Source organism: Manihot esculenta, chromosome 17, assembly GCF_001659605.2.
Source record: "Manihot esculenta cultivar AM560-2 chromosome 17, M.esculenta_v8, whole genome shotgun sequence".
Taxonomy (NCBI): Eukaryota; Viridiplantae; Streptophyta; class Magnoliopsida; order Malpighiales; family Euphorbiaceae; genus Manihot; species Manihot esculenta.
The window spans coordinates 13,446,825-13,518,913 of NC_035177.2; the positions used below are offsets into that span (position 1 = coordinate 13,446,825).

Below are 72,089 nucleotides of genomic sequence, written 5' to 3' on the forward strand. Positions count from 1 at the left end.
AGGCAAAGTTTTTAACATCCTTTTTTAAAACATATTTAGCTGATTTACAATCAATTCTCACTAAAAATTTTTTATTTAACAAATCAGACTGAAATTTATTTATACAAATCACTATACTTAAAATTTCTTTTTTAATAGTAGAATAATTTAATTGAGCTGAATTTCAATGTCCTGAAGTAAATTGGATTATCCTTTCTTTATCCTCTATTTTTTGTTTTAAAATTCCTCCATATCCTAGATCTGAAGCATCTGTCTCTACAATTTTAAATGCATTCGGATTTGGGATATACAGATAAGGAATTTCCTTTACTAAAGATTTTATATGTCTTATAATGCTGGTATGCTCTTCAGTCCATGGCCCAACATTTTTCTTGAGTCTTTCATGTAATGGTTTTATTTTTCTATTTAAATTGGGATAAAAATCTAGAACATAGTTTAAACAACCTAAAAATCTCTGTAATTGGGTTTTATTAATTATTTCATTAGGAAATTTTTCTCCAAATGCCAATGTTCTTTTTCTATTGGTTGGATAATACCCTGTTCTATATAACGTCCTAAGAATCTAATCTTAGTTTGAAATAGATTTATTTTAGTTTTACTTAGTGCTAATCCATTTTTTTTATGACCATACAGAATGTTTTTAAATGTTTAAAATGTTCTTCTATACTATGGCTGAATACTAATACGTCATCAATATAGACTATACAAAATTTTGAATAAGGGTTAAAGATATCATTCATTATTCTCTGGAATTCTGACGGTGCATTTTTTAATTCGAAAGGCATTACATTCCATTCATACTGTCCAAATGGAACTGTAAATGCAGTTTTATATCTATCTTTAGGGTGAATTTGGATTTGCCAATAACCTGACTTTATATCAAATTTACTAAAAATATTTGCATTATATAATCTATTTAAAAAATCTTTTTTATTATGGATTAGATACCTAATCCATTTTAATGCTGTATTCAATGGCTTATAATTTATGACTAGTCTTGGTATACCTCTTTCTATTTTTGCATGTTTATTAACATAAAAAGCTGCACATGATCAATGACTTATTGATTTACTTATTAATTTTTTATCTTCTAGTTCTTTAATTTCTTTTTTACAGTGCTCTAGTAATTCTGGTGCCATTTGAATGGGTCTAGCCTTAGTTGCTGTTTTCTATTCCAAAAAGCATTCGGGTGATCTGCACATAATTCATTTTCCATATATCCTTTTAAGTTTTCTATTTTCTTCTTTATATATTCTTTTTCTAGTTGGCTTTTAATTCTATTAAAATGTACATTATTTTTTAAATCATTTAAATCAGAGCCATTGAAAGTTATTTATATGGGAAAGAATCCATTATTAAAAAATTTTGAAAGAATATGTTTTGGGTATGCCAACTGAACCCGTTTTAGTCAAGGTGTTGGTATAACAGGCAGTGACCGCGACATAATTCAAGATTTTTAAAAAAGGATTTTTTTTTTTTGTGTAAATCAACTAGTACAGTAAAATCTGATGATTCAGAGTCTTTAGAAATTAAAAGAGTCATAAATAAAAATGAGTTAATATTGGAATATTTTGTAAAAGTCATAGATGAATGGGAAATTCCTAAAGTAGATAAGGAATAAATTTATAAAATCCTAAAGTTTAATGTTTCTAAAATGGATTATGTGATAAAAACTGAAGAAATAGATTTTCAGTTAAGTAAACCTTTTGAGAAAAAACTCTTTTATCATCAAAGACACTAAGTCATCATAGGAATAAAAAGTACAAGTATATTCATATAGGATTAATTCAAGTAGGAATAAAACCATTGACCCGAGAAGGATTAAATACTAGTATATTGGCAGTAGTTAGAGATGCAAGATTTTTAAATTTTCAAGATTCTTTATTAGGATCTGTGGACCTATATCCTTTGAAGTATATCCAGACATGACAATCTCATTAAATGATTTAAATATTTTAGAAAGTATAGTTTTAGAAATAAAAACTCATAATTATAGGATGAAACAAGGTTCCATTCCGATAGCATTAATATATAAAATTCATTATAAAGCTATGAATTCAGCGTTTGGAACTAAGTATAAGTTGTAGCCTAAATTGGGAGAAACAAGATTTTTACAGATAGATTTGACTAAAACAAATACGGTAATTCCTAAAACAATTCAGTGGAAAGATATAACCTTGCCAGATAAATGGATATTAGAAGGTATAGTACCGCCTCCAGTACCAGAGAAGGTAAAACCAAATACAAATCTAAGTAAAATTGAGCAGTTTGAAGATGGTAAAGTATCGCTAAAATTTAATAGAAGTATAAGTAGTAGATATACAGGATCTTCATCTTCAGAAATAACAGAAGATATAGGAAGAGTTTCAAACCTACCATCAGTAATATGTACAACATATAAAGGAGATGAACCTAAACCAGCAATTTAGACTATAGTAAAACCCAGATTTTCAGCATCGGATATTCCAGATAGACATCTTAAAATGAAAGGAGTGGATTATAATTCTTCAGTTCCACAGGCAGTATATAATTCGGTAGAAAATTATCTAAATTAGCAGGTTGAAATAGCGCCTTCACCACCATCATCACCATCAGCATCTACTATAACAGAAAATATAAATAATATAAATAGAGAATTAAATGTACTTAGTAAAGAGAAAATTGAAAAGAAATTTTTAAAGGAAATAACTAGAACAAAGAATTTAAGTAAACTAAATAAAATAGTTAAAGAATATAAATTTAAAGATTTAAAAGAAGAATATCTTGATTATATCAGCCAGAATAAAGAAGTAGGATTTTTTGAGTGGTTCAAGTTATGTAAAAGGAAAAGTATAAATCCAATAACAATAAGAGATAAAAGGCCCGAATGGATAGTAAATGATACAGTTGTTCAGAGTGAATTTTCGCCAAAAACAATGAGTAAAATATTACATGGGGATAAAGAAATAATTTGTGCACCATATAAAGTAGCTAAAGAAAATGATACAGATAAAAAAAAATAGAGCAAAATAATTTTAGTAATGCAAGTTTAATATGCATAGGTACCCAGTTAAAGAAAATGGAAAAACTTTTAAAAAATAAACAGATAGAAGAAAAGGAGGAAGGAAAACCAAAAATTAAATCACATATTTTTAAGCCATATCAAGTTCTAGCTCAAGTCAAAAAGAATTAAAAAATAATAAAAATGAACTTTTACAAAGTTTAAAAGATCAACTAAGTAGAGTAGAAACTTCTGAATCTAGTAAAAATATAGTACAGGAGACTCCACAGTCAAAAATTATAAATGTAATAGAGGAAGAAGAATTAGATACTGAAACTGAGTAGAGTCCGCCAGATTCAGAAGATATAGAACAATTTGAAGTAAATCCTATATCGCATAAGGAAATAGTCAATAGGGCACCAGACCTAGGGTTAATAGATAAACCAAGTATTAATTCCCAATTTAAGTATAATGTTTCAACAGTTTATGAATAGAATATAAATGGACTATCTGAATATAATATATTAAGTTTATTGCAACAGATGACTATGGCAGCTAATGCATATAAAACCCAGTCTTTTGCTTCAGATAGAGCAATAGCTGAGATTACTATAGCAGGTTTTACGGGACAGTTAAAAGGTTGGTGGGATTACCACTTAACTGATCAAGAACAGTTAGATATATTAAATTCAATTCAGGTAAATGGTGAAGGAGAACCAATATTAAATGAATTAGGGGAAACTATTCAATATGCAGTATCAACATTAATTTTAACTATTTCATTACATTTTATAGGAGATCCGTCCTATTTAAAAGATAAGAATGCTGAATTATTAAGTAATTTAAAATGTAAAAAACTAAGTGATTTTCAGTATTATAAAACCACATTTTTTACTAGATTAATGTTAAGAGAAGATTCAAACCAAGATTTTTGGAAGGAAAAGTTTTTAGCTGGACTTCCTTATTTTCTAGGAGAAAAAGTAAGAAACAATATAAAACAACAATATGGAAATCTGATACCTTATAGTAAATTAACCTATGGACAATTAGTAAGTATAGTTCAAAAGGAAGGTTTACAAATTTGTCATGATTTAAAATTGCAAAGAACATTAAAGTATGAAATGCATAAAACTAGAAAGGAATTAGGGTCTTTCTGTAAACAGTTTGACTATGGAATAGGTCAAGATAAAAAATGTAATGGTCAATGTTCAAGGGATAAATCCAGAAGATACCATAAAAAGTACCAATATTATAAAAAACGGTATATTAATAAACCAAGCAAAGAAGAGTTTTATAATAAAAAGAAAAGTTATAAACCCTACAAGAAATATAGGAAGAAGACCCCAATAAATAAGACTCAGAATAAAAAATCATTTAAGGATTTAACATGTTATAATTGTGGACAAAAGGGTCATACATCTAAATTTTGTAGGTTTAATAAAAAACTAAATGAGTTAAAATTAGATGAAGATATAATAAATAAAATTCAGAAATTATATATAGACTCAGAAAGTTCCACATCAGAACTAATAGAAAGTGAAAACCAGATATATGAGTTAGGAACTATCTCATCAGAAAAATCAATAAGTGTACTAACTAAAGAACAAGGTTCATTATTGGAATTAATAAATAATCTAGAAGACAATAGTACTAAGGAAAAATTTCTTAAAAAATTAATAAAAAGTTTTGATGAAGCAGAAGAAGTTAAAAATATTGTTCCTAAAATAGAAAAACAAACTTATGATTTAACTAAAATATTAAGTAAAAATAAGAAACTTAAAGAAACAGTATCTATAGAAAAATTGCAAAGAGAAATCAGAATAATAAAAGCTGAAGTAAAAGATTTAAAGTATCAGTTTCAAAAGAATTCAAAAATGATAAAATTTTTGGAAGAACAATTAATTTCTGAATCATCATCTTCATCTGAAACAGAAGAAGAAGATGACCAGAATGAAATAAGTCAATTAGATAGTAAAAAAGTAGATAGTAATTTTATATTATTGTTATAGGAAATAACTTCTAGAAAATATTTAATAAAATTAACAATAAAATTGTCAGAAGAATTTGTGATAAACACTATAGCATTATTTGATACAGGAGCATATTTAAATTGTATAAAATCAACCCTAGTACCTAAGAGATTTTGGATTAAAACTAAAGAAAAATTATCTGCAGCTCATAGGACTAAATTAAATATATTAGGTAAGACAGAAGCATTGGTACTAAACCACGATTTGGAAATAAAAACTGTATTTTTATTATCCCAGCAGATAAATCATATGGTAATATTAGGAACTCCTTTTATAAGCCTTATCACCCCCTATTCAGTAAAAGATGATTGTATAAAGTTTAAAACAAGAAATAAAACAATTAAGTTGGAATTCACAGAAAAACCTAAAAAGAAAAATTTAAATCTAATAAAAGCACATTCTATTAGAACAATGGAAATAAATTCAATGATAAAATCTAAAACAGAAGATTTAAAAGATTTAAAAAATATAAAAAATAATGTACATTTTAATAGAATTAAAAGCCAACTAGAAAAAGAATATATAAAGAAGAAAATAGAAAACTTAAAAGGATATGTTGTCCCTTGAAGCAACCCAAGAGGGGGGGTGAATTGGGTTTATAAAAAAAATTAAGGCAAAAGAACAAATTAGAAGGCAAAGGAGAAGAAGAAAATCAACACAAGGATTTATAGAGGTTCAGCTATCTCAAGCCTACGTCCTCTCCTCAAGACCCACCTTGAGAGTTCAACTCCACTATCAAATCTTCTTTGGATGAAGATTAAAACCCTTATAATCTTAGAGCAAGCCTTTGCTCTTTACAAATCTCTTTTTCATTTAAGAGCAATCCTTTGCTCAATACCACACTCACTACAATAGAATCACTCAACAACCTTTACTCACTCTGTAAACCCAACCAATTACAACTCAAAACAAGCTTTCAAGAAATTAATGCTTTGCCTCAAGGTTTTGAGAGAGAGTGAGTGAAAAATGCTGTAATCTCAATAAATACTTGCTTAGATGGTTGTTGTAACCTTTTCATATCAAAAACTCATTGTATTTATAGTTCAGTCATAAATATGGCCATTGGGAGTGCATTAAATGCAAATAGAGTCGTTTATGTTCAGAAATAACCGTTATATCTTTCTCAGAAAAATTCAGGTTCGGCGGTCTAAGCTAAAGTTCGGCGGCCAAACCATTTGAGGCGAAGAACATCACTCTTTAAAAAAGGACTTTCGGCGGCCTAAAGTCATAGTTCGGCGGCCGAACTTGTGTGACTTTCGTCTCTGTCCCTCTCTTTCGGAAGCCGAACTTTTGGCTTCGGATGCAGACTTAAAAGCACACTTTCGGCGGCCAAAGGTAATGTTCGGCGGCCGAACATAGGTGACTTTTGCCTCTGTCCTTAACTTTCAGAAGCCAAACATTTAGCTTAGGGAGCAAACCACCTTCGGCGGCCAAAAGCCAATGTTCGGCGGCCGAACATACAGGACTTTCGTCTCTGTTCCTCACTTTCGGAAGCCGAAGGTTGCACTTTAGGGGGCAGGCTGAAAACACACTTTCGGCGGCGGAAATTCAATGTTCGGCGGCCGAACATGTGGGACTTTCGTCTTTGTCCCTGACTTTCGGAAGCCGAAAGATGACTTTAGGGGGCACAAAAAATAAATCTTTAAATCTTTGAAAAATCATAACTTAGGCTGTAAAATTCCTTTTTTCAATCCGTCTGAATTTTTGTAACCCATATTTTTAGATCTTTAATTTTGATAAAGAATAATTTCAAAATCGCTTCTTTTGGAAAATTTTATTTTAGTCCCTAAAAGTCAATTACTTAAAATTTGGCCATATAAAAAAAACTTTTAGAGATGAAAGAAATCTTGAGCCATCACAATTAATTAATTGAAATTCACAATGAATAGAATTTAACAAAGTATAAACAAAAATACTTTCTTATCCCTTTCTTGTGGTATGCTTCCAAAATAGCCACTTTTCTCATTTGAGATTGAAGCAATTTCATTCTTGTTAGTAAGGGACCTACAAGCTCAACATAAACACTTTTGAAGGTAATTAGTAGCATACCAATCGTTTATTAATCATCAAAACAAGGATTAGAACATTTAAGTTCAACAATCTCCCCCTTTTTGATGATGACAAACAATTGGTAAACAATAAAATAATAATCATAGGTGTAGTGTGTGCATTTTAAAAATTACTCCCCCTTAATGTGCTCCCCCTGTCAAAGTTACTTTATGCCATATTTAAAAAAAATGAGAAGGCACATAAGGGAGGTTTTGACTCGATGCAATGAATCCTATATGAATGAATGAACAAACAAAACAAAAAGGATGCATCTCAAGAGAGGCTATAGCCATACACAATAATCATGAGTCAAAGAGATATCAAGGTATCAACATCCATAAAACCCAAAAAAATATCAAAAATATACATATATGATACCATTATACCATTCTCCCCCTTTTGACATCATCAAAATCAAAAAAAATATCACAATAACAAAAGAGGAAAAACAAAAGCAACTATATAAACAAAAAAAAGATCACTGAGGAGGCTAAGGAGGTGGCACTCCAGATGACTGCTGAAGGAAGTGCAAAATCTGTCTTTGTTGCTCGATCATGGTCTGCTGCTGGTCTGTAAGTCGTGCTAACTACTGCTCCATCTGAGTCTGGCGATCAGATATCTGAGTCTGGTGATCAGACATCTGAGCCTGGCGATCAAACATCTGAGTCTGGCGATCAGACATCTGAGCAACCTGCAGCTCCAGACGACCCATGGCATCATACAGATCAGATGCAGTCCGAGAAGATGTACCCTGCTCGATGGACCGCCCGGTACTAGCATCGCCTCTGGGAGCTCGCTCTGTCTCAAGATCAACAGGAGAAACATCATCTGACTCCTCATCAGAAACATCATGTGCCTGTGCTGCTGCATGTGCTGCTCTACGGGCTGCAAAATCTCTCCTAGAATTATAAAATTCATTGCCTCTCCTAGTCAGACCCATGTGGAGGAGGGTAGCCTCAGTGTAAGGGGTATACTCACTAGACAAGGGTAAGGCAGACTCGGTACCTGGGTCAACCCCTAGAGCTCGAAGAAGAAGAGTAAGATGACGACCAAAGGGGAGACAACCTCGACTCAGCCTAAGGGAGTCTGCTATAGAGTGAATCATAATATGTGGCAGGTTAAGGGCTCGACCCTCTAGCAGACAGGACACTACAAACATGTCAGAGTAGGAGAGTGCAGTCCTATGACCCACTCTAGGGAGAATCTCATAGGTGACTATGTGGTGAACAACTTTAGGGAGAGTGGTGAGGTCACAGGCCTTAAGCCTAGAGGGCTCCTCACGTTCTACGTCTCCTGAAATAATCCTAGTCTGGTGAAGGGAAGAGACCTCACCAGTGATCCTCTTATGAGTGGTAGAGACAACAGCTCCAGAGTTGGAGACACCTAGATGCCGAGCAATGATGTCAGGAGTGAGGTAAACTTCTGACCATTTACAAAACTGACCAGGTGGGGGGGAGTGTGACGGGTAAAGGTGTGTAGGTTTGCATAGAACTCCCTAACAATCCTAGGATGGGTGTCTGAGGGAGTGATCAGAAGATGCTCCCAACCCTGGACTCTGAAGAGCTGAAGGAATCCCTGAGAGCGAAAGAGCTGAACACTGTTAGCATGAACAGTTCTCCCAGGATGAACAAACCTGAGAGAAAAAGGCTGAAAAGCTGGATCCTCCTCTCTAACTATAGGGAACTCAAAGGGAGGAGAGGCAGGAGGGTCTAGGGAGGGGGACCTAGGAGCCTCAGACTGTCTACTGGATTGACCTCTAAAATATGGATGTCTACGTGCTGTGGATTTTCTACCCATTTTTAGACAGACAAACACAGCTAAAGAGGCAATGACAAAAACAGAAAAGCTAACCATAAGCAACACATTACCACAGACTCAACCCATAATCAACACAAAATCACAACCAATAAGCATCACAGTCTCATATTCAAAACCAGGCATTGATATATATATATATATATATATATATATATATATATATGTACTCAGCTAACAATAGGATAACCCAGCTAACCAGTTATTGCACCATATCCATATTAAAAAAAAAAACATTCGGATTGCTTCATAATTTGCAGAGCCATAAAAAAAATTGTAACCCAAAACAAACCAAATAACATAACCCAGCTAACAACATGCATATATTAAGAGAAAAAAAAAATATACCCAGCAGATTTTATATGCCAAAAAAAAATTATCAAAACCATAGCCCTAGGCAGATAGGAGATCTAAAGACAATAACAAATCAACAAAAATAAGGAAAAAAACTCATACAAATAGAGAGAGAAAACAAAAACTTATCCAAATGAAAAAGCTCCAAACGGGTTCCTTGAGAAGAAAAGAAACCGATTTTTGGTGTTTCAGAGAAGAAAAAAGAGTAAAAATGGAGGTTTTTGAGGGAAAATGGCTCAGAAACAGCAGATTTTTGAGAGGGAGAACGAAGGGAGCTTCGGGGAGAGAGAGAAAGCTTTGGGGGAGAGAGAGAGTCGCGCGAGGAAGACGATGAGCTGTCGCGGGGGGTTTTAAGGAACACGCAATTTCGGCGGCCGAACTAAGCTTCGGGGGCCGAAACTGGACAAGTTTAGGAGGCCGAACTTAAACTTCAGCGGCCGAAATTCAACAATGTTCGGCGGCCGAATAAAAGGTTAGGCGGCCGAATAAAAGGTTAGGCGGCCGAATAAAAGGTTAGGCGGCCGAAAAGGAGAAAAGAAAAAGACAAAAAAAATTTCCCGCTTTTCATATTGCCCTTGAAATTGAAGGTTAGGGGGCCGAATGTGCCTCTGAACCTGGAATTTTTGGGCTTCCCCCCTTTTTTTTTTAATAAAAAGAAAGAATTAAAACTATATCAAACAAACTGACAAACTTTCAAAGAGATAAACACATAATAATAAAAAATAAAAACACTCAACAAGCAACACCATCTAACATTCCCAATTCCCTTTTAATGAAGTTAAATCTTTCTTCATTTAAGGGTTTAGTGAAAATATCAGCTAATTGGTTGTTTGTATCCACAAATTCAAGAACAACATCACCATTTAACACATGATCACGAATGAAATGATGTCTAATGTCAATATGCTTAGTTCTAGAATGTTGAATGGGGTTCTTGGTTAGATTGATTACACTTGTATTATCACATTTAATAGGAATGTGATCAAGAGACACTTCAAAGTCTCTTAATTGTTGCTTAATCCAAAGGATTTGACTACAACAAAGACCCGCCGCCACATATTCAGCTTCGGCGGTTGAAAGTGCAACCGAATTTTGTTTCTTGCTACACCAAGAAACAAGAGATTGTCCTAGAAGTTGACAAGTACCCGAGGTACTTTTCCTATCAAGAATGCTTCCGGCAAAGTCGGCATCCGAGTAGGAACATAAACTAAAAGATGTACTTCTAGGATACCATAACCCCAAATGCAATGAACCATTTAAATATCTAAGAATGCATTTAACAGCATGCAAATGAGACTCTTTAGGACAAGATTGAAAACGTGCACATAAGCATACGGAAAACATAATATCCGGTCTAGATGCGGTGAGATATAAAAGGCTTCCGATCATACCTCTATAGAGCTTTTCATCAATTGGCTTACCCTTTTCATCCTTGTCAAGCTTGGTGTTTGTGCTCATTGGAGTTCTACTAGGCTTGCTATTCTCCATTCCAAACCTTTTTATTAGCTCCTTTGTGTATTTGGCTTGGTTGATGAAGATGCCATCCTTAGCTTGTGACAAGAGCGGTTGTCGAAGCCGGTCAAAAATAACCTTTCTGGTTATCAACAATTTTACAACTGCAGATAGTGGTGAAAGGATCGAATCCACAGAGAATTGATTACTTACCTATTTTCCTTATCAAGACCAATAAAATAAACTAAAATAAAAATAAACTGCAAAAGAAGAAAACTGAAAACGAGATAAACTGAAATAAGATAAAACTGAAACGAGATAAAACTGAAACGAGATAAAACTGAAATGAGATAAAACTGAAAGAGAAATAAACGGAAAGCAAAATAAACTAAAACGAGATAAAACTGAAACCAACTAAACTGTAAGTAAAATGGGGGGTTTTGAGATTGATTTAATTAATCTAAAACTGAAAGCAATAAAAATAAGGCAAATAATAAAAATAAAGAGAAATAAATAATGAGAAAGATCTAGTTGAAGAGTTGGATCCACTTTAATTGTTGGGATTGATCATTGACACTTAGTTTCCTTTGGGTTGATTCAATAGATTAGTTATGGAGATGGAAGACGCTTCTCACCACCATTATCTCTCCTTATGATTAAACCAATTAGGGAACGTCCTCTAATTAATTACTAATTAACAAATTGCCAAGGAACGTCCTTGGGCCTTAGGCATCAAAACAATTGTCAATTGCATTAAGAAATAGAGAGATCCAATCCTAGCTACCCAAACGTATGGAGATAACGCTAGATCATACAATTTCCTTGGGTTTTATCCCAAGTGTTCTCATGTAAGAATAATCTAAGCAATTACGGACTTAAATCATCCAAACTAACATATTATTACTTTGCAATCAAGAATCAACGTAGATCTAAACAACAAAGCAATATTGAAATCAAGCATGAAATTGCATAAATATTGAACAACCAAAAGTTAAACAATGTTTGATCAAGTCTCCCAATCCATAAAACAACCAAAGTATCACCTAATCTTCAACTAGAATAAAATATTTCAGCCTCTCATGGCTGAAACAAAACCAAAAATAAAAGAAAAGAAAAAGGTAGAAGAAGAGATGTGAATTTCGTAGGTGTCTCCCAAGGGGAGCTTAAGGGCCGTCTAGAGGCTTCTTATGTGGCTTTTTATAGTTGAGAAGTGTTGCCCTAGGTCATACTTACTGCCCAAGAGGTATTTTCTGCCCAAGATGTGTCTGAAAAGGAAAGAATCGCGCTTTTCGGCTTTAGAAGGAAGGCTGCGCGAAAATGCACTGCGGAAGGAAGTTGGTGCGCGCGGTTTGGTCTCAGAAAGGGAAGGAGGCGCAGATTGTGCTTCCTAAATAAGTTTACATGCTGACCTTACTTCCTAATTAGTGTAGAGGCTGCCCAAGATGCTGCCCATGTGTAACTTGCTGCCCAAGTTGTTGCAGAAAAGGAAGGTGGCGCGCAGATGGCTCTCAGAAGAGGAAAGCGTGCAGATTGTTTCTGAATAGGAAGGATGCACGAATTTTGATCTTAAAAGGGGAAGATATGCTTGTCCATACATTCCTTTTTAGGTGGAGCCTCTTTTGAAATTTGAATATTGAATGCAGAAGAGGAAGAGCATCTCTTTGAGATCTTGCTGCCTAAATAGGAAGATATGACTGCTGCAGTGTGTGCACATCTTTGAACAAGGAAAGAAAGATCTGCGATTTGAATTTCAAATAATCTTCTGACTGAGCTTTCCATGTTTGCTTTTGCTTCTGCACTTTCCTCATTTGAAAACTTTCCTTTTCTGGAAACTTCCCTTATTTGGAAACTTTCCTTTTTTGGCACTTTCCATATTTGGCACTTTTTGGCAGTTTTAAGAGCATTTTCTCCAGATTGTCTCTTTACAACTAATATCTGCAAAACATAATTAAAACCACAAAATTAAGCAGAAAAGATGTAAATAAACATCAAGAACATAATGATAAAATGGACTAAAATATGCTCTATCAAATACCCCCACACCTAGCCTTTTGCTTGTCCTCAAGCAAATAAACATAGTCAAATAAGCTTTCTTTGCTACTTGATCCTTATTTCCACTTAAGCTCTTACTCTAGACACCTATTTTGAATCATTGCAGTGAAGAATATATGCATGAAGATTACTCACCTTCTTTCCTTGTTTCCCTTTACTTACCATGGCTAGGATTTGTTTTCCTCAAGAGAGACCATACATGCACATTTTGTTCAGATAAGACTTTTTCTAGCTTTCAGAGTGACTTGCCCTTACCTTGAAGTACTTTATTCAGGCTTTTTGCACTTTAGATCTTGCTTGAAGAAGTCACCAACCTTTTGACGTGAAGGTACATATTTGTGATACCCACCCCCAGTTACTCAGTTGGTCACCTTTCCAAGTGGCTACTAGCTCTGTTCTTAGTCTTTTGACCATTGGAACAGTTTTTTATTTGTGCTTTTGAGGTCTTTGCCTTTGCTGAATTTTCTTTCTCTCAATAATTTGGGCAAATCAACACCAATTGCTAAATCAAGTCACATTAAGTTCATTCACACAATTTTCAATTTATTCTCATCAATTGAGGGTCATCAATATATTTTTTACCATGGCAAACTCAAAGATTCAATTCAAAAGGCAATTCTCAAACATGAATATAACTCACTGCAATTGATTCAACATAAGTTTAAAGAGTCATAACATCAATGGGGTCATGGAAAGAAAAGCTCATCCAACATAGTCTATATGATGAGTAAAGCATCTCAAAAACGGAAACAAAAATAAATAAATAAAAAAACTGTGGCTATCTGTGTGTGTTATTGAAAGCAAAACGAAAAATTGAAAATCACACTGAAAAATGAAAAATAAAAATTCAAACTGAAAATCAAAGCAAAAATTTAAAAATTCAGAAATATGCACCCCCACACCTAAATCATGCATTGTCCTCAATGTGTAAAAAAACATAAAAGAACAAAGGAAACTGAGTACTCCCCTGGGTGTGGTGTGCATGGTGCGATCCACTTGATCAAGGCTCAAGTAATTGGGGAAGGGAAAAGAGTCCCAACTGCATTGAGCAAAAAGTGTAGCACTCCTTTTGATTTTGTCATAGCCCATCCTACTTTTTCCATGTACTCATGAAGTAACATGATTAGCTTCTCCTCTTTTAGATGAGGTGTGCCTCTAGCCCTTATGTTTGCATTTTTGAGCACTTCCAACTTCAATTGATATTTCTCCATGGGTGGCTGCAATTTGGCATTAAGTTCAGGCAAAACAAATTCTACCTTATCTGGAGGTTTGGGCAAGCATTGATCTACATGCTCCTTTGGTTTGGACCATTGGACTACCATTTGTTCCTCCTGGGCATGGACTGTTTGCATTGGAAGGATGAAAGGAGTTTCAGTTTTTTCATCTTGCGCAAGAATAGTCTTCAATGGAGGACTGGAGAGGGTTTCAGGCGATGGAAGTTGAAGAGGTGCAACTAGAAGAGTTGCAGGACTGTCCTGCGGTCCAAGCTGAGGTGGTTCAGTTGGAGTTCCTTCTGACTGCGCAAGATTGATCTGAAGAGGTGCGATTGGCTCTCCTTTGTTCTGTGCGTGTTCACAGTCCACCTGTTGGATGTAACAGTTAGTTTCTTTCAGTTCTGGCTCTTTTTGGCTCTCTTCCCTGCAAGGATCATTGTTTAGTATATCATCTTGATTTGTATAAAAAACATCTTTGCTCAAATAATCAATGATATCTAAATCAACAACAGGTTCTGTTTGATCAGTTGGGTTGAACAAACAGTATTCTGGTTGTGCCTCTTTAGCAGCTTGTTCTTGTACTTGCCAACTTTCATCATTTATCTCATCAGCTTGAAGCTCTTCCTCTTTTCTTACCATGTCTGCTCTCCATTTGGCAGCTATTCGATCAGTTTCCTGTCGGACATATTGCAAAGTCTCCATCATCTCATAAAGATCAATTCTGTGACTTTGAGGTATTGCTTGGGCTTGATAGTTTTTGTCATAGCCATAATTCGGATGATCTCCCCAACATGGATTGTAAGTGTCAAGGCGGAGTTGTTGTTCTTCAAAAGCTCGTTCAGCTTGGTCTATAATAAAACTTTTTGCAGCATCGATTTTTTCATAAAGTTGACAAAGGAAAAAAGGTATACTTACCTCATCCATGATTCAGATCTGGTCATGAAAGAAAAATAAACAAGTAAAATCAATTCCCCGGCAACGGCGCCAATTTTTGACAAGAGCGGTTGTCGAAGCCGGTCAAAAATAACCTTTCTGGTTATCAACAATTTTACAACTGCAGATAGTGGTGAAAGGATCGAATCCACAGAGAATTGATTACTTACCTATTTTCCTTATCAAGACCAATAAAATAAACTAAAATAAAAATAAACTGCAAAAGAAGAAAACTGAAAACGAGATAAACTGAAACGAGATAAAACTGAAATAAGATAAAACTGAAACGAGATAAAACTGAAATGAGATAAAACTGAAAGAGAAATAAACGGAAAGCAAAATAAACTAAAACGAGATAAAACTGAAACCAACTAAACTGTAAGTAAAATGGGGGGTTTTGAGATTGATTTAATTAATCTAAAACTGAAAGCAATAAAAATAAGGCAAATAATAAAAATAAAGAGAAATAAATAATGAGAAAGATCTAGTTGAAGAGTTGGATCCACTTTAATTGTTGGGATTGATCATTGACACTTAGTTTCCTTTGGGTTGATTCAATAGATTAGTTATGGAGATGGAAGACGCTTCTCACCACCATTATCTCTCCTTATGATTAAACCAATTAGGGAACGTCCTCTAATTAATTACTAATTAACAAATTGCCAAGGAACGTCCTTGGGCCTTAGGCATCAAAACAATTGTCAATTGCATTAAGAAATAGAGAGATCCAATCCTAGCTACCCAAACGTATGGAGATAACGCTAGATCATACAATTTCCTTGGGTTTTATCCCAAGTGTTCTCATGTAAGAATAATCTAAGCAATTATGGACTTAAATCATCCAAACTAACATATTATTACTTTGCAATCAAGAATCAACGTAGATCTAAACAACAAAGCAATATTGAAATCAAGCATGAAATTGCATAAATATTGAACAACCAAAAGTTAAACAATGTTTGATCAAGTCTCCCAATCCATAAAACAACCAAAGTATCACCTAATCTTCAACTAGAATAAAATATTTCAGCCTCTCATGGCTGAAACAAAACCAAAAATAAAAGAAAAGAAAAAGGTAGAAGAAGAGATGTGAATTTCGTAGGTGTCTCCCAAGGGGAGCTTAAGGGCCGTCTAGAGGCTTCTTATGTGGCTTTTTATAGTTGAGAAGTGTTGCCCTAGGTCATACTTACTGCCCAAGAGGTATTTTCTGCCCAAGATGTGTCTGAAAAGGAAAGAATCGCGCTTTTCGGCTTTAGAAGGAAGGCTGCGCGAAAATGCACTGCGGAAGGAAGTTGGTGCGCGCGGTTTAGTCTCAGAAAGGGAAGGAGGCGCAGATTGTGCTTCCTAAATAAGTTTACATGCTGACCTTACTTCCTAATTAGTGTAGAGGCTGCCCAAGATGCTGCCCATGTGTAACTTGCTGCCCAAGTTGTTGCAGAAAAGGAAGGTGGCGCGCAGATGGCTCTCAGAAGAGGAAAGCGTGCAGATTGTTTCTGAATAGGAAGGATGCACGAATTTTGATCTTCAAAGGGGAAGATATGCTTGTCCATACATTCCTTTTTAGGTGGAGCCTCTTTTGAAATTTGAATATTGAATGCAGAAGAGGAAGAGCATCTCTTTGAGATCTTGCTGCCTAAATAGGAAGATATGATTGCTGCAGTGTGTGCACATCTTTGAACAAGGAAAGAAAGATCTGCGATTTGAATTTCAAATAATCTTCTGACTGAGCTTTCCATGTTTGCTTTTGTTTCTGCACTTTCCTCATTTGAAAACTTTCCTTTTCTGGAAACTTCCCTTATTTGGAAACTTTCCTTTTTTGGCACTTTCCATATTTGGCACTTTTTGGCAGTTTTAAGAGCATTTTCTCCAGATTGTCTCTTTACAACTAATATCTGCAAAACATAATTAAAACCACAAAATTAAGCAGAAAAGATGTAAATAAACATCAAGAACATAATGATAAAATGGACTAAAATATGCTCTATCAGCTTGTTTGATTTGAAGCCCAAGGAAGAATTTGAGTTCTCCCATCATGCTCATCTCAAACTCACTTTTCATAACTTTTGAAAACTCTTCACACAAACACACATTAGTAGCACCAAATATGATATCATCAACATATATTTGCACTACAAGGATGTCATTTTCATGATTTTTGACAAAGAGTGTTGTATCCACTTTGCCTTTTGAAAAACCATTTTGCAAAAGAAAATTGCTTAGTCTTTCATACCAAGCTCTTGGAGCTTGTTTTAAACCATATAAAGCTTTAGACAATTTAAAAACATGATTTGGAAGGTCATGATTTTCAAACCCCGGAGGTTGCTCAACATAAACCTCCTCCTCAATAAAACCATTTAAAAAAGCACTTTTCACATCCATTTGAAAGAGATTAAAATTCATGTATGATGCATATGCAAGCAAGATTCTAATGGCTTCTAATCTAGCTACGGAGGCAAATGTTTCATCATAGTATATGCCCTCCTCTTGGTTATAGCCTTTAGCTATCAACCTAGCTTTGTTTCTAATGATGTTGCCATCTTCATCAAGCTTATTTCTAAACACCCATTTGGTGCCTATGGTGGGGTGATATTTTGGTCTAGAAACTAAGGTCCAAACCTTGTTTCTTTCAAATTGGTTGAGTTCTTCTTGCATAGCAAGAACCCAACTCTCATCACTAATAGCCTCATCTATAGATTTAGGTTCAATATGAGATATGAAAGCAATATTATTACATACATGTCTAATAAAGGATCTAGTTGTTACCCCTTGTGATGCATCACCAATTATTTGATCCTTGGGGTGATCCTTTTTGTAGGTCCAATCCTTTGGCAAGTCATGTTGGACTCCTTGACTTTGTGTAATTTGCATTTGTTGCTCTTGAAGTCCAACTTCATCTTCTATTGCCTCTATTGAATCCTCCTTGGGTTGACTTTGATCTCCATGAGGTTGAGGATCTTCAATGGTCAACTCATCAAGGTTACCTACAAGATCATCATCACAAGATACCTCCTTTCTAGGAGCAAAGGGATTAGATTCATCAAAAACAACATGCATTGACTCTTCAACTATCAAGGTTCTTTTATTGAATACTCTATATGATTTACTAGATATAGAGTATCCTAAGAAGATACCTTCATCAGTTTTGGAGTCAAATTTGCCTAGATTATCCTTGTTGTTTAATATGAGGCATTTACAATCAAAAACTCTAAAATAACTAACTCTAGGTTTCCTTTCATTCCAAAGCTCATAAGGAGTCTTATTTAAGAGAGGTCTAATTAAAACTCTATTTGAAACATAACAAGCCGTATTTATGGCTTCCGCCCAAAAATAAGTAGGTAAATTATACTATCTTAACATAGTCCTCCCCATATCTAAAAGAGTTCTATTTTTTCTTTCAACAACACCATTTTGTTGGGGAGTCCTAGGAGATGAGAAATTATGAGTGATCCCTAACTTATTACAAAAGACTTCAAATTTTTCATTTTCAAATTCTCTACTATGATCACTCCTTATTGAAGAAATTTGAAAACCCTTTTCATTTTGAACTTTCTTTGAAAAACTTTTAAAAGCATCAAAACAATCATCCTTATGAGCAAGGAACACAACCCAAGTATACCTAGAGTAGTCATCAACTATAACAAAACCATAATGCATGCCACCAAGACTAGCTACTCTAGTTGGACCAAATAAATCCATATGCAAGAGTTGCAAAGGTCTAGAAGAGATTACCTTATTAATAGCTTTAAAAGAACTCTTAACTTGCTTACCCATTTGACATGCATCACATACTTTGTCCTTTTCATATTTGATCTTTGGAAGGCCATCAACTAGCTCATCTTTGCTCAAATTTTTGAGGAGATCCATGCTAGCATGAGAAAGCCTTCTATGCCAAATCCAAGAGTTATCACTAATAGACACAAAGCACTTCATATCTAGGTTAGTCATAGCTTGTAAATCAATAAGATAAATATTTTCAACTCTATCACCAACAAACAATATTTTGTTATCCGACATTCTAGAAACAAAACATGATTTTGGTTCAAAGATAACTCTACAACCTTTATCACATAATTGACTTACACTTAATAAATTATGCTTTAAACCATCAACTAAGAGAACTTTATCAAGAATAGGAGAGTTTTCCTTACCGACTTTACCTATGCCAACAATTTTACCTTTTCCATTGTCTCCAAAAGTTACTTGTCCACTTCCGTCTTTCTTTTCAAGAGAGATGAAGTGACTTGAATTTCCGGTCATGTGCCTTGAACATCCACTATCTAGATATCATTTGCTTTCAATTTTTGAGGATTTCAAGCACACCTAAAAAAAGAATTCAAATACTTTTAGGTACCCAAATGTACTTGGGTCCTTGCGGGTTAGTCATTCCACTATCCAATTTCCATATGCTACCATATCCAAAATGCAATTTTCTAATAGTACACTTATAATTGGTATGACTAAACTTGCCACAATAATGACAATGACCATTGAACCTTCTTATTCTAGGTCCATAGGTGAGTGAGTGTGTTTGAGTTCTCATGTGGCCATTTCTCCTTTGTTTATTAAAAGCATGTGAGCAAGAGATATGATTAGAGTGGTGATTTTGTGAACTAGAAGTGTGTGTTCTATAATGATCATTTCTCTTATATGCAAATTGCCTAGGTGTGTGTCTTATATGAGTGTTGTAACTAGTGGATTTGTGTACATGTGCACTCCTTATAGTCATATTACTACTAGAAACTTTAGGCATACTTCCATTAGAGCTAGATACCTTAGGTTCATTTGAGTTAGTAGCTTTAACAAAAACGGTTTTAGAAGAGTTTGCTTGAGTTGATTTATCATAGCCAAGGCCATACTTGATGCTAGGAGACCTTTGAGAGTCTAATATTTCATCAAGTTTGTCCTTGCCTTTTAAAAATTTTGAAAGAGAATTTTTCAACTCAAGGATTTCATTTTTCAAATTTTTATTTTCTAGTGAGAGCTCATCTAAGGATTTTTGTAAAGAATTATTTGAGGGTAAAGATTCCTTAGGTGAGTTCTCACTTTCCCTTTTAAAGCTAGCTAACTCACATTTCAAAATTTTATTTTTCTTATGACTCTTTTCAAGCTCATCATTCATTAATTTTAAAGCACCTACAAGTTCATCATATGAAAACTCAACAATATCATCACATAAAGTAAAGTCATCAAGTATAGCTACCTCATCGGAGCTTTCCTCTAGAGCCATGAAGCACATGTTGGCAATTTCATCCCCAACGTCCTCCTCTTCAGTATCACTTGACTCATTCCATGTTGCTTTGAAGGCCTTCTTTTTGAACTTTTTGATAGGCTTCTTCAACTTGGAACAATCCACTTTGTAGTGACCCGGCTTATTGCACTCATAGCAAATGACTACTTCCTTTTTGCTTGATTCACCCTTTTCCTTTCTAAAATTCTTCCTTGGGATGAACTTTTATTTTGGAGAAGCAACTTCCTTATCCTCCTAGTTACCAAGGCCAATTCTTCCTCACTTATCTCTTCTTCTTCCTCACTAGTATCTTCGGAGGCTACCCTTAGAGCAATGTTCTTTTTCATCTTGCTAGGTTCCTCCACTTGCTCTCTCTTTAGAGTCATCTCATAGTCAATGAGATTCCCCAAGAGTTCATCCAATTGCACTTTGCTCAAGTCTTTGGCATCCTTTAAAGAAGTTACCTTTGGTAGCCATTCTTTAGGTAGACATCTAAGGATTTTCTTCACCAACTCTTCATTTGTGAATGTCTTCCCAAGAGATTTCATCCCTCCAATAATCTCAAAGAACCTATCATACATTTGGCTAATAGTTTCATCGGATTTCATTTTGAACATCTCATATTGGTAAATGAGGGATTCCATCTTATTTTCTTTGACTTGATTAGTTCCTTCATGAGTGACAACCAAAAAATCCCAAATTTCCTTTGCGGTAGACTTCATGCACACTTTGTTGTACTCACTTCTAGTAAGAGCACAATATAAGATGTGAATGGCTTTGTCATTTAGGGCTACCCTTCTCTTCTCTAGTTCACTCCATTCACTCTTAGGTTTTTGCTCTTGGTTTCCATCTATCACTCTTGTGGGAAAGAAGGGACCATTCTCTACAATATCCCACAAATCAACTCCTTCCGATTTGAGGAAATAATACATTCTATTTTTCCAATATAGAAAGTTATTTCCATCAAAGAAAAGTGGTCTCACAACCGATTGACCTTCTTGAGAATTGATGGCTGCCATTTGATCTTTACTCCAAGATAATTATATCTTCAAGATAGGGAGACTTAGCTCTGATACCACTTGTTGTCCCTTGAAGCAACCCAAGAGGGGAGGTGAATTGGGTTTATAAAAAAAATTAAGGCAAAAGAACAAATTAGAAGGCAAAGGAGAAGAAGAAAATCAACACAAGGATTTATAGAGGTTCAGCTATCTCAAGCCTACGTCCTCTCCTCAAGACCCACCTTGAGAGTTCAACTCCACTATCAAATCTTCTTTGGGTGAAGATTAAAACCCTTACAATCTTAGAGCAAGCCTTTGCTCTTTACAAATCTCTTTTTCACTTAAGAGCAATCCTTTGCTCAATACCACACTCACTACAATAGAATCACTCAACAACCTTTACTCACTCTGTAAACCCAACCAATTACAACTCAAAACAAGCTTTCAAGAAATTAATGCTTTGGCTCAAGGTTTTGAGAGAGAGAGAGTGAAAAATGTTGTAATCTCAATAAATATTTGCTTAGATGGTTGTTGTAACCTTTTCATATAAAAAACTCATTGTATTTATAGTTCAGTCATAAATATGGCCGTTGGGAGTGCATTAAATGCAAATAGAGCCGTTTATGTTCAGAAATAACCGTTATATCTTTCTCAGAAAAATTCAGGTTCGGCGGCCTAAGCTAAAGTTCGGCGGCCGAACCATTTGAGGCGAAGAACATCACTCTTTAAAAAAGGACTTTCGGCGGCCTAAAGTCATAGTTCGGTGGCCGAACTTGTGAGACTTTCGTCTCTGTCCCTCTCTTTCGGAAGCCGAACTTTTGGCTTCGGAGGCAGACTTAAAAGCACACTTTCGGCGGTAGAAGGTAATGTTCGGCGGCCGAACATAGGTGACTTTTGCCTCTGTCCTTAACTTTCGGAAGCCAAACATTTAGCTTAGGGAGCAAATCACCTTCGGCGGCCAAAAGCCAATGTTCGGCGGCCGAAAGCCAATGTTCGGCGGCCGAACATACAGGACTTTCGTCTCTGTTCCTCACTTTCGGAAGCTGAAGGTTGCACTTTAGGGGGCAGGCTGAAAACACACTTTCGGCGGCCGAAAGTCAATGTTCGGCGGCCGAACATGTGGGACTTTCGTCTCTGTCCCTGACTTTCGGAAGCCGAAAGATGACTTTAGGGGGCACAAAAAATAAATCTTTAAATTTTTCAAAAATCATAACTTAGGCTGTAAAATTCCTTTTTTCAATCCGTCTGAATTTTTGTAACCCATATTTTTAGATCTTTAATTTTGATAAAGAATAATTTCAAAATCGCTTCTTTTGGAAAATTTCATTTTAGTCCCTAAAAGTCAATTACTTAAAATTTGGCCATATAAAAAAAAACTTTTAGAGATGAAAGAAATCTTGAGCCATCACAATTAATTAATTGAAATTCACAATGAATAGAATTTAACAAAGTATAAACAAAAATACTTTCTTATCCCTTTCTTGTGGTATGCTTCCAAAATAGCCACTTTTCTCATTTGAGATTGAAGCAATTTCATTCTTGTTAGTAAGGGACCTACAAGCTCAACATAAACACTTTTGAAGGTAATTAGTAGCATACCAATCGTTTATTAATCATCAAAACAAGGATTAGAACATTTAGGTTTAACAGGATATATGCAAAAGGAATTATATGCAGATCACCCGAATGCTTTTTGGAATAAAAAACAACATTTGATAGATTTGCCATATAAAGAAAACTTTAATGAAAAAATTATTTCAACTAAGGCTAGACCCATTCAAATGGCACCAGAATTACTAGAGCACTGTAAAAAAGAAATTAAAGAACTAGAAGATAAAAAATTAATAAGTAAATCAAGAAGTTCTTAGTCATGTGCAGCTTTTTATGTTAATAAACATGCAGAAATAGAAAGAGGTATACCAAGACTAGTCATAAATTATAAGCCATTGAATACAACATTAAAATGGATTAGGTATTCAATCCTTAATAAAAAAATATCTTTTAAATAGATTATATAATGCAAATATTTTTAGTAAATTTGATATGAAGTCAGGTTATTGGCAAATCCAAATTCACCCTAAAGATAGATATAAAACTGCATTTACAGTTCCATTTGGATAGTATGAATGGAATGTAATGCCTTTCGAATTAAAAAATGCACCGTCAGAATTCCAGAGAATAATGGATGATATCTTTAACCCTTATTCAAAATTTTGTATAGTCTATATTGATGATGTATTAGTATTCAGGCATAGTATAGAAGAACATTTTAAACATTTAAAAACATTCTGTATGGTCATAAAAAAGAATGGATTAGCAATAAGTAAAACTAAAATGAATCTATTTCAAACTAAGATTAGATTCTTAGGACGTTATATAGAACAGGGTATTATCCAACCAATAGAAAAAGAACATTGGCATTTGGAGAAAAATTTCCTAATGAAATAACTAATAAAACCCAATTACAGAGATTTTTAGGTTGTTTAAACTATGTTATAGATTTTTATCCCAATTTAAATAGAAAAATAAAACCATTACATGAAAGACTCAAGAAAAATGCTGGGTTATGGACTGAAGAGCATACCAGCATTATAAGACATATAAAATCTTTAGTAAAGGAAATTCCTTATCTATATATCCCAAATCCAAATGCATTTAAAATTGTAGAGACAGATGCTTCAGATCTAAAATATGGAGGAATTTTAAAACAAAAAATAGAGGATAAAGAAAGGATAATCCAATTTACTTCAGGACATTGGAATTCAGCTCAATTAAATTATTCTACTATTAAAAAAGAAATTTTAAGTATAGTGATTTGTATAAATAAATTTCAGTCTGATTTGTTAAATCAAAAGTTTTTAGTGAGAATTGATTGTAAATCAGCTAAAGATGTTTTAAAAAAGGATGTTAAAAACCTTGCCTCTAAACAGATTTTTGTTAGATGGCAAGCAATTTTAAGTATTTTTTATTTTGATATTGAGTATATTAAAGGTAGTAAAAATAATATTCCAGATTTTCTAACTAGAAAATTCTTACAGAATAATGGAAAGAAAGAAGAATAAGCAAAAGGAAGTAAAATCAAGCCCAAGTTTTACTCCTAAAGCCTTATTAGAACATTCGGAAGACCTGGATAAAAACATAAAACCACAAAACCTAAGCCCATCAGACCTAAAATCAAGCCCATCAGATCTAAAGAAATGGATACAGGAATTAAGTCAATCACTAGAGGTGATTAAAGCCCTGTAGCATATAGCCTCCTCTTCAGGAGATTCAGGTATAGCCTCTAAAACTAAAGCGATCGTACCCGCTCATGGTATGGCTAGTCTGTCTCAAACGGTAGACAGTAAAGATGTATCAAATCCATTAATGGTTGTGGATTTGCCAAAAATTCAATCTACTCATGGGTATAATATAACTTTTCATACATGGATTATAAAAAATATTTCTGATTTTGAAATTGTTATTGAAAATGGTTACAACGATGTAAACCCGTGGGGAGTTATTAAAAAATATTATCCTGAGAATTGGTATTTTACACCTAAGGATTTTTCAAAATCTCAGGAATACTATCATAGTATTTTGGAAGATACTGATAATTTTGATAAAAATGATAAAAATATAATAGCCTATTCTTCCATTAAAATAAAAAGGGTTATCCATCCTAAGGATAGGCCAACCTCGAATTTGTATACTGGTCTAACATTTAAAGCCTTAAAAAAACATTTTACTTCATATAATTATTTTGATTATATAGATGCTTGGCAAAATATTTTTAATATTCAAAATCCAAACCACACTCACTCATGGCTAATATATTTTGATCAGTTAAAAATTAAAGAAACCACCAGATTTCCAAACTGGTTTTTAAAATGGTGGTAGTATAAAGGTATTTCTGAAGAAATTCTTTCATCCGAAGTATCCCAAGTATATCAGCATTTCAAAAGTAATTATAAACCAAACCAAAATGAAACCTATATACCCCCTTTAATGTATTTTTGTATAAACTTTTTTATTCCTTGGGTATACCAATGGTTCTTCGACTTTCAGTATATGACGGGATCTTCTATTCCAGTCATAGTAAAGAAACACAAGATTAAATGGTGGGGATCATTTAAGAATACCACCACAGAAATGACTGTTAAAGAATGGATAATAAAAAAAGCACAGTTTCCAGCTATATCCTATGCTACTAAACTATCTCTGCAAGAAAATCCTTCATTCGGAGCACAAAAAGGCCCAATGTCAAGCATTACTTGCAACGGTAAAAACCCCTGAAGAATATAAGATAATTTGTCAACAAATGTTCAATCAGCTTACTTCAGGAGAAAAGGAAGAAATAAAGCAATCCTTTAGGAAAGAGTCATCTAGTAAAACAGCATCAAAGAAGACAGTTGACAGAAGGAAAACTAAAAAACAGTCAAGCTTGGATTCGGAGTCGACAGCGTCATCCCAGACGTCATCTTTCAGTAAAAACCAAACATCCTCATACTGTGATAGTAATGAAGATGACTGTTATGGAATACATCTGGCAATAAAAATCAAAAGCAAGACCGACAAAGTAAAAAGAAAAGAAAAGAAGAAGAAAGAAAAAAGAAAAAGGAAAAGGGAAGAAAAGACGAGACACTTCTTCATCCTCATTAGAATCAGAATAAAAGACAGACATAGTAAGTTTCGGTGGCAGACAGACTACTATTCATGAACAGTTAAAAACAAAAATAGTAAAGAAATGACAGACAAATTATTTATCCACAGTAAAAAGAAGCAGACAAGTTACTATTCATGAACAGTAAAAGGCCGCGTGAATCAACAGTAAAGGTTTCGTGACTTAACAGTAAAGGCTTAAAATTTTCTATAAAAGGAAGCCTCTCTCCTTGTGAAGGCACACATCTGAGATACCTTCTCTCTTTATTCTCTTTATTTTCTCTATCTTCACTTTCCTCTATATTTCCTTTGTAAATTCTCTTATGGTTTCCAGAAATTTTGTATGAGTTCTTAAGTTCTAAACATAGTAAGTTTTATTTTGCTACTTATAAAGCCCGTATTGACGGCACTTTTCTCTTCTCCCCACACTTATCTATATATATATATATATATATATATATATATATATATATATATATATATATATATATATATATATATATAGGTTGTAAATATTATGATGACATTAACTCTATACAATCAAGAATCACAACTTTTTCTTATTTAAAAAATTAATTATATTTGATATATCCATTCTAATTATATGAAAGTTAATAACCAATCTAATAAATTTAAAATGACTAAATTTATTAAATGACAAATAAATGACTAAATGTATTAAATGACAAATAAATTATAACTATAAATTAGACTAAATTTAATTATTTTCAATTAATTAGATCAACTATTACCTTTCAGCTTTATCAAAGCGATTCAACAAGTATGATTGACTTCTTAAGTTGGGATAGAATCATATTTTCTAAATTCAGTGTCACCGCAATACCTATAATGATATGAAAAAACACTTATTAATGTACTAAAATTGAACAAAATGAGCTATCGGCAACTTATAAAAATAATGTTGTTCAAAATTATAAATAAATTGAACTACAATTAAAAAATAAATTAAACTGAAAAATTATTTTTAAATTATATTATTAAAAAAATTTTATGGTATAATTATTAAAATTTATATAAAATATATTTTTTAAAATTATTTTTTTATTATATTTAAATATTAATTTAAGATACATGACAATTTTATTAAATTTAACCGTCTAGCTTAAATTTAAATGGATAATATATAGGGCTCAGTAGTATTCGGTTCAAATAAAAAAAATCAATCGAACTGAATTAATTTTAAAATTTAGTTCGCTTTTTTATTCAATTCTGTTCGGTTCAGTTTTTAATTTTAAAAATTTTGATTATTTTAATTTGATTCGGTTTTGATAAAAAAAATCGAAAAAACCGAACCAAACCGATTAGTGATAATAATATGTTATTTTCAATAATATAGATAAATTAAATTATATTAAGATTAAAATATTTTAATTAAATTTTAAAATATTAAAAATAAAGTGTAAAAAATAAAAAAATTTATTAAAAATTAAAATCGATCAAACCGAATCGAATCGAATCGAATCAGATCGGTTCGATTCGATTCGGTTTCTGATCAAAATCGATTCAGTTTGATTTTTATAAATACTAAAATTTCAGTTTTTAATTTATTCAATTCGGTTCGATTTTGAACAGAACCAACCGAATGCTAACTTTCGCTAATATATGTTATATTAATTAATTTTTATAATTTAAAATACATTTATTAAAAAATCTATAATTCTGGATTCTTTTCTGCCACAAGTTATATTAAAATTGAGTATAATTAAAAAATTAATAAAAAATTGATTTTTAATAAAATTTTTTATTATTTTCTAATTTTCTAAATTTTAAATTTTTACATTTTTGTATAAAATAAAATAAACAAAAATAATAAAATGGTGTTGGTATTATTATTATTATTGATTAATTAATTAATTAATTAATTAATCGAAACAGACAAGCTGCGCTCCATCGACGCTGGGGTTTTCTGGAAGAGGAGCCTCCGCTGGTTCTTCTTCTTATTCCAAATTCTCATTCATCTTCCTCTCCTGATCTCTTAAATCTGAGTTTTCAAAATGTACGGATTCGAGGCGCTAACTTTCAACATTCACGGAGGCTATCTCGAGGCAATCGTCAGGGGGCACAGATCAGGCCTTCTCACTGCCGCCGATTATAACAATTTATGCCAATGTGAAACCCTTGACGATATCAAGATGCATCTCTCTGCTACCGAGTACGGTCCTTACCTTCAAAACGGTGCGTTTTTCTGTTCTCTGATCGATTTCGTTTCTATTGAATTGGTGCTTTTTTGGTTTCTGGGAAAATTAGGGACATTTGAGCATGTGAGACTTTGGATCTCATGGCTGTTGGTTGATCATGTGATTTGATGCTATGGGAGCTTTAGAGAAATGTGATGATTTTGTGTCAGGAATGCGAATTATGCGCGCCTAAATGAAATTCAGTTGAATATCTGCTCAATTCTAATTTGCCATTTGGTTATTGATTTATCGGTTTGGCGGATTATTTCTTTATTAAAAATTGAAAACTATTTTGCGACTTATTTATTGATTCTGATAATATGAAAAGTGAGATCAGCACAAAGAAACTTGGTTTTGACTGGAATTCTTTTGGTAACTATCAAACTCTTCCTTTCTGGAACTCTTTTAAAAACGATGGATAGACAGATATTGAGAATCTTATATGCTAGGATTTTGCAAAGTGAGATGATATACCATATTTCTGGTACTTTATATAGTTGCCTGAGGAAGTTTTGAATTTTCAGCAAAGGGTTTAGAATAGATTTCAGCAGAGGCAGTTGGTTGGTCTTGTTCAAACACTGATCTCTCACCATTAAGGAATGAACTATATTAGGCACTTTTCCTAAGAATTTCTGAAGCACTGATAATGCAAGATTTAGTGTTGGGAAATTAGCAAAAGAATGAAAGAAAGCCTACTTCTTATTAAAAATTCTTTTCATGAGTAGGAGACCCTTCAAGCAAAAGTGGGTTTAAATAAAGAAAAGAAGATGAATGGTTATGGTCAAAGCAAATTTTATTGAATTCTCAATTATTGGCATTGATTTTCTTTATTCACCCTGCGGTGACTGGTTTTTGGGTCATGTGGGGTTGCCAACTTGTCATATTACTTATTCAGTACTCTGTTCTGGTTTCTATTTTAAGAACATAGGTGAATGAGCTAATTTCAATTATAACTTTATAATTGTACTTTCTGATTTCATAACATGCTTGCAGAGCCTTCTCCATTGCATACCACTACAATTGTGGAGAAATGCACGCTTAAACTTGTAGATGAGTACAAGCACATGTTATGTCAAGCAACAGAGCCCTTATCCACCTTCCTAGAGTACTGCACGTATGTGGACTTTGCTTTTTGCTGAAAATATAATTAATTACTTAATATTGTCAAATTTCCTTGTCGTTTATATGTTCATTAGAATTGATAAGACTCTATGCTACAATAAACAGAAGTGTTATGGAGAGTTATTCTTATTAATGAAAGACTCTTAAATATCAAATGATCTGCTCATTTTATTGGAAAAAAAAAACCTCTTGTATGGTGGAGGTTTTCATAATCTTAGTACTTCTAAGAAAAGTGGAAGTCTAATACAAGTTACCATTGGATAACAAATTACTGACTTCTAAGATAAGATAACAAGAATACTAGATAAAAACAATCTATTTATTATTGATAAAATATAATCTTAGTTGATAGACTTTTTTTTATCATTATAAATTTGAACATTGTTGAAGAATGGATATGGTCTCTCAATTGTCCATAACATTCATATTTAGTGTGGGATTTATTCCTAAATAGGTTGAAATTAGAGTAATTTATGTCTATATATATCTAAAAGGGGGAGATATTATATATTTCCTATTTAATTGGAGAATCCCTTAGTTTATGGATCTTCCACTATAAATAAGCAAGCCTGTGTATTATGATATAAATAATCTAATTAAATAAAGATATAGCCCTTTGAGGTTTTGTATCCATGGATGTAGGCTGTCATAGTCGAACCACGTAAATTTTCTCATGTTACTTTTAACATAATATCAGATTGATTTTTTAGCATGGGTGCTGTTCATGGATGCTATTCATGAGCACTATTCATCGGTGCTATTAATAGTCATTGTTCACACCTAAGTTTCTGTGTCTGATTGGTGTGATTTGTGCTACCCTATGAGTTGTTCTTTATTAATGTTTCCTTTTCGACATTGCCTTTGGAGAGGGACTTCGTATTGAATTTTTTTGCTGGCATTGCCTTGGAGAGGGACTTTATGACGATGTTTCCTTTCTGGCATTGTCTTTGGAGAGGGTTTTGTGTTAATGTTTTCTCGCCCACATCACCTTTGGAGAGGGAAGTGCAATTCTAAGGGTTGTTTTACCGTTTGATGTTTTGTGTGGATACCTTTGTGTGAACGTTCTGAATATGCTTATGAGTTGTTAGGTGTAAGCTGTTGCAAGTAAGCTTTTGGCTTCTACATAGAATTTAATCAAGGGAGAGCGTTAGAATTGATAAGTTTTCATGCTACTAAGGGAAAGTGTTATAACAAGTTATTCCTATTTAGTGTAGAATTTATGTTTGTGAATATGTAGAATAATTTATGTCTATATGTTCCTGAAATATGGGAATTTGATATATTCCTGTTTAGTTGGGTTTGTGAATATGTAGAATAATTTATGTCTATATGTTCCTGAAATATGGGAATTTGATATATTCCTGTTTAGTTGGTGAATCCCTTAATTTATAATATCCTACCATATATGTGTTGGTACCATTATAAATAGGCAAGCCTTTTGTCAAGAACAGAGACTAAAAACTGAATTTAGAGACAAGAAAGAGAATAAATTGAGATGAGGAGCAGAAGATTAAAGTGAGATGAGAGGAAGTATCAGATGAAATGAGACGAGAAAATAGAATTGAGAAAGAGAGAGGGGTGGGTGGGGAGAGAAATAGAGAGAGAAGGAATTGTTGTATTACTGAATTCTTTACTTCTGAAATCAGTTACAATGCTCCCAATTTATACATGTTATATATATTCTCACAGCCCTTATTCTCATATTAGTATTATTGTAACATTTCCCACTGCTTGAGATTATTCTTGTCCTCAAGAATGAATGTCACAGAAAAGTTCTATGAATAAAAGGTCTTCTGTGAAGTATCTGGAATGCCAATGTTGGAGCTGCACTTGAATGCTAGAACTGAATTGGCATGACATTTATTTGAACTAATTTCTTTGAATTGAAATGTGGATGTGCTGAAAATGTTCTGCAATTATTTCTTATGACAATCATCCACTGTACCTTCTCTCTCCAATGACAAACATTCAATTTCATTTTGTTTCTCTGTCATCTCTCATACTCATCGTCTTTGAGACGTACAATCTCTGAGGAAACCCTCTCCAACTCATAATAATGAAACTCAAGATCAATCTCTTCAACAATCTTGATTGCCATTGAGCCATCCAACTTATGCCATGAATTTGTAGAGGATTGTAAGTAGCAAGTAATGCCCAAAGTAAGTAAAACTTGGTCAGCTTTCAACACATTATCAGGGCTGAAAACATCTACCTGTTCACCTTCTGAGTTCATTAGTTCAAGACACATTCCCTCTATCCTACTACCATTAAAAATCATTTTGGATTGTTTTTCTGGGATATTGTGACTGAAAATATTCAGGTTGGAGGTATCAGCCTTGACACCCACCTCTTGATTGCAAGAACACTTTGAATTTTCTTCTACAGTAGCAGTAGCAAGTGGAACATGAACTTTCACTTGCTCATCTAAATTCAACATCTGCATATCAAATTTTTCTTTATTGGAATCTATTGTCACATTTTCCATATTTCTTTGAACTGAACTTTCTAATTTCCCCACTTTTTCTTGAGACAATATTTCTCCCATCTTTTATCCAGCCTCTCATCCATTCTTTTAAATGCTCTATCAATAGCTTCAGCAATGGCTTGTTAAAGTTCCAGCAACTTTTGTTCCCAAAATTGGTCTTCCATAATCATCAGGAGCGAGAAATAGACACAGAACCCTAGAATGGTCTGAGGAAAAGATTGGATGAGAAAAGAAATAGAAGGAGAAGAGACGAGTCTAATTGTTACACATTCAAGAACTTCAAGAAAGAGAGGAAAGGGGAGAGAAATAGAAGAAATAGTAGAGAAAGAAAGGAAAGAAATTCAGAGTAGAGAGAATTAGAAAGAGAAAATGATTAGAATCTTGATATTTCTTGGATTTCCAGGAAATTCAAGAAAGAAAGAAGAATTCAAGAAAGAAGAAGAAAAATTATAGAAAAGAAGAGAAGTAACATGGATTCCAAGAAAAGAAGCAAAAGAAGAGAACATAAGAAAAACCTGGAATTTACTACCTGACAATCGTAGCTGCTCTGATACCAATTTGTCAAGAACAGGGATTGAACAGAATTTAGAGATGAGAAAGAGAAGAAATTGAGATGAGAGGCAGAAGATTAGAGTGAGATGAGGGAAAGAATCATATTAGATGAGAAGAGAAAATGGAATTGAGAAGGGGGAGGGGGGGAAGAGAGAGAGAAATAGAGAGAGAAATAGAGAGAGAAGTAATTGTTGTATACTTCACTTTTGAAATAAGTTACAAGCTCCCTATTTATGCATGTTATCTATATTCTAATAGCCCTTATTCTCTTATTAGTATTATTGCAACACCTTTGTATTATATATGAATCCAATTAAAATAAGGTCTATTGGCCCAAAAAGATAACAACTTTATGGTTTTTTATATTTATAGCTAAAAACTTTTAATTTTGGATAAAAAATCCTTAACTTTCAAATTTGTTGTAATTATAGCAACTTCTTAAATTAATTTTGATCAGATTTAAATTAGTTTACATAGCATCTATATGTTATTATTTTTATCACACAAACAACTTGATTAACTTGAATGAAATATTAGTCAAGACCCTAAACTCCTAATTATCTGAAATCTCCAAACGACTTTCTTATTTAAGCAATAGAGATTATGTAATTTGGGGATTTCAGGTAATTAAGAGTTTAGAGTCTTAATCAAATATTCACTCCAGTTAATCAAGTTGTTTATGTGATAAAAATAATGACACGTGGCGTTCCATGTAAGCTAATTTAAATCTGGTTAAAATTAGATTAAGAAATTGCTACAATTACAACAAATTTGAAAGTTGGAATTTTTTGATCCAAGATTAAAAGTCTTGATTATAAATGTGAAAAACTGCAAAGTTGTGATATTTTTGAGCTAATAGGCCTTAAGATGAAGATGTAGCCTTTGAGGCTTTATGTCTGTGGATGAAGGCTCTCGTATCCGAATCACGTGATCTCCTCTTGTTACTTTGACAATTTTTTTTGGCAAATAATTCAATACTCTAGGCATATGTCTTATATAATTTAGACTCCAAGGAGTTCAATATTATCTACATCTTTCTAGAAGAGCTTTAATGGTTTCTGACAGAAAGGTTAGATAGTTGAGGTGCAGGAATAGTTAAAATTCAGTACTAGGCACATTATAGTAACTGGGTTCATTCCAAAACCGTTGGTTTCAAAACTTCATAAACATACTACTTACTTTGTTCCTTTTAATATCTAGGAATAGGTAAATATGGTTCATGCATTGGTTGTATATTTTTGTTGTATCCTCTATTTGATTCACCTATATTATTATTATTATCTTCTCATATCTTTTGATGCCTCAATAACAACAAAAACAATAGCAGCAGCAATAATAATTAAGCCTTAATCTCAAACTAGCTGGGGTCAGCTGTGTATCCTTCATCACCATTTAGCTCTGTTAAACACCAAGTCCGTATTAATATTCAAGAATTGTAAATCCTTTGGTGGTGTTGCTTTCCTCCATGTCATTCTAGTCTCCCTCCTCCCCTTCTCACTTCTTTTCCTACCAACTTATTGATTGATGCTTCACAATAGAGAAATTTTCATATAATCATATGGATATTCTCTTAAAGGTAGAGTTCTCCTGATCTGAGATTTGACAAGTCAATTTTGCATGATCTTGTTTGGACTCCCTAATCCCTACCTACTCTACTTGGCAGTTATTTTACTAATGGGAGTTCCTCTTGCTCAATCCAATGAAGTGCATTCTCATTATTGGATAGTTATGTGGAATTCATGGTTGGTTGTGGTTCTAAAGATAATCAGATAAAAGAATAATCCTTCTGTTTAATCAGATATGGTCACATGATCGACAATGTTGTCTTGATAGTCACTGGAACCTTGCATGAGAGGGATGTTCAGGAGCTACTAGAGAAATGCCATCCTTTGGGCATGTTTGACAGGTTTTTGTCCCTTGAACATTTTGTGCTTTACTTTTTGGAATGAATTTTGATGGTCTATAAAGTCTTTCCTTTATTTTTTTTTTCAATTTCCTTTCTTCTTTAGCATTGCTACCCTTGCTGTTGCTCAAAATATGCGAGAGCTCTATAGATTGGTGCTTGTTGACACACCATTGGCTCCATACTTCTCAGAGTGCATCACATCAGAGGTACAAGCTGCAGTTATTTGTATCACTTTTATTTATTTATTCTTTCACACATGGGCATACTTGAATATTTCGTGTTCACTTCGCATTGGTTCTTTATGACTATATATTGTAGGGTTAGGGTAACTGATAACAGTGCATTGGCACTGGAATGATTAACCATTTGAAGGAATTCAACTTTGTTATTTTTGACAAGTTGTTGGTAAATGCATGACTAATAGCCATTGATACTCTAAAATTTGGTTTTATTAGATTATCTTAAAACTGAATATTCTTTCCCTAACCCCTACTTCAAGTCGTTATCATGGTAAATGCATTTTGCAATTAGCGTGTACAATTTTTGGTGCTGCATGCCTGTATGTGCACCGTGATCTCTTCTCATCAGCATGGCAGTAAATTATAGCATGAATTGTCTATTTCTTTTTAAAAGGAAAAAGAAAATGATTTTTTTGGATATTATTGTATTGCTAGGACTTGGATGACATGAATATCGAAATTATGAGGAATACTCTTTACAAGGCTTACCTTGAGGACTTCTATAGGTTTTGTCAGGTGAGGATGGCTTCTTATATCAGGAGATTGAAGTTTCTGTATATACATATGTGATGTTCTTTGTTTTTGTGTTTTACTTATATAAGCGTTAATGTGATGTTATCTCTAAACAGAAACTTGGTGGCGCCACAGCTGAGATAATGTCTGATCTCCTTGCCTTTGAAGCTGATAGAAGAGCTGTTAATATCACAATAAATAGGTATCATTTGTGCCTCTAGTTATATGCATGCTTCCTCCCTTTTCTTTCGAAGGGGAAAAAAAAGAGAAAGGGAAAATTAACGGATACAATTTTGATTATTTACTTGCAATTATCTTTTGTTTTATGGCAATAATTTGCCAATTTCTTTGTTCTTCTGACATTGGTGTGTTTATCTTTCTTTAGCATTGGCACAGAGCTTACCAGGGATGATCGTAGAAAATTGTACTCTAATTTCGGCTTACTGTAAGCTATTTATTAATACTTCAATTTTCATTTTCTATTTTTATTTTTGGATTATATAGCTGTACTGTTTTTGATACATCTCTAACAATGGTGTATTTATGTGAAACAGTTATCCCTATGGGCATGAAGAACTTGCTGTCTGTGAGGATTTAGATCAGGTTTGCTATTTTTTTTAAATAGTGAATTAAAAAAGGTTCATTTCTCTGTCAAGAATGCTCTTTTTCCCCATTTTGGCCTTCTCATTTCATGCTTAACGACCAAAAAATGATTTGAAACATTGAACAAACTTTTTAACTTTTGTCAATTTTAGCTTGATTTGAAACCTTAGTCGCAATTGTGCTTAGCCAGTCAAAGTTGGTCAAACTTGAAATACATAAGATTTGTTACTAATAGTATAAAAAAAATTGTGTATTTTTTCCCTTTCCTTCACTTCCCCTCTCTCCCCCAACATTATAGGCCCCCCCAAAACAAAGCGACACTGCTTCTGACAATTCGGTCCTAATCTTTCTTTTTGAATAGGTCTACCCTGTATTATGCCAGTTGAATTAGTTACACCTTACTATTAATTGTTTCTGCTAAGTTTAATCTCCATTGCCACATCAACGTCCTAATTACTGCCATTCCAGCGTTCCAAGTTAAATCCTGATTAGCTTTAACTCCTAAATTTAATGAATATTTTAGTTTATAATAAAATATGAGAGCTAGAAGAATTTCATATTTAAATATATATAATTTAATGTTATTTAAAATAATGTAGTTTATTTTTATTTTTCAAACAAAATATGTTTCATGCATTTAAAATCGAAAACAAACTAATATTGTAAAATTAAAGCTAATCTGAACAAAATTTAAATGAAAATCAAATCATAAATCTCTTTTATCTCTAAATTAAAATCTAACATCAGACATTACTAATTTTAGGATTAGAGCTAATTAGGTTTTTATTTGGGATAAGTAGTGATTAGAGAGCTGATGTGGTAATAAGGAATAAGGATTAAGTTCAACACGAGGAATTAACAGCAGTATACAATTAATTAAATTGGCATAATTCATGGTAGGTTTGTTCATTAATAAAAGAAAGTTTAGAATGTTAAAAAACATTAACAGCAGTATACAATTAAAAAACATGGTCTATGTCTTATGTTTGGTTGGTGTTGCAGGTTCGTGCTGCGATGGAAAAATATCCTCCTTACCAGTCTATTTTTTCTAGATTGTCTTATGGCGAGAGCCAGCTGCTTGACAAGGCATTTTATGAAGAGGAGGTGAAAAGGCTTTGCTTAGCTTTTGAGCAACAGGTTTGTATTAGTGGCTAAATAATGGCTAATATCATGATTCATCTCTTGATCTTGGTTCCTTGAGAAGTAGCAATGTATACAAAGAAAAAGAGTAGAATTGCATGTGTGATTGACTCTCTCATTCTTTAAAAAAAAAGTTTTTTAATCATTTTTATGGTATAGAAAAATGTATATTCACAAATAAAGACTACCTTTAAATGAACTACGCTAAACTTGCAATGCAAATTTAATGACTCATTAGGCTGTTATTTAGTTCATTCTGTCCTAATGCCTATTATTTTGCCAAACTGCAGTTTCATTATGCCGTCTTCTTTGCATACGTGAGGTTGAGGGAGCAAGAGATTCGGAACCTGATGTGGATATCAGAATGTGTGGCTCAGAACCAGAAGTCGAGAGTCCACGACAGTGTTGTCTTTATATTTTAGCTGCTTTACAAGCCATTAGAAATAATCACCTTTCCTTTTCGCGTAAACTGCTGTAAATTGCTCTTTTATTGAGAATACTTAAGTTGTGGAGATTGCCAGCTTCACCAATTCCAGCATTTGTGTTAAAAATAAATTTTTTTAATTTGTGTTTCCTGGGATAAGCCATGTATTCAAATTCATCAGGTAAAAGCCAATGATCTTGCTTGTTGGTGTTATCTTTTCCTACAATAGAAACGGTGCCAAGTTTTGATGCTTGAAATGAAGGTTGGCCAAAATGGCTTTTTTTTTTTTTTTTTTTTAAATGTTTTTATGTTTATTTTATTTTATTTTGGTCACAGTGCGGGAATATCATTGCGAGATTTTTTTCTTATTTTTGTTAAAAGGAAAATTTTATTGAAAAAGCTTGGAAACTATTAGCATGATAAGCTAAACCCAATCGACGGACACCTTTAAAACACCCGATCCTAGAATTAAAATGTGCTAAGAGAAAAAATCCAGTACTTAAGTTACAATGACAAAATCGAGATTAACCCAAAAGTCAAGGACCCGACAAAGCCTCAAAAAGATTACAAGAAACAAAAGCGCGGAGGCGTTGGACCAACACCTGTGGCTTTGGAGAGCTATTCAACATAAGTTTGACACGCATAACAGTAAGGATTACACAATTAAATTAAATTAGAATTAAGCACAAATGCCAATCTCCAAGGATATGAATATAAAAAAACTGACAGATTTGGCTATCAAAGAAATAGATTTAAACAAAAAAATCCAACTTAGGGCCCCGCACATCCGATCTTGCCGTAAGAAAAATAAATAAGGCCTATCAATATGCAAGCATCTCAGCCCCATTAGAGCCTTTTATACCAAAATATGTTGATCTACTTTCAAAGATAGTAACTCCGGAGATTCAAATCCGGCTTTCCATCCTGTTTTATATATCTACAAATTTGATTCAACAAATCCAAAACCTCTAAATAACATACTTTCAGTTTCTAATGCAGAAACTTAATATTGAAAAACGAAACACCCAAAAATTTCTAGAGAATTCTTTCCCAAAAATACCACAAGAGAACAAACCAAAATGGCTCTTAACATATGAATTTTACTAGGTAAAATTATGATCACAAAGACCTAAGATCACAAGAGAGTGAATCAAGTTTCTGATTTGAAAACCTGAACCCACGAGCTCAAAAGCATCCGCTTCGCCCATCCAAGGCACTCATGACTTGGTTAAAATCACCTATGGGCAAAAAAGAACCTAAACTTGAAAGCTCATATAATAAGACATTTCATATCATTAATTGTTCCTATTCATTACTTTCATAAGCTTTCCCAAGCTTTTATGCCTTGAAAAAAAAAAAAAAGAAAGTCACACCTGCATATGAGAGGGAAGTATCCGTGGCACAAACACAATGGAGAACAGAGAGAGGTCTAATGGAGCACATGTGGAACACTTTTATCATAAAAACCTTATCATTCCTTGAGAACAAAATTATCAAAAAAATAATGCATAGCCTAGACAGTTCTAAAAATAAACTTGAGATGTCTTAATAACCCATAAATTCTATTCAAGAAACTATAAAATAATGCAGAATTCCCTACTAATTAAAGAGCCAAGACCAAAGAAAGATATAACCCCTCAACACAAGCAAAAAAAAACATGCACTTAGGAAAGAGAGGAAGAAAGATAACACTCGGAGAGAAATAAATTCTTAAACCGTGGTGTTCTTACGACGGTGGATATCTCACTCGATTCCTAACTTATAAAGACAAATGTAATTGAACAAACTGATGGAATCTCTCATGAAAATTTACTAATTTAAACATGGTAACTTGTTGAATTATGGAAAATACATAGATATATGGAAATAGTTTCATGACAAATATGTATAATCATATAATAATAACATGCTTATCCTCTCTATGAGGATCAAAAGAATATATTTTTACTTTTAAAAAAATGACTAGCAGCCTAAGTATGTAAAGATAAGTATGTAAAGATGTATATACATCCATCTCCAAATAATGAAAGTTAACAAATGCAGGTGATAAAGTTGATGAAAAGATAATGCTCAAAATGAGACTACTAGACTGGATCACAAAAAATAATATGAAATGTTAACAATATATGGGGTGAGCATGACTACTAAGTAAGCGAAAAAGTAAACAATAAAGGGAGAATAAATAAAATTTTGATACTTAATAATACCACATAATATGCTAAAAAAAGTCAACTAAATAAATATCATTTAATTTAAACAACATTATCAAGCTGAAATAAAATTTTTGCTGAAATTATATTGCTAAAGTTTTTATCCAAATAGTATAAAATTCATAAAAAAATTTACATACACTCAATAATATATTCCTATAAATAATGTTATCACCTCTAGGTGCAATAAATAAAAATGTTGGTATCCTAAAACCAACGCTAGCATCTTAAGATTTATTATAACAGTATTGGTTTAAGAGCAAAAAGAAATATGTTGATCATATATATGCGCAGAGCTATCTCCAAAAAGTGACCTTCCAATGTATACCTAAAGGCTATATAATTATAAGCTGATCTGAAAAAATAAATTATATGTCATTGGGTACTATCTATTTTGTATGTATATATAGTGTAGTAAGCTATTTATTCAGTTTTAATATAAAATTTATTTCCATTTATTTAAAGATAATGTAATTACCATTATCCACTCTAATTTTCTATAATAACATATTACATATCGAAAAGTAGTCGCCTGTACTGTATAGAAAATTTATTTTTATTTATTTAATAAAATTGTGAGTGTTATAAATTTATTCATTCATTTCTACTATAGATGATGTAAAACCTAAGTACTTGGAACACCCATAGTCTCTACTATAGGAGCTAGATCCTCTTCTAGAATAATAGAAAAGTAAATTACATTAAAAAATTGGAATTTAAGTCTAAGAATGCGATGTGAGGAATGAAATGCATGATTTATCTTCAAAAACTTTAAAAGAAACTTTGGCAGCATTTCAATATAAACGGGATCTCCTAAATTTTTAAAGACTCAACTAATTCAACAAAACACAATAGATATCACAAATAAATTAAAATGCTTATTTGGAGCCTTCAACAATATTTACAATAATCTCACATTTTTTCATTTATTTTTACTTGTTTATTTTAACTGTATCTACTCATTCCCTTTTATTATATATGCTTAATTTTTCTTTCAAAAAAAAATATTAAACTTAACTTTTGCAACATTAATATAACACCCAATAGTAACAATAGCATCAAAATCGAATAAATTACACTTTACGTCTCAACCAAGCTTAAACGCTTAAAGATTTCAAACTCCAAATTCTCAAAATATATAAAAAGATTATCCTTTTAATATCTCTTAGAAATCCATTTTAAAAAATTAAAAATTTAACTACAACTTCTAAAAATAAAATCTCATCCACCCATTCAATCAAAATTTATCTCATCATATTCTCAAATTACAAATCATCACTTAATATACTAAGAAAACATATAAAACTTAAGAAATCTACAAAGAAAAGAGAGAATCTTGCCTATTAAAAGCTTGATTCTCTTGAAAGAGAAAAATAGATTTTAGGTTAGAGTTTTGATTGAAATTAAAATAAAAGATTGATTTGGAGCTTAGGGTTGAATTTGGATAGATTAAAATGAAAGATGGAGGAGGAGATGAGAGATTAAGAAGAGGAATTATATATATATATGTGTGTGTATAGCAAATGGGGGGAAAAGGTTTCACATGTTCTGGTTTTGGGAACTCTCCCAAAACTAGAGCAAGAAGAAGATTTAAATCCTCTTTTCTTTTTTTTTTTAAAAAAAAGTAAAGCTAATCGCCCTACTTCTTTTGTTTTTTCGTGGCTAAGGGTTACAATTATCTCCTCTTAAATGAAATTTCGTTCTTGAAATTTACATACATAGTGAAACAAACAAGTGCAGATATTGAAGTCACATATCCTTCTTTCACTCCCAAGTAGCTCCTTTTCTACAGTGGTTGCTCCAACAAATTTTAATTAGAGGAATTATCTTGTTTTTTAAAACTTTCTCTTCTCTTGCTATAATCTCCACTAGTTCTTCCTCATACGTTAAATATTCTCTCAACTCAATCAGTTGCTTCTGAAGGACATGAGAATGATCACTTCTATGTCTCCTTAATATGAACACGTGAAAGACATCATGAATTGTGATGACTCTAGAAGTAGAGCTAAACGATAAGCAATTGGTCTAATTCTCTTTAAAATCTTATAGGACCCAATGAACTGAGGACTCAACTTTCCATGCTTACCAAGTCATACGTCCTTTTTCCATGGAGAGATCTTCAAGACTACTTTATCACCTGTATTGTATTTGATATCCCTTCTCTTTAAATCTGCATAATTCTTTTGTCTATCTTAGAACTGTCAGGAAAAGCCCATCCAGCAAATTCATTGGCGAACTCTTCCCATGTCATACTCTCAAGTCTCGGGTCCACATAGTTCTTGAACCATTCTCTAGCTTTCTTGCACTTTAACGTGAACCCTGCCATCTCAATGGCTCTACCATCATCTGCTCCCAACTCACTTGTTATCATTCTGACTGCACTGAGATACTCAAAGGGATCATCTCCTGTATTGAATTTCGGAGCATCCAACTTTAAGTACTCGGTCATCTTCACCTTACTTCCCCCTGACGAACTGGGTTGCTGTGCTTCCACAACAGGGGCTACTGGTTCAGGAGGTGGTGGTGGAGGAACTGATTCCCTCACTTCAGGCTGTACTGGACTTGGATGAACAGGTGGGGGTGGATACATGTGATAGGGTGGATAAAAGGAAGGATAGGGCATATATGGCATGTAGGGTGGATATGGGGCAAAACTGGAGTAATCCGACGTGCCTCCCATCGGATACTCTGGGCCCTGTGGAAAGGGTGGATAGCCAAATCCCGAGGCCTGCATGCCTCCCTGGGACTCCCCCATACCTTCTTCTGACCTTCCTATACCCATGCTTGCATCTCTACTCTGATCCTCTTCCCTCACACCTCTTTCTTCTACTGACCTTCCCCCTCTACTTACTCCTCTCCTGCTCTCGTCAGAAGACCTTCTAGGGTCTCGTGACGTTCCTTCCCTGCTTGACCTGTGAGATCTTGCCCTTGGCAAGGCAGGTGGACGAGCAGCTGTACCCTCACTTACGGGTGGGACTCCTGTCAATCTCGCGGATCGACGAGTTCCTCGCATCTTCACTCTCTGGAACACAACATCACATAACACATCAGCAACACATCAAAAACATGCACATGCATAACTCAGGGCATTGCACATCAGCATATAGACAGGACTGACATCCTATCCTAGTGGACATGTTTTCCTATGGTGCTTGACCTACTAAACTTCTCTATGAGCCCAACTCTCTCTATAGGTCCGACCATGTGAACCTAGGGCTCTGATACCAATCTGTAACAGCCCGGAAACCGAACTGCCACCGGCACTAGGATCCAGATCGACTTAAGGTCGCCGGGACCCGTAGTAAGCCTGCTATCCTGTCTGTAGACCTGTGAACTCCCATACATGATCATACATTTTCTGTAAAACCATAAAACTTTTCTTTAGTCCAAGGCTTAACCTGTGCATGCACTCTCTCTGTGCTCTACTAATCCCTACTAGAGCTCCTCATGGCTCTAGGCGGATCAAGCTCATAATGTTAAGCCTGGTTTTACTCATAAACATACAACAATAAAGAAACATACATAAACTGATCATGTGACTCCAAGGGATTACAAGTCTTATAAATCAAGCACCATTCTATACACTGTGGATCAATGCAATGCATCATCTTTGTGTACACTAATGCACTCACCCTAAAGCATATTCATGATGCATGAAGCATGATAAAATATCAGTTTTCATATTAAAACATTAAGTTAAATTCCACTCACCTGTAGTTCTCTCTGAACTGACTCTGCAGGTTCTGACACTGAACTCACTGCTGATGTCCCTGATTCCTCTGGTCCGTACCTACACAGGTGGACTCAAATGAGGGACTAAACTCACTCAAGAACATCTCTAAGAAACTCCCCAAAACCCCTCTAAACAATCCTCAAACCATCACATAAAACATGCAAAAGGAAGCTGGACAGGGCACTTTCGGCGGCAGGTTCGGCGGCCGAAACCCCACTCCAGAGACGAAACTCATGCATGTTCGGCGGCACCTTCGGCGGCCGAAGGTCTCGTCCAGAGACGAAACTCACACACTTTCGGCGGCCGAACTCCCTCTTTCGGCGGCCGAAAGTCCCTTTCTAAACCGAAAGCCTAGCTTTCGGGGGCAACCTTTGGCAGCCGAACTGCCTCCACAAAGGGTTCGGCGGCCGAACCTTCCTTCGGCGGCCGAACCTGGTTTTGCCCGAAGGGCAGAACCCTGCTCTGTTTCATGCAAACTTTGCCCAAAAACCTACCAACATGCATAGCAACTACTCCCAACTAGCATATATGCACAAAGGGGTCTAAAACTATCCTAAAACCCCAAACAAACATAGCACATAACACTTAATCATGCTAGAACACCACAAATCACCAAAACCTCACCTAAACCTAAACATGCATACTACCCATACAAACTTCATAAAACCTTTCAAAATCATCAAAGAAGCTCAGGATCTTCACTTACCTCTTACACAACTTGAGGATGAAGGATCCTAACGTGGAGATATGAAGAAAAGCTCTTCCAAAGCTCCAAGCTTCAAAACTTGGTTCTTTTGCTCAAAACCTTCATAAATCACCAAAACTCTTAAAACTCTTGAAAGATTTGATGAAAATCATGGAAAACAGGAAAGTCAACGTAGGAGAGGCTGGAACTCACCTCTGGCTGCAAGTGGAGGAGAAATAACCTCCTTCCACCGACCCTTGGCCCTTTTATAGGTGGCTGGCCAGACCACCTTCGGCAGCCGAACGTGAAGCCGCAACCATGCAATGTTCGGCGGCCGAAAGTTACCTTCGGCGGCCGAACCTTTGCATTTCTCCCTTGTTGCTTTTCTTTCAAAACTCAAGTCTTTTAACCCTTCAAACCATGAAAACAAATGAAAAGACTTTAGAAAACATATGCATTACCCTTCTCGAGGGTTCCGACACCCGAGATTCCACCGGACTACAGGAATTCCGATGCCGGACTCGAGCCGGGTATTACAATCTTGTACTGCTTTTAATCTATTCCTGATTATCTAAATTTTATCTATAGTATATTGCATCATTTCTAGACCCTTTATCTTTCTTTCCCCTACTTCAGTCTAACACACTAGTATTTTGCACCTTCTCCCATATAAGGTTTCATAAGGAGTCATGCCAATACTAGTATGATAACTATTATTATAAGAGAACTCCATAATTGTATATATTCCTCCCAACTTCCTTTAAACTCATCACATACTCTAAGCATATCCTTTAATGTTTAGATAGTTCTTTATGACTGGCCGGTTTTTTGAAGGTGAAAGGAAGTACTAACTTCAACTTGTGTCTAAAGTATTTTGCAAAATAAGCTAAAATTGAGATGGATCTCTATCTAAACTAATGGAGACTAGGGCACCATGAAGTTTTGTAATCTCATTATCATAGATCTCTACAAACTTATCTAGAGAATAATCCATCTTGATAGGCAAAAAGTGTGATGACTTGGTTAATTTATCGACTGTTACCCATACTTCATCGTGTCCACGTGAAATACAAGGCAATCCACAAACAAAATCCATAGTAATGTGCTCCCACTTCCATTATGGAATAGGAAGTGGTTGCAACTTCTCTATTGGATGATGATGCCTTGCTTTAATTTGTTGGCACATCAAACATATTGATACAAAATCAGTTAGTTCCTTCTTCATACCTAGCCACCAATATTTTTTCTTAAGATCTCTACACATCTTAATTGTAACGACCCGGAAATCGGACCGCTACCGGCGCTAGGATCCAGATCGGCTTAAGGCCGCCGGGACCCGTAGCAAGCCAAACATTCATCCTGTATACCTGTTTAATCCCATACATGATCAACAATTACATAAAAAAAATTTAAAACTTTTCTTTTCATTCAATCACTCGTTCATTCATTCATTCTTTCACCAAGCTTAACCTGTGCATACACAAATCATAACATAAAGCCTCGCACTGGAGTCCTCATCAAATACTCCAATGGGGTAACATAACATACATTAAGCTTGGTTTACAATAATCATCATTAAACATTTAAGATCATGTACTAGAAAGGGATTAACAATCATACTATGGTCAAGCACAACTCTAAACTTCCATAAACATCAATACATTACATTTCTATACTATACTTTTACATTACATTTCAATATTTATCATGTTCACCACTAGCTATTACAAGACCATGACTTTACTCTTCTTGACCTCCTGTTCTATCCCGTACCTGCAAACCTGGGGTTAAGGGAGTGGGGTGAGCTACTAGAGCCCAGTGAGCAGAATAATAAAACATTTAAATCATATGCTACAATGGAATGCATCACATCACAGACAAATCACATCAAGGATAGTTTTGTCACCAATAGTCCTCAACATACCCAATAGTGCCAGGGGCGTAGAATGGGCCTCGACCTGGTCTTTCTCTTAGCATAACATACATGACATAACATTCCTATAATGCCAGGGGCGTAGAATGGGCCTCGACCTGGTCTTTCTCTTAACATAGTGCCAGGGGCGTAGAATGGGCCTCGACCTGGACTTCCATACCATACCATATCATATCACATCATATCATACGAGGACTAAAGGATTATCCAACACCCATCCACATCATCATCATATTATGCAATGCAACATATTCGTGAATTCTAATGCAAACAACCTAGTATATCTCATGGCATACGTGATGCATGTATCATGCTCAAAATTTATTTATTTGCTTTAAAACATAAGGAGTTATTCCACTCACCTCTGGTTGAAGCTCTAATGACTCTGAAGCAGCTATCTCACTGCTGAGGTCCTCGGTTCCTCGGGTCCGAACCTACACAAGGGGACTCAAATGAGGGACCAAACATCCATGAACATGACTCTAAAATACTCCCCAAAAACCCCCTAAAACACCTTAAAACAATCATAGAAATCATGCAAAGGAGGACTGAACAGGGCACTTTCGGCGGCAGGTTCGGCGGCCGAAAGTCCCTCCAGAGCCGAAAGTCATGCACCTTCGGCGGCACTTTCGGCGGCCGAAGGTTCCCTCCAGAGACGAAACTCATGCATGTTCGGCGGCACCTTCGGCGGCCGAAACTCCCTTCCAGAGCTGAAAGTCCTCTTTTGGGGGCAGGGTTCGGCAGCCGATACATGCTACTACAGGCAGGTTCGGGGGCCGAAAGAGCCTTCGACTGCCGAACCTGAGTTCTTTCCAAAGGGCAGAAACTCAGCTCCAACATGCACAAAAGCCTCCCAACTCATTCAACATGCATTTTCCTATTCTACCACATGCATACTCAAGCATATAAGCTCCTAGAGGCTTCAAACTATCCTAAACCCCAACTACCACACATCAAACATGCATATTCAACATACATTGTTCATAAACACACATTTAACCAAAAACTCATCATAAACCTACACATGCATTTCTACCCCAAGAAACTTCATAAAACTTGCTTAAAACATGAAATGAACTATGGATCTACTCTTACCTCTTGAAGAACGAGAGGGAAGACGATCCTAGCTCGGAGATGGGGAGAAATCAACTCTTTGGTCTCCAAGCTTCAAAACTTGCTCTTTTGTTCAAATAACTTCAAATCAACATAAAGCTTGTTAAAACGTGAAAGATCGGAGGAAAAACATCAAAGATCAACCATGGGAGAGCAAGAACTCACCGTGGCCGAAAATGGGGAGAAAACTCGCCCGTTTCGACCATGGAGCTCTTATATAGGGACTGCCAGACCACCTTTCGGCAGATAAAGTGCCTCCAAAACGCATGCAAGTTCGGCGGCCGAACATGAGCTTCGGCGGCCGAACCTTTGAAACTTTCGGAAGCCTAACTTGCCCCCCTAAACCATCCAATGTTCGGCGGCCGAACTTGAGGTTCGGCGGCCGAACTTGGAAATGCCTCCTTGGTCTTTTTCATTCAAAACTCAATTCCTTTCTTGCTTAAAACCATAAAATACATTAAAACATTTTATGAAAACATGGTTTTACCCTTCTAGAGGTTTCCGACATCCGAGATTCCACCGGACGGTAGGAATTCCTATACCGGAGTCTAGCCGGGTATTACATTAATGATACCTGGATAAATAGAGTATGCAGAACAATGAGCTTCTTTTATAATCTCTCTCTTTAAACTTTCTACCTTAGTTACACATAATCTGTCACAAAACATCAAGGTTCCATCCTCCTTTAGAATAAAGTCAATATGGGTTCCCTTCCTAACTTCATCACTAATCTTACTTAACTTCTCATCTTGGTTTTGAGCTTCCCTAACCCTTTTCACCAAAATTGGTCTAACTTTTAAAGTTATCAACAATGCTCTTGAATCATCCACTATTAACTCTACTCTTAAGGATCTAATATCCAATAACAACAGAAGTCAAATTGTCTTGAGATAATCTATATTACCAAAGGACTTGTGACTAAGGGCATCAACTGCCATATTAGTCTTGCTTGGGTGATATTCAATGGTATAATCATAGTCCTTCATCAATTCAATCAATTGCCTTTGCCTCATATTCAACTCTTTCTAGGTGAGGAAATACTTTAAACTCTTATGATCTGTAAAAATATAACAATTCTCACCATAGAGGTAGTGCCTCCAAGTCTTTAAAGCACCACTGCAGATAACTCTAGATCATGGTTAGGGTAATTTAATTTATATAGTATAAGTTTTCTAAAAATATAAGCTATTATCTTCCCATGTTGCACTAACATACAACCGAAACCCTTGCAAGAAGCATTACTATACACAACAAACCTACCTACACCTGAAGGTAAGGTAAGGACTGGAGCTGAGGTGAGAAAAGCCTTAATCTTCTCAAAACTCTTTTGTATGGGTAAGCAATATTCTATTTAAAATAAAATAACTAATCAAACCGATCAATTTTTGAATTTGGTTCAATTTTATTTTTGGTTCGGTTTGGTACTGATTTTTTTAAAAATTCGGTTTTGGTAAAAAAAATTTCAGTTAAATCGAACCAAACCAAATACGAAACAAGACTTCATCATTTTGATTAAGAAACCTACTCTCAACCTTATTTCCACACACCTCAGCACCTCATGTGTCCCAACTCTTGATTTTTGGCAGAATCCTATTCTCCTCTCTTCTCTCCTCCACTCTCACCTCACGCAGTCCCAACCTTATTTCCTTACTCCCTTTGCCCCCAATCCCTATCTCCCCTTTCATCTCCTCCATTCTCACCTCAAAATCAGATTTGCTAGTCTCGCCATCACCCAAGAGAGGATCTTGTTGATTCAACATCATCATTGTTGTCACCGAAGAGAGGTTCTTATTGTCACCCCCTCTTTGCTAGTTCAGCTCATGTCATGGCCACCTACTAACGTGGTGTCATCGTTCTGCTCATCTTTACATCAAACTAGTCATCACCCCTTCTATCTCATCTCTGTCGACCAGCTTGAATGCATAGATTTGCTATCTATCCTTCATGCTCATCATAACTACTCTTTTTTCTGTTTAAATCAATTTGTGGCCTATTGGTGATGTGTTGGTGTTGAGCTTTGCATGTGGGTTTTGAAATTTTAATATTTGATTACATGTATGTGGATTTTGTTATGTGGTATTTGGTTGTTTGTTCTTGAAATTTTGTGATTTTTCCTCTTTGAAATGGATCAGTTGATTGTTGATTATTGTTTTTTTTTTAATCTTGCAAATTGCATGTAATATATTTATTTACTATATATATTTTTTAATTCTCTATCTAGATTTTCAGATTGCTTATGTAAAATAAATTTGAGAGTTTTCTTATTCCATCGATATATTTTAATTGTGAAAGAGAAGGAAAAATCTAAAAAATCGAACCGAATCAAATTGAATTTTCAGTTTGATTCGATTTTCATAATTCTTCAAGTTTGATTTTTGACTTTTTTCGGTTCAATTTGATTTGAAACCAAACCGACCAATTGTACACCTCTACTCTTTTGGTATTCATATGTCTAGTTAAGCTTTGCATTTTTTATAAGCAGTTTAGTCAATGGTGCTGCAATGATAGAGAAATCCTAAATAAAGTGGCAATAATATCCTACTAAGCCTAAGAAACTTCTAACTTCTATCGCATTAGTTGGAGGATCCCAGTTGACTACTCCCTCAATCTTTTAGAATCAATAAGTACTCTATTTATTGAGATAATATGTCTTAGGAAGACCACTCTATCAAGCCAAAATATACATTTATTCAACTTAGTATTTGGTTGCTCCCTTCTCAAAATTTACAGTACAATATGCAAATGCTTCTACTATGAGAATACACTAAAATATCATCAATAAATACAATAACAAACATTATCCAAGTAGGTTTGAACACCCGATTATGAGACCCATAAAAGCAGCATGTACATTGGTTAACCCGAAAAACATAACAATAAACTCATAATGCCCATAATTAGTTCTAAAAGCTGGCTTACCATTTTCAGACATCTCGGATGTGTTCCAAGTGTCAGAATTAACATTAGTAAGCTCGAACTCAAATTATCATTTTATTATAATATTTATGCTTAGCTTAATACATTGTTGAATATATTAGGATGACTATAATTGAATAAAATTATTTGCTATAGCAATATATTATAATTAAAGACTTGAAGAAAAATTTGTGGAATTTTTTTTTAGAATGTATTCAATATTTGTAGAATTGTAGAGGATTTTAAATGTGAGTTAAAATTTATAATTCGCTATTGTTGATTTGTTTTGAGAATACTCAGAAAATTTATGTATTATTATGTTGTGAGCCTGAAGCCTTTGGGCTTTTGAGAAATATAAATTATATTATTTTGCACGGGGATTAGATCATAGGTATAGGGAAAACTCTGCTGAAATTTCGGCGCAGATTTGTAAAGTGTTTGTCTCGTAATTTCTTTATTGATCGTATGTTTTTTATTATTTTATCGTATTTCTATATAGGTAATCTAAATCAGCTATCTTCTTTCTAGTAGGACTATTAGGCAATGAGTCATAACGTTTTGTGAGTTAGATATTGATTATTTTTATAATTTCAATATTTATAAATATTTTGGCATATCCATGCATCATGAATAAATGTATATGTAGTTATATTATCAGAAATATTATATTTATTGCATAAATAATTTGTGATATTATTTGTGGGTGTCGCCTTGGAGTTAATTTGGAGCTGAGTGAGTGAGTGTGTATATGGGTAATTTGCAAATATGAATTAGAGGGGCAGATTGGCTTGAGTTAATCTTGCTTGGGGCATGGTCCTTATGGATATATAAGTCGAGGTAGATCGGCTTGAATTGAGCTCGTTGTCCCTCGCCTTTGGAATTAAGAGGAAATGGCTTGAGTTGATCTCACTGGACCTGTTGGATTAAGAGAGTTGTATAGGAGTCAGCTCCCACATATATGCATATGGTATAATGGATGCATGTGTGGGTGCGTGAGTGACTCCAAATCATCTCCTTATGCAAAATGCTATATTTTATTTTTTACTATATGATTTGTGATCATTACATGGAAGAATTGCATTAGAATTAGATAGCTATAGAAATTGTATTAGTAATCAATGTCTATACTCATTGAGTTGAACGCTCACCCTGTTCAAACATTTTTCTCTAGATGACAGGTGGACTTCCTTGAAAAATTGACCTGCAAATCTTTTTCGCAGAATTATTATATTTTCCATTTCATTTTCTTTTGATAAATTTTAACTCTATAACTCTACAGTGACTGTAGGATTTAATACTTGAAAAGTAAGCATTATTCTTCAAACTAATGTATATTTTATGATATTGGATTTCTCCTAGTGAGTTGAGCTCTCTATTGTGCTAATGCATATTATATAAATTGTTATGTATGGAATATGAGGCGATCTGAGCTCCCCGTGTCTGAAAATATTTTTCATCTTCCTTACAGGTTGGGTGAGTTTTCTCCTTATTGATATGTCACATTTATAACGAAACTCTGTCCATTTAATTTCTTAAGTTTGGGTTTTTTTTTTCTTTTGGGCTTTAGTTGAAGATTAACAGATGATAGGCTTACTACAGGCTTTGGAGGCTTTAGGATGGCCCAAGTCCTAGTACTAGTTCGGTCCATAGTTGGGTCATGATAAAGTTGGTATCAGAGCTTAGGCTTACTTGTTCTTGATAGTTTCACTTGCTTCTAGTTTCACCGTGGTGCATTCTTTGTTCTATTTGGTCTAATTAATAATATATATATATAAATACTTATTATGTCTTTGTATTTCTTTTCTTTTCTTTTCTTATTTCTTTGGGGACTAATGTGGTGTATTTTAGGAAAAATACGTCTAGGTAGATGACCACCTATGACTGATGAGCTAGAGGCTCAAGATGAGGTGTCTCTACCAAATGAGGCACCAGCCCCTAGACGACAGGGTAGATGACCTAGAGCTGTCCAATCTGAGGAACATACATTCCCACAAATGACTCATGGTCCTGCAGACCCATGGTGGATGCTCTACAAGGACTATAACAAATCATAGCAATATTTCAGCGACCCTCCGCACCACAAGAGCAATATAAGCAGATTATTGCGTTCAAGAAATTGGTGACTAAGAGGGATGATGGCACTGGTGATGCATATAGATTTTTGGACATGGTCAGACAAGCAGATACATAAATGCAGTTATCTTATAGGAGACTAATAGAATGTGTACAATATGTTATGGGACTAGTATTGAGGTAGTGGATGTCTAATTATGTCATTCCATAGATAGAGGGCATGACTTGGGGCCAATTTTCAGAACTATTCACTCATAGATTCATTCTTAAGAGCTTTAGAGATATGGAGTAGTGGGCTTTTGAAGCTTTACAGCAAGGTGGTAGGACTATAGATGTAACAACCCGAAAATCCGGACCGCTACCGGCGTTAGGATCCAGGTCGGCATAAGGCCGCCGGGACCCGTAGCAAGCCTAACATTCATCCTGTAAACCTGTTTAATCCCATACATGATCAACACATACATAAAAATTTTGAACTTTTTCTTACATCCATTCATTCTTTCGTTCATTCACCAAACTCAATCTGTGCATGCACTAGACATAAACATAATCATAAACGTTAACCCCTCTTTGGAGTCTCATTAGTGCCCCAATGGGGTGACATAACATGTATTGAGTTTGGTTACATAAGCATCATTAAAATCATGTACTCAAAGGGATTAACAACATACTAGGGTCAAGCACAACTATGAACCTCAATAGACATCATTACATTAAAAATCTCATAAACAACTCCCCAAAAACCCCCCTAAAACATCACCAAAGCATGCATAGAAAACACCTAAGAAAAGGCTGGACAGGGCACTTTCGGCGGCAGGTTCGGCGGCCGAAAGTCCCTCCAGAGCCGAAACTCAGCCACTTTCGGCGGCACTTTCGGCAGCTGAAAGCCTCTTCCAGAGACAAAACTCATGCATGTTCGGCGGCACCTTCGGCGGCCGAAAGCCTCTTCTAGAGCCGAAAGTCCAACTTTCGGGGGCAAGGTTCGGCAACCAAAACAAGCCACCACAGGCAGGTTCGGCTGCTGAACCTGAGTTCATCCAGAACTCAGCCTCATGCACAAACAAGCCTCCAAACACCCAAAACATGCATCTAACCTCTTAAAAATGTGCATAACCCTTAGACATGCACAAAGGAGCTTAAAACAAGCTTAAACTCCAACAAAGAACATCATAAAGCATACATAAATAGCTCATGACCCACATAAGTCAAAACCATCAAAACAACCGAAAACTTCACTTGCTTTCTCCCAAACATGCATACACTCTCCCACAAGCATAAAGGGGCATAAACTAACTTAAACCCCAACACAAGCATCACATAAACATACATTGGGCATAAAACCCACATAAACCCTAACATGCATATCTACCTATACTCAAGCATTAAACTTCTTTAAAACTTACTTAAAACCTCATTAAAACATAAAAGGTGGCAAGGATCTACACTTACCTCTTGGAGATCGAGGGTTGGTGCGACCCAAAGCTAGAGATATGGAGAACCCAAGCTCCAAAAGTCTCCAAGCTCTCAAACCTTGATCCAAGCTTTAAAACTCTTCAAAACAACCATAAAACTTATAAAAACCTTGGGAGATTGAAGGAAAGACATGAAATCAACCAAAGGAGACATGAACTCACCTATGACCGAAATGGGGAGAGAAAACTCGCCCATTTCCGATCTGGGGGCCTTTTATAGGTGGCTGAGCAGAACACCTTCGGAAGCCAAACCTGCTTCCGAAACACCCCCATGTTCGGCGGCCGAACCTGGTTTCTGCCCTCAAAGCTTTCGGAGGCCTAAAGCACTCCCAAAACATCCCCACGTTCGGCGGCCGAACTTAAGGTTCGGCGGCCGAACCTGGGTCCTTCCTCCTTGGCCTTTTCTTTTCAAAACTCTATTTCTTTTCCATTTAAAAACCATAAAATCATGTGAAAACATTTTAGAAACACATTTTACCCCTCTAGAAGACTCTGGCATCTTTAGAAATTCCAGATTCCAACGGAGATTCCGCCGGAAGGTAGGGATTCTGATGCCGGAATCTAGCCGGGTATTACATTCTTCCCCCCTTTAAGAACATTCATCCCCGAATGTTCAAACAAACAGGCATTCTCAAATCATAGCATCAAGCATACATAAACAAGCAAGCAAACAAGCAAGCAAAACCTAAAACCTCTCTCCAAAGAGAGACACAGGTACTGCTGGAGTATGAACTCCCGGGTCTCTCAGGCACACTTTTCCATTATGTGGTGATTCCAAAGGGCTACCACCATCGGGATTTTCTTGTTCCTTCTTTTTTCTGACTTGTGTGTCAATGATCCGCACTAGCTGCTCAGCATAGGTGAGACCCCTTTGAGATCTCCACCTCTAGTCCTTTAAGAACCTCACTTGGATCTGACACTGTAACAACCCGAAAATCAGACCGCTACCGGCGCTAGGATCCAGATCAGCTTGAGGCCGCTGGGACCCGTAGCAAGCCTGACATATAACTTGTAACCTGTATAATCCCATACATGATCAACAACATACATAAATTTTAAAACTTCTCTTTCCATTCATACACCAAACTCAACCTGTGCATGCACTGTATATAACATAAATCATAAACATTGATCCCTCAGTGGGATCTCATCAGTGCCCCCAATGGGTGACATAACATATGTTGAGTTGGTTTACATAAACATCATAAAAATCTCTAAGATCATGTATTAAAAGGGATAACAACAATCTACGGTCAAGCACGCCTCTAACATCCATAAACATCATCTCATACATATCTATACTGATTAAGACATTACATTACAATTTGATCATGTCCATTGCTAGCTATTACATAAACATGACTTCTTTACTCTATCCGGACTCCTGCTCTATACTGCACCTGCAAGCCTGGGGGTAAAGGGTGAGGGGTGAGCTAAAAGCCCAGTGAGTAGAACTATAAAACATATTAACACTATGCTCTATGAAATGCATCATAACACAGACAATTCACATAAGGGTTGGGTGAACTTGTCACCAATTAGTCCAAGCTAACTCTGTGCCAGGCCGTAGCATGGGGTCCTGGTCTTCCTGTCATAACATACATTACTTACCATTGCCCCAGGGCCTCCTCTGGGCTCCTGGTCTTCGAGTCCCATAACCGTGCCAGGCCGTAGAATGGGGTCCTGGTCTTTCCTTACTCTGTGCCAGGCCGTAGAATGGGGTCCTGGTCTTCCTGTCATGGACTAATTGGGTCATCCAATATTCACCCACATCAACAACAATCGATGCAATGCGGCATATTCGTGAAAACTAATGCAATCATCCTATTGCATAATCATGATGCATGAAACATGATAAAACATTTAATTTCTCAATTTAAAAGATTAAGTTTAGTTCTACTCACCTCTGGCTGACTCTGACAACACCGAAGCAGCTGAACTCACTGCTGGGGTCCTCGGTTCCTCGGGTCCGAACCTACACAGGTGGACTCAAATGAGGGACCAAACATACCTGAACATAACTATAAACTACTCCCCAAAAACCCCCTAAAACATCATGAAACAATCATAGAAAAACATGCAAAAGAGGCCTGGACAGGGCACTTTCGGCGGCCGAAAGTCCCTCCAGAGCCAAAAGTCAGGCAGGTTCGGCGGCACCTTCGGCGGCCGAATCTCCCAGACAGAGACGAAACTCATGCATGTTCGGCGGCACTTTCGGCGGCCGAAACTGCCAGACAGAGACGAAAGTCTCCTTTCGGGGGCAGGCTTCGGCAGCCGAAAGGCTTGCCTCCCCAGCCATGTTCGGCGGCCGAAAGTCCTTCGGCTGCCGAACCTGGTTTCTGCCAAAGGGCAGAAACTTGGCTCCTTTTGCACATTTCGCCTCCCAACCTTCCAAACATGCATCAAACCTATTCTAAAACACACATACACAAGCATACATGTTCCTAGGGGCCTCAAACCATCATAAACCCCATCTACAACACATCAAGCATCCACATTGTTCATGAACATACATTTATACCCATAAACATACCCATAACCTAAACATGCATTCTACCCCATAAATCTACTTAAAACTTACTTAAAACATGCAATGAGCTTAAGATCGGCTCTTACCTCTTGAAGATCGAGAGAGAGACGACCTAAAACTCAGAGGTGGGAGAGATTGGGTTCTTGAACCTCCAAGCTCCAAAACTTTGCTCAAAAGCTCAAATCTTCAAAGCAGAGTTAAAACAAATGAAAATCTTGAAAGATCTAGAGGAAGAACATCAAAGATTGGTGAGGGACGGAGGAGAACTCACCTTGGCCGACAACGGGGAGAAAAGCTCGCCCGTTTTCGGCTAAGGGACCCTTTTATAGTGGCTGGCCAGGCCACGTTCGGGGGCCGAACGTGCCTCTGCATGCATGGCATGTTCGGCGGCCGAACTTGAGGTTCAGCGGCCGAACCTGGACTTCCCTCACTTATGCCTTCGGGGGCCTAAAGCACTCCCGAAGTGCATGCATGTTCGGCGCCCGAACTTGGGGTTCGGCGACCGAACCTGAGTTTTCCTCCAAAGCTATTTTCATGCAAAAACTCATTTTCTTCCATGCTTAAAGCATAAAACACATTAAAACATTTTATAAAAATATGGTCCTACCCTTCTAGAGGTCTCCGACATCCGAGATTCCACCGGACGGTAGGAATTCCGATACCGGAGTCTAGCCGGGTATTACATTCTCCCCCCCTTAAGAACATTCGTCCCCGAATGTTCGTCAACTAGCACATGCATAGAGTCATCACAACATACACATAAAACACATAGAGACTAACCTTAGAAAAGATAAGGGTACTGCTGGAGCATGGACTCCCGTGTCTCCCAGGTGCATTCTTCCATATTGTGGTGGTTCCAAAGGACTTTCACCATCGGGATTTCCTTGTTTCTCAGCTTTCTGATCTGGGTGTCTAGGATCCATACTGGCTGCTCCACATAGGTGAGATCTTCTTGGATCTCCACATCAAGCTCACTAAGAACCTTGCCCGGATCTGACACAAACTTTCTCAACATAGAAACATGGAAAACCGGATGGATTCTTTCCATTGAAGCAGGTAAATCCAGCTTGTACGATACATTCCCAATCTTTTGCAACACTTCAAAGGGTCCGATGTATCGTGGAGCCAGTTTACCTTTCTTCCCGAAGCGAACCACTCCTTTCATTGGAGACACCTTGAGCAATACCAGATCCCCCTCCTGGAACTCTACTTGCCTTATGCGGATGTCTGCATAACTCTTCTGTCTGCTTGCAGCCGTCTTGATTCTTTCTCTGATTATGGGTACCACCCTGCTGGTAATCTCTACTAGCTCAGGCCCTGCCAAGGCCTTCTCTCCAACTTCCTCCCAGCAAACCGGTGACCTGCACTTCCTTCCGTACAAAGCTTCATATGGAGCCATCCCGATGCTAGCATGATGGCTGTTATTGTAGGCAAACTCCACCAAAGGTAGATGCTGCCTCCAAGAACCGCCAAAGTCCAGCACACACATTCTGAGCATATCCTCGATAGTCTGGATGGTCCTTTCTGACTGTCCATCAGTCTGGGGGTGGAAGGCAGTACTGAAATCCAACCTAGTACCCATGGCATTCTGCAGACTCCGCCAAAACCTGGAGGTGAACTGGGGTCTTCTATCTGACACTATAGAAACAGGAACCCCATGCAGTCTGACAATCTCATCAACATACACCTGCGCCAACTTGTCCACAGAATAGCCACTCCTGACAGGGATGAAGTGAGTAGATTTGGTGAGTCTGTCCACAATCACCCATATGGAGTCCAATCTGTTGGACGTCGCCGGTAACCCCACTACGAAGTCCATAGCTATATTTTCCCATTTCCACTCTGGAATAGGTAGCGGGTTAAGCATTCCAGCCGGCTTCTGATGTTCCAGCTTCACCCTCTGACACACTTCGCAGGCTGACACAAACTGTGCCACTTCTCTCTTCATAGCTGGCCACCAATAAACCTTCTTCAGATCTTGATACATCTTGGTGGCTCCGGGGTGAACGCTGTATCTTGCATTATGAGCCTCTCTCATAATGTCTCCTTTTAGCCCTATGTCATCTGGTACACACAATCGACTCCCATAGCGGAGGATCCCCTTACTGTCAAATCTGAACTCGCTGTCTTTGCCTGACTGAACAGTCCTGGCAATCTTCACTAACTCTGGGTCCTCATGCTGTTTCTGAGCCACCTGCTCCAGAAACACGGGTGTCACTCTCATCTGAGCAACTAAAGCACCTGTACCCGACAACTCCAACTGTAGACCTTCATTAATGAGCTTGTAGAACTCCTTCACTACTGGTCTCCTCTCTGCCGTGATGTGGGATAGACTGCCTAGTGACTTCCGGCTTAGGGCGTCTGCCACGACATTCGCCTTACCCGGATGATACTGGATCTTGCAATCGTAGTCACTCAGCAGCTCTACCCATCTCCTCTGTCTCAAATTCAAATCCCTCTGACTCAAGATGTATTGCAGGCTCTTATGATCTGTGAAGATCTCACATTTAACCCCATAGAGGTAGTGCCTCCACATCTTGAGTGCAAAGATAACGGCTGCCATTTCCAGGTCATGTGTGGGGTAATTCAACTCATGCTTCTTTAGCTGCCTAGAAGCATAAGCAATCACCCTTTCATTCTGCATAAGCACACAACCCAATCCCACTCGGGATGCATCACAGAAAACCGTGAAGTCCTCATTGCTAGCTGGCAAAGCTAACACTGGTGCTGACGTCAACCTCTTCTTAAGCTCTTCAAAACTCTCTTCGCACTGGTCGGTCCACACAAACTTCTGATTCTTCCTGGTTAACCTGGTCAGAGGAGCTGCAATTTTTGAGAAGTCCTGAACGAACCTCCTGTAGTAACCTGCCAATCCCAAGAAACTCCTGATCTCTGTCACTGAAGTGGGTCTAGGCCAGTTAGCCACAGCTTCTACCTTCTTGGGGTCTACCTCTATTCCATCTTCTGACACCACATGCCCCAAAAATGAAATGCTCCTCAGCCAGAACTCACACTTGGAGAACTTGGCATACAAGCCATGCTCCCTCAAGGTCTGTAGAACCAACCTCAGATGATGGGCATGCTCCTCTGCATTCCTGGAATACACTAAGATATCATCTATGAAGACAATAACAAAGTGATCCAGGTACTGACTAAACACTTTGTTCATGAGATCCATGAATGCTGCAGGGGCGTTGGTTAACCCGAACGGCATCACAAGGAACTCAAAATGCCCATATCTGGTCCTAAAAGCTGTCTTTGGCACATCTTCTTCTCTGATCCTCAGCTGATGATACCCAGATCTCAGATCTATTTTGGAGAAACAACCCGCTCCTGCTAGCTGGTCGAATAGATTGTCGATCCTTGGCAATGGGTACCTATTTTTGGTAGTGACTTTGTTCAACTGCCTGTAGTCGATACAAAGTCTGAGGGATCCATCCTTCTTTCTTACAAACAAAACTGGAGCACCCCAGGGTGAGGTACTCGGTCGGATGAAGCCCTTGTCTACCAGCTCCTGTAACTGGTCCTTCAACTCTTTCAATTCTGCTGGCGCCATCCTGTAAGGAGGGAGGGATAGAGATCGGTCGGGTTCCAGGCATCAATTCTATCTCGAACTCTATCTCCCTAGCAGGTGGTAAACCTGGCAGCTCGTCTGGGAAAACGTCTAAGAACTCTCTAACCACTGGCACCGAGGCGGGCTCTCTAACCTGACTGTTAAGCTCTCTCACATGAGCCAAATACCCCTGACATCCCCTCCTGAGCAACCTACGAGCCTGAAGAGCTGATATCAGACCTCTAGGTGTACCCCTCCTGTCTCCCCTGAAGACGACCTCTGACCCATCCTGACCTCTGAACCTGACTACCTTGTCCCTGCAGTTCAAGGTAGCACCATGGGTAGATAGCCAGTCCATCCCTAGAATGACGTCAAAGTCTGTCAAATCTAGAACCACCAGGTCGGCGGACAAGCATCTTCCCTCAACAAACACAGGACTACACTGGCAGACTGACTCTGCCACTAATGGATCACACTTGGGTCCACTGACCCAGAGAGGACACTCTAACCCAGAGATCATCAACCCCAACCTCTCAACGGCTCTCGGTACAATAAAAGAATGAGATGCACCAGGGTCCATCAAGGCATAAACATCTGAACAACCAATGATTAAGTTACCTGCCACTACGGTGTTAGATGCATCTGCCTCCTGCTGTGTCATTGTGAAGATTCGTGCTGGAGCTGATGGACCTTCACCTCTGAAACCCGTTGAAGAAGAGGCTGCCCCTCTCCCTCTGCCTCTGCCACTGGCCTGAGTCGTGGCTGGAGCTGCTGGCTGCGCTACACTGCCTGAGGCTGTCTGCTGGGACTGAGCCATCGGGACTGCTCTTGGACATTCTCGAGCCATATGTCCTTCCTGACCACATCTGAAACAGGCTGTCGTCCCAAACCGACACACTCCCTTGTGTGGCTTACCACACCTTTCACAAACTGCATTATCCGCACCAGAGCTTGAGCCACTCCCAAATCCCAGACTGGACTTGACTTTGCTCCAGAACTTGTTCTTCTTACCCTTGGCCTTACTCCATCTCTTACTGCCTGAAGCTGCTGCACTCAGGGTAGAGGGATCTAACCTTCCCCCACCCGGAGTTTTAGAACTAGAAGGCTGTGCCACTGTTTGCTTAATTGTCCCCTGAATGATGGCACTGGCCTCCATTTTCCTGGCCATATCTACTATGGCATGGAAGCTCTCCCTGTCCACTGACTGAATCAAGGAGGAATACCTAGAATGAAGTTTCATGACATACCTCCTTGACTTCTTCGAATCTGTATCCAGACTCTGCCCAGCAAAAGGCAACAGCTCCAAGAATCTGTCGGTGTACTCCTCTACACTCATTTCATCTGTCTGCCTCAACTGCTCAAATTCTATCATTTTCAGCTCCCTTGAACTATCAGGAAAAGCCCATCCTGCAAACTCGTTTGCAAACTCTTCCCAAGACAAGCTTTCCACTCTCGGGCTCACATAACTCTTAAACCACTCTCGGGCTTTCTTGCATTTTAATGTGAACCCAGCCATCTGAATGGCTCTACTGTCATCTGCCCCTAACTCCTCTGTAATAGTCTTGACCCTCTCAAGATACATAAACGGGTCATCACCTGACTCAAACTGGGGAGCACCCAGCTTCATGTATTCAGTCATCTTGACCTTGCTCCCACTAGCTGAGCTAGGTCTCGAAGGTTGAGTAACTGGGGCTGCTGGTTCTGTAGGTGGTGGAGGTGGTGCAACATTTTCTGAGGTAGGGTTTGCTGGATTTTGATAGTAAGGTGGGGGTGGATACATTGGGTACTGTGAGTATGGTGGGTAGTATGGTGGGTATGGCATCTGTGTGGGATAAGGGGTGAAGCTAGGGTAATCCGATGTACCTCCCATCGAATACCCGGGATGTTGTGAGGAGTGTGGGTAGTGGGGTGGCTGAACAAATCCCGAGGCCTGAGTGCCTCCTTGGGACTCTCCCATACCTTCTTCTGACATGCTAACTCCCAAACTGCCATCCCTTCTCTGCTCTACATCCATATCATCCCTCATATCCTCTGACATTCCTCCCTGAACTGTTCCCCTCACTGATCTGCTTCTACCCAGATCCAAAGACCTTCTAGGGTCTCTTGCTGTTCTTTCTCTGTTAGACCTGCTAGACATTGCCCTAGGCAATGTTGGAGGACGGGCGCTCATGCCCTTATCCTCAGGTGGCACTCCAGTCAATCGTGCAGATCGAAGAGTTCCTCTCATCCTGTTTCTGAAAAATAGCACATAACAACCAAACATTAACATCATATGGTTCATGTGGGAATACATGAACCCGCATCACATACATCACATATCATAGCATATCATTAATGCACATGCGTATCATCATGGCATTTCACATCATCATACAAGACAGGACTCCACATCCTATCCTAGTGGACATGATCTTTCCTATTGTGCTTGACCTTCTATAACATCTATGAGCCCGACACTTTAGGTCCGACCATATGAACCTAGGGCTCTGATACCACTCTGTAACGACCCGAAAATCAGACCGCTACCGGCGCTAGGATCCAGATCGGCTTAAGGCCGCCGGGACCCGTAGCAAGCCTGACATATAACCTGTAACCTGTATAATCCCATACATGATCAACAACATACATAAATTTTAAAACTTCTCTTTCCATTCATACACCAAACTCAACCTGTGCATGCACTGTATATAACATAAATCATAAACATTGATCCCTCTGTGGGATCTCATCAGTGCCCCCAATGGGTGACATAACATATGTTGAGTTGGTTTACATAAACATCATAAAAATCTCTAAGATCATGTATTAAAAGGGATAACAACAATCTACGGTCAAGCACGCCTCTAACATCCATAAACATCATCTCATACATATCTATACTGATTAAGACATTACATTACAATTTGATCATGTCTATTGCTAGCTATTACATAAACATGACTTCTTTACTCCATCCGGACTCCTGCTCTATACTGTACCTGCAAGCCTGGGGGTAAAGGGTGAAGGGTGAGCTAAAAGCCCAGTGAGTAGAACTATAAAACATATTAACACTATGCTCTATGAAATGCATCATAACACAGACAATTCACATAAGGGTTGGGTGAACTTGTCACCAATTAGTCCAAGCTAACTCTGTGCCAGGCCGTAGCATGGGGTCCTGGTCTTCTTGTCATAACATACATTACTTACCATTGCCCCAGGGCCTCCTCTAGGCTCCTGGTCTTCGAGTCCCATAACCGTGCCAGGCCGTAGAATGGGGTCCTGGTCTTTCCTTACTCTGTGCCAGGCCGTAGAATGGGGTCCTGGTCTTCCTGTCATGGACTAATTGGGTCATCCAATATTCACCCACATCAACAACAATCGATGCAATGCGGCATATTCGTGAAAACTAATGCAATCATCCTATTGCATAATCATGATGCATGAAACATGATAAAACATTTAATTTCTCAATTTAAAAGATTAAGTTTAGTTCCACTCACCTCTGGCTGACTCTGACAACACCGAAGCAACTGAACTCACTGCTGGGGTCCTCGGTTCCTCGGGTCCGAACCTACACAGGTGACTCAAATGAGGGACCAAACATACCTGAACATAACTATAAACTACTCCCCAAAAACCCCCTAAAACATCATGAAACAATCATAGAAAAACATGCAAAAGAGGCCTGGACAGGGCACTTTCGGCGGCAGGTTCGGCGGCCGAAAGTCCCTCCAGAGCCGAAAGTCAAGCAGGTTCGGCGGCACCTTCGGCGGCCGAAACTCCCAGACAGAGACGAAACTCATGCATGTTCGGCGGCACTTTCGGCGGCCGAAACTGCCAGACAGAGACGAAAGTCTCCTTTCGGGGGCAGGCTTCGGCAGCCGAAAGGCTTGCCTCCCCAGCCATGTTCGGCGGCCGAAAGTCCTTCGGCTGCCGAACCTGGTTTCTGCCAAAGGGCAGAAACTTGGCTCCTTTTGCACATTTCGCCTCCCAACCTTCCAAACATGCATCAAACCTATTCTACAACACACATACACAAGCATACATGTTCCTAGGGGCCTCAAACCATCATAAACCCCATCTACAACACATCAAGCATCCACATTGTTCATGAACATACATTTATACCCATAAACATACCCATAACCTAAACATGCATTCTACCCCATAAATCTACTTAAAACTTACTTAAAACATGCAATGACCTTAAGATCGGCTCTTACCTCTTGAAGATCGAGAGAGAGACGACCTAAAACTCGGAGGTGGGAGAGATTGGGTTCTTGAACCTCCAAGCTCCAAAACTTTGCTCAAAAGCTCAAATCTTCAAAGCAGAGTTAAAACAAATGAAAATCTTGAAAGATCTAGAGGAAGAACATCAAAGATTGGTGAGGGACGGCGGAGAACTCACCTTGGCCACAACGAGGAGAAAAGCTCGCCCGTTTTCGGCTAAGGGACCCTTTTATAGTGGCTGGCCAAGCCACGTTCGGGGGCCGAACGTGCCTCCGCATGCATGCCATGTTCGGCGGCCGAACTTGAGGTTCGGCGGCTGAACCTGGACTTCCCTCACTTATGCCTTCGGGGGCCTAAAGCACTCCAGAAGTGCATGCATGTTCGGCGGCCGAACTTGAGTTTTCCTCCAAAGCTATTTTCATGCAAAAACTCATTTTCTTCCATGCTTAAAGCATAAAACACATTAAAACATTTTATAAAAACATGGTCCTACCCTTCTAGAGGTCTCTGACATCCGAGATTCCACCGGATGGTAGAAATTCCGATACTGGAGTCTAGCCGGGTATTACATTCTCCCCCCCTTAAGAACATTCGTCCCCGAATGTTCGTCAACTAGCACATGCATAGAGTCATCACAACATACACATAAAACACATAGAGGACTAACCTTAGAAAAGATAAGGGTACTGCTGGAGCATGGGACTCCCGTGTCTCCCAGGTGCATTCTTCCATATTGTGGTGGTTCCAAAGGACTTTCACCATCGGGATTTCCTTGTTTCTCAGCTTTCTGATCTGGGTGTCTAGGATCCATACTGGCTGCTCCAACATAGGTGAGATCTTCTTGGATCTCCACATCAAGCTCACTAAGAACCTTGCCCGGATCTGACACAAACTTTCTCAACATAGAAACATGGAAAACCGGATGGATTCTTTCCATTGAAGCAGGTAAATCCAGCTTGTACGATACATTCCCAATCTTTTGCAACACTTCAAAGGGTCCGATGTATCGTGGAGCCAGTTTACCTTTCTTCCCGAAGCGAACCACTCCTTTCATTGGAGACACCTTGAGCAATACCAGATCCCCCTCCTGGAACTCTACTTGCCTTATGCGGATGTCTGCATAACTCTTCTGTCTGCTTGCAGCCGTCTTGATTCTTTCTCTGATTATGGGTACCACCCTGCTGGTAATCTCTACTAGCTCAGGCCCTGCCAAGGCCTTCTCTCCAACTTCCTCCCAGCAAACCGGTGACCTGCACTTCCTTCCGTACAAAGCTTCATATGGAGCCATCCCGATGCTAGCATGATGGCTGTTATTGTAGGCAAACTCCACCAAAGGTAGATGCTGCCTCCAAGAACCGCCAAAGTCCAGCACACACATTCTGAGCATATCCTCGATAGTCTGGATGGTCCTTTCTGACTGTCCATCAGTCTGGGGTGGAAGGCAGTACTGAAATCCAACCTAGTACCCATGGCATTCTGCAGACTCCGCCAAAACCTGGAGGTGAACTGGGGTCTTCTATCTGACACTATAGAAACAGGAACCCCATGCAGTCTGACAATCTCATCAACATACACCTGCGCCAACTTGTCCACAGAATAGCCACTCCTGACAGGGATGAAGTGAGTAGATTTGGTGAGTCTGTCCACAATCACCCATATGGAGTCCAATCTGTTGGACGTCGCCGGTAACCCCACTACGAAGTCCATAGCTATATTTCCCATTTCCACTCTGGAATAGGTAGCGGGTTAAGCATTCCAGCCGGCTTCTGATGTTCCAGCTTCACCCTCTGACACACTTCGCAGGCTGACACAAACTGTGCCACTTCTCTCTTCATAGCTGGCCACCAATAAACCTTCTTCAGATCTTGATACATCTTGGTGGCTCCGGGGTGAACGCTGTATCTTGCATTATGAGCCTCTCTCATAATGTCTCCTTTAGCCCTATGTCATCTGGTACACACAATCGACTCCCATAGCGGAGGATCCCCTTACTGTCAAATCTGAACTCGCTGTCTTTGCCTGACTGAACAGTCCTGGCAATCTTCACTAACTCTGGGTCCTCATGCTGTTTCTGAGCCACCTGCTCCAGAAACACGGGTGTCACTCTCATCTGAGCAACTAAAGCACCTGTACCCGACAACTCCAACTGTAGACCTTCATTAATGAGCTTGTAGAACTCCTTCACTACTGGTCTCCTCTCTGCCGTGATGTGGGATAGACTGCCTAGTGACTTCCGGCTTAGGGCGTCTGCCACGACATTCGCCTTACCCGGATGATACTGGATCTTGCAATCGTAGTCACTCAGCAGCTCTACCCATCTCCTCTGTCTCAAATTCAAATCCCTCTGACTCAAGATGTATTGCAGGCTCTTATGATCTGTGAAGATCTCACATTTAACCCCATAGAGGTAGTGCCTCCACATCTTGAGTGCAAAGATAACGGCTGCCATTTCCAGGTCATGTGTGGGGTAATTCAACTCATGCTTCTTTAGCTGCCTAGAAGCATAAGCAATCACCCTTTCATTCTGCATAAGCACACAACCCAATCCCACTCGGGATGCATCACAGAAAACCGTGAAGTCCTCATTGCTAGCTGGCAAAGCTAACACTGGTGCTGACGTCAACCTCTTCTTAAGCTCTTCAAAACTCTCTTCGCACTGGTCGGTCCACACAAACTTCTGATTCTTCCTGGTTAACCTGGTCAGAGGAGCTGCAATTTTTGAGAAGTCCTGAACGAACCTCCTGTAGTAACCTGCCAATCCCAAGAAACTCCTGATCTCTGTCACTGAAGTGGGTCTAGGCCAGTTAGCCACAGCTTCTACCTTCTTGGGGTCTACCTCTATTCCATCTTCTGACACCACATGCCCCAAAAATGAAATGCTCCTCAGCCAGAACTCACACTTGGAGAACTTGGCATACAAGCCATGCTCCCTCAAGGTCTGTAGAACCAACCTCAGATGATGGGCATGCTCCTCTGCATTCCTGGAATACACTAAGATATCATCTATGAAGACAATAACAAAGTGATCCAGGTACTGACTAAACACTTTGTTCATGAGATCCATGAATGCTGCAGGGGCGTTGGTTAACCCGAACGGCATCACAAGGAACTCAAAATGCCCATATCTGGTCCTAAAAGCTGTCTTTGGCACATCTTCTTCTCTGATCCTCAGCTGATGATACCCAGATCTCAGATCTATTTTGGAGAAACAACCCGCTCCTGCTAGCTGGTCGAATAGATTGTCGATCCTTGGCAATGGGTACCTATTTTTGGTAGTGACTTTGTTCAACTGCCTGTAGTCGATACAAAGTCTGAGGGATCCATCCTTCTTTCTTACAAACAAAACTGGAGCACCCCAGGGTGAGGTACTCGGTCGGATGAAGCCCTTGTCTACCAGCTCCTGTAACTGGTCCTTCAACTCTTTCAATTCTGCTGGCGCCATCCTGTAAGGAGGGAGGGATAGAGATCGGTCGGGTTCCAGGCATCAATTCTATCTCGAACTCTATCTCCCTAGCAGGTGGTAAACCTGGCAGCTCGTCTGGGAAAACGTCTAAGAACTCTCTAACCACTGGCACCGAGGCGGGCTCTCTAACCTGACTGTTAAGCTCTCTCACATGAGCCAAATACCCCTGACATCCCCTCCTGAGCAACCTACGAGCCTGAAGAGCTGATATCAGACCTCTAGGTGTACCCCTCCTGTCTCCCCTGAAGACGACCTCTGACCCATCCTGACCTCTGAACCTGACTACCTTGTCCCTGCAGTTCAAGGTAGCACCATGGGTAGATAGCCAGTCCATCCCTAGAATGACGTCAAAGTCTGTCAAATCTAGAACCACCAGGTCGGCGGACAAGCATCTTCCCTCAACAAACACAGGACTACACTGGCAGACTGACTCTGCCACTAATGGATCACACTTGGGTCCACTGACCCAGAGAGGACACTCTAACCCAGAGATCATCAACCCCAACCTCTCAACGGCTCTCGGTACAATAAAAGAATGAGATGCACCAGGGTCCATCAAGGCATAAACATCTGAACAACCAATGATTAAGTTACCTGCCACTACGGTGTTAGATGCATCTGCCTCCTGCTGTGTCATTGTGAAGATTCGTGCTGGAGCTGATGGACCTTCACCTCTGAAACCCGTTGAAGAAGAGGCTGCCCCTCTCCCTCTGCCTCTGCCACTGGCCTGAGTCGTGGCTGGAGCTGCTGGCTGCGCTACACTGCCTGAGGCTGTCTGCTGGGACTGAGCCATCGGGACTGCTCTTGGACATTCTCGAGCCATATGTCCTTCCTGACCACATCTGAAACAGGCTGTCGTCCCAAACCGACACACTCCCTTGTGTGGCTTACCACACCTTTCACAAACTGCATTATCCGCACCAGAGCTTGAGCCACTCCCAAATCCCAGACTGGACTTGACTTTGCTCCAGAACTTGTTCTTCTTACCCTTGGCCTTACTCCATCTCTTACTGCCTGAAGCTGCTGCACTCAGGGTAGAGGGATCTAACCTTCCCCCACCCGGAGTTTTAGAACTAGAAGGCTGTGCCACTGTTTGCTTAATTGTCCCCTGAATGATGGCACTGGCCTCCATTTTCCTGGCCATATCTACTATGGCATGGAAGCTCTCCCTGTCCACTGACTGAATCAAGGAGGAATACCTAGAATGAAGTTTCATGACATACCTCCTTGACTTCTTCGAATCTGTATCCAGACTCTGCCCAGCAAAAGGCAACAGCTCCAAGAATCTGTCGGTGTACTCCTCTACACTCATTTCATCTGTCTGCCTCAACTGCTCAAATTCTATCATTTTCAGCTCCCTTGAACTATCAGGAAAAGCCCATCCTGCAAACTCGTTTGCAAACTCTTCCCAAGACAAGCTTTCCACTCTCGGGCTCACATAACTCTTAAACCACTCTCGGGCTTTCTTGCATTTTAATGTGAACCCAGCCATCTGAATGGCTCTACTGTCATCTGCCCCTAACTCCTCTGTAATAGTCTTGACCCTCTCAAGATACATAAACGGGTCATCACCTGACTCAAACTGGGGAGCACCCAGCTTCATGTATTCAGTCATCTTGACCTTGCTCCCACTAGCTGAGCTAGGTCTCGAAGGTTGAGTAACTGGGGCTGCTGGTTCTGTAGGTGGTGGAGGTGGTGCAACATTTTCTGAGGTAGGGTTTGCTGGATTTTGATAGTAAGGTGGGGGTGGATACATTGGGTACTGTGAGTATGGTGGGTAGTATGGTGGGTATGGCATCTGTGTGGGATAAGGGGTGAAGCTAGGGTAATCCGATGTACCTCCCATCGAATACCCGGGATGTTGTGAGGAGTGTGGGTAGTGGGGTGGCTGAACAAATCCCGAGGCCTGAGTGCCTCCTTGGGACTCTCCCATACCTTCTTCTGACATGCTAACTCCCAAACTGCCATCCCTTCTCTGCTCTACATCCATATCATCCCTCATATCCTCTGACATTCCTCCCTGAACTGTTCCCCTCACTGATCTGCTTCTACCCAGATCCAAAGACCTTCTAGGGTCTCTTGCTGTTCTTTCTCTGTTAGACCTGCTAGACATTGCCCTAGGCAATGTTGGAGGACGGGCGCTCATGCCCTTATCCTCAGGTGGCACTCCAGTCAATCGTGCAGATCGAAGAGTTCCTCTCATCCTGTTTCTGAAAAATAGCACATAACAACCAAACATTAACATCATATGGTTCATGTGGGAATACATGAACCCGCATCACATACATCACATATCATAGCATATCATTAATGCACATGCGTATCATCATGGCATTTCACATCATCATACAAGACAGGACTCCACATCCTATCCTAGTGGACATGATCTTTCCTATTGTGCTTGACCTTCTATAACATCTATGAGCCCGACACTTTAGGTCCGACCATATGAACCTAGGGCTCTGATACCACTCTGTAACGACCCGAAAATCAGACCGCTACCGGCGCTAGGATCCAGATCGGCTTAAGGCCGCCGGGACCCGTAGCAAGCCTGACATATAACCTGTAACCTGTATAATCCCATACATGATCAACAACATACATAAATTTTAAAACTTCTCTTTCCATTCATACACCAAACTCAACCTGTGCATGCACTGTATATAACATAAATCATAAACATTGATCCCTCTGTGGGATCTCATCAGTGCCCCCAATGGGTGACATAACATATGTTGAGTTGGTTTACATAAACATCATAAAAATCTCTAAGATCATGTATTAAAAGGGATAACAACAATCTACGGTCAAGCACGCCTCTAACATCCATAAACATCATCTCATACATATCTATACTGATTAAGACATTACATTACAATTTGATCATGTCTATTGCTAGCTATTACATAAACATGACTTCTTTACTCCATCCGGACTCCTGCTCTATACTGTACCTGCAAGCCTGGGGGTAAAGGGTGAAGGGTGAGCTAAAAGCCCAGTGAGTAGAACTATAAAACATATTAACACTATGCTCTATGAAATGCATCATAACACAGACAATTCACATAAGGGTTGGGTGAACTTGTCACCAATTAGTCCAAGCTAACTCTGTGCCAGGCCGTAGCATGGGGTCCTGGTCTTCTTGTCATAACATACATTACTTACCATTGCCCCAGGGCCTCCTCTAGGCTCCTGGTCTTCGAGTCCCATAACCGTGCCAGGCCGTAGAATGGGGTCCTGGTCTTTCCTTACTCTGTGCCAGGCCGTAGAATGGGGTCCTGGTCTTCCTGTCATGGACTAATTGGGTCATCCAATATTCACCCACATCAACAACAATCGATGCAATGCGGCATATTCGTGAAAACTAATGCAATCATCCTATTGCATAATCATGATGCATGAAACATGATAAAACATTTAATTTCTCAATTTAAAAGATTAAGTTTAGTTCCACTCACCTCTGGCTGACTCTGACAACACCGAAGCAACTGAACTCACTGCTGGGGTCCTCGGTTCCTCGGGTCCGAACCTACACAGGTGACTCAAATGAGGGACCAAACATACCTGAACATAACTATAAACTACTCCCCAAAAACCCCCTAAAACATCATGAAACAATCATAGAAAAACATGCAAAAGAGGCCTGGACAGGGCACTTTCGGCGGCAGGTTCGGCGGCCGAAAGTCCCTCCAGAGCCGAAAGTCAAGCAGGTTCGGCGGCACCTTCGGCGGCCGAAACTCCCAGACAGAGACGAAACTCATGCATGTTCGGCGGCACTTTCGGCGGCCGAAACTGCCAGACAGAGACGAAAGTCTCCTTTCGGGGGCAGGCTTCGGCAGCCGAAAGGCTTGCCTCCCCAGCCATGTTCGGCGGCCGAAAGTCCTTCGGCTGCCGAACCTGGTTTCTGCCAAAGGGCAGAAACTTGGCTCCTTTTGCACATTTCGCCTCCCAACCTTCCAAACATGCATCAAACCTATTCTACAACACACATACACAAGCATACATGTTCCTAGGGGCCTCAAACCATCATAAACCCCATCTACAACACATCAAGCATCCACATTGTTCATGAACATACATTTATACCCATAAACATACCCATAACCTAAACATGCATTCTACCCCATAAATCTACTTAAAACTTACTTAAAACATGCAATGACCTTAAGATCGGCTCTTACCTCTTGAAGATCGAGAGAGAGACGACCTAAAACTCGGAGGTGGGAGAGATTGGGTTCTTGAACCTCCAAGCTCCAAAACTTTGCTCAAAAGCTCAAATCTTCAAAGCAGAGTTAAAACAAATGAAAATCTTGAAAGATCTAGAGGAAGAACATCAAAGATTGGTGAGGGACGGCGGAGAACTCACCTTGGCCACAACGAGGAGAAAAGCTCGCCCGTTTTCGGCTAAGGGACCCTTTTATAGTGGCTGGCCAAGCCACGTTCGGGGGCCGAACGTGCCTCCGCATGCATGCCATGTTCGGCGGCCGAACTTGAGGTTCGGCGGCTGAACCTGGACTTCCCTCACTTATGCCTTCGGGGGCCTAAAGCACTCCAGAAGTGCATGCATGTTCGGCGGCCGAACTTGAGTTTTCCTCCAAAGCTATTTTCATGCAAAAACTCATTTTCTTCCATGCTTAAAGCATAAAACACATTAAAACATTTTATAAAAACATGGTCCTACCCTTCTAGAGGTCTCTGACATCCGAGATTCCACCGGATGGTAGAAATTCCGATACTGGAGTCTAGCCGGGTATTACAGACACGAACTTCCATAACACAGGAACATGGAAACCCAAATGGATTTTCTCTATCAAAGCAGGTAAATCGAGCTTATACGATACATCCCCAATCCTTTGCAGGACTTCAAAGGGTCCGACGTATCTTGGAGCCACTTTAGCCTTCAACCCACAACGAATCACCTCTTTAGTGGAGACACCTTAGCAATACCCCAACCTTCTACTGAACTCCGCAAGCTTCCGCTGCGCACTCTGATCCTTTCTCTTCTCCCTTCTTCTCTACTAAACTGACTTCTTCTCTAACCCCCAACAGGTAGGGAATACCTGTTCTTGGTAGTGACCTTGTTCAACTGCCTAAAGTCGACACAGGGTCTCAAGGATCCATCCCGCTTTTCCCACTACAACATTGGAGCAATCCAGGGTGAGGTACTAGGTCGGATAAAACCCTTGTCTACCAAGCTCTTGCAACTGCTCTAACTACTACCTCTCTCTCTGCAGGTGCCATCCTGTAGGGAAGAATAGAAATGGTTCTG

At 37.9% G+C, this 72,089-nt stretch overlaps 1 protein-coding gene across 1 annotated transcript; it reads left to right on the forward strand.

The window, feature by feature from the left end:
* Positions 1-27,635: 27,635 nt before the first annotated feature.
* Positions 27,636-37,184, forward strand: LOC110605499 (V-type proton ATPase subunit d2). Its single transcript, XM_021744101.2, has 10 exons — positions 27,636-27,941; positions 28,937-29,057; positions 33,901-34,008; positions 34,112-34,214; positions 34,683-34,763; positions 34,877-34,962; positions 35,146-35,205; positions 35,315-35,363; positions 36,366-36,500; positions 36,794-37,184. Exons 1-10 carry the CDS (start codon positions 27,761-27,763, stop codon positions 36,923-36,925), a joined length of 1,056 nt encoding a protein of 351 aa, XP_021599793.1. The 5' UTR covers positions 27,636-27,760; the 3' UTR covers positions 36,926-37,184.
* Positions 37,185-72,089: the final 34,905 nt, after the last annotated feature.

Coding starts and splice junctions, on each gene's coding strand:
- LOC110605499 (XM_021744101.2), top strand. CDS start 27,761: ATGTACGGATTCGAGGCGCTAACTTTCAACATTCACGGAGGCTATCTC. Junction 29,058..33,900: donor ACCTTCCTAGAGTACTGCAC/GTATGTGGACTT, acceptor CTGTTTAATCAG/ATATGGTCACATGATCGACA. Junction 34,009..34,111: donor CCTTTGGGCATGTTTGACAG/GTTTTTGTCCCT, acceptor TTTCTTCTTTAG/CATTGCTACCCTTGCTGTTG.